Raw genomic sequence first — 72,089 nt, forward strand, 5'->3', positions numbered from 1 at the left:
CAGCAGAAATAAACCAGTCCCCTAGGGTGGGGTCAGGGTACTGCCAATTTCTGTCTACCTTTCCCATGATCCTTTAGTTCAAGTTCAGTTCAGTCACCCAGTCGTGTCCGTATCTCTGTGCCCTCACGGACTGCAGCACACCAGGCTTCCCTGTCTGTCACCAACTCCCAGAGCTTGCTCAAACTCATGTCCATCAAGTCAGTGATGCCATCCAACCATCTCATCCTCTGCCATCCCCTTCTCTTCCCACCTTCAATGTTTCCCAGCATCAGGGTCTTTTCCAATGAGTCAGTTCTTCGCATCAGGTGGCCAAAGTATTGGAGTTTCAGCTTCAGCATCAGTTCTTCCAATGAATATTCAACTGATCTCCTTTAGGATGGACTGGTTGGATCTCCTTGCTGTCCAAGGGACTCTCAAGAGTCTCCTCCAGCGCCCCAGCTCATGGGAGCACACACTTACAACAGGACAGGGTGGGGTAGCTTCTATTCAATGAGTGGACGGTGCTAAGATTGTTGTGTTTTCTGCAGTTGGTATGTGCTTTAAATGTCTGGCAATGTCCAATTCAATGAATTCTGTTGACCGCATACAGTGACACCCCAACGCACACAGTTTGACTGTGTCATTTCTGCAAACTGTTCTCATGTGAATGCAACAGGACAAATTCAGAGCCCAAGCTGGGGGGACTCGGTCTGCTGAGGCCCCTGTTCAGACAAGGATGTTGCTTTTCTGAACAAAGATATTCAGACAAGGTTTGTCTGATGTGATCTAAAATACGTCTGCAAATGTTTTGACTCTCACCTCCCCAAAAGGTAGGGAGTCTCGATCTTCTCCTGTGGAATATGAGCTGGGGTTCATGACTCACTTCTAATGGAAGAATGCAGCAGACATGTCTGTGAGTGACATCTGAGCTAGGTCATGAAAGGTGGAGCCTCCACTTGGCTGTTTGCACTCTCAGAACTGAGACACCAGGTTGTGAAAAAGCCCAGGGAGGCAAGAAAACCGCATGAGAGTGTCACAGCCACAGCCACAGCTGACCGGCCCACAACCAGCATCAATCATCAGCCGTAAGAGTGAGGAGCCTTGGGTGAATCCAGCCCCCAGGCTTCAAGATACCCAGTCAACACCACCTAGAGCATGGAAGGGTGACTCCTCCCCTATTTGTCTGCTTGGCAGTCAGAACAAGGTACCACAGGCCGAGCAGCTTAAATAACAGATTCATTTTCTCTTACTTCTGGAGGATGGAGGTCCACGATCAAGGCAACAGCAGGGCTGGTTCTCTCTGAGGGCTGGAGGGAAAGGCCTCCCCCCATGGCCTGAGATGATGTCTTCTCTCTGCTGGGCCTCCCCATCATCCCTCCTCTGTCCATATCTTCAACCAAATTTCCTCTTCTTATAAGGACACCAGTCATATGAGACAAGGGCCCATCCTAATGACCTTGTTTTGACTTAATCATCACTGAAAAGAACCTATCTCCAAATACAGTCCCAATTTGAAGGACTGGAGGTAAGACTTCAACATGAATTTACTTGGGGGGAAACACCATTCAGCCCGCAACACCCACCATGTCTGTTCAAAATGCAGATTTTCAAGCAAAACAAATATCATCACTCTTTGGAGTCACTAAGACTTGCAGTGGTGTGATTTGTAGCAGAAAGTAACCAGCCCACCCAAAGTCAATAAGTAATTGTGTTCCTGGTGACTGTTTCAGAATACATCAAGCAAATGCCCTCAGACATCTGGGGATGGTACCCACAGAGTCAGGGCCAGATCACAGGCAAACACCTGGAAGAAGGTTGCAGGGACTGCATATTAGTGCATGCTCCGTCCTTCAGTCATGTTTGGCTCTTTACAATCCCATGGACTGAAGCTGGCCGAGCTCCTCTGTCCCTGGGATTTCCCAGGCAAGAATACTGGAGCACGTTGCCATTTCCTTCTCCAGGGGACCCTCCTGCATCTCCTGCATTGGCAGGAGCACATTTTCCCTGCTTCTTGGCTCAGAGCCTTAAAAGAAGCCTTTTATTGGCCCAGCTTGTCTTTTTAAGTCAAGTCACAAAACATTTCTAAGCAGTTTTCTGATTGTTGCCTAGGATCAGGTGGCCACTCTAACCCAATCAATTATATTCTAGAGTAGGAGATGGGCACGAAGTCCAGGACATTGCGCCACTAGTCAGCTCTGGGACCATCACTGTGGTGGGCAGCTCTGGTAGAAGTCCTTAGGGCAGTACAAAGGGTGAGGGAGACCACCATGGACCCCTATGGGACCTTGCTGTCCCTGAGGAGTCCTGTGGTCAGTTTCACCCCATTCAGGAGGCTTTATGCTTCAGGCTTCACGCACAGCCTGTTAACGACAGAATCAGGCTTGGAGCCAAGCCTCTGGACTAGCACCATGGCATTGACTTCAGCCTCCTTTTGTGGCAAAAAAACCAGCTAGTGTTCAGTCCATCTCTTCTGGGCATTCACCATTCCCATGCAAGTCAGGCAAATGGGTATCCTTGGCTCCTCAACCAATGCCAAACCTGAGTTGGCAGATCCACACTCTAGCTCCCCTGCCCCTTGGGTAGGACAACTCTGAGCTGCACTCCATATCACCTTCTAGAGGTCACCGGCAGGACTGAAGCCCTGTTGGCCACACCCGTGACCTGCTCATTAATGCCAACAAGCTGATCTCACCTGTATCCTTTTCCACCTGCACTTCCTGGAGTCACCCCTTAAATGAACCACTTGCATTTATAATTCCTCTGAGGGTCTGCTTCTGGGGAACTGAAGACAAACATGCCTTTCAAGGAAAACAAGTGATGGGCCCACGTTCAAAAGAGAGAAGCCTGAAATCAAGGTGTAGATAGAGACCCAGACAGAGAGATACCGACTTTCAGACCAGGGGTGTGGGATCGCTTAAGGCATCAGCTACAAAGGTTGCTCACCAGGGCCAGCACTGCAGACACAAGCAGGCTGCAGGTGGAGAGGCACGACCATCAGGAAACGGGCTGCTTACAGCCTGGATGCCCTGGCACCATCCTTCAATGTTTCATTTTTCCAGTTTTCACCTCTCTCATTATTGACTCATTAATAATGATTTCTACCACATCGACTTTTCTCCAAAATCTTGCCTAGCTCTTTGACAAGAGATTAATAAAGAGTGAGACTTCAGATGTCAAGTTTTTTTCCGAGCAAAAGTGTGCAAGGCCTTCTCTATCTCTAGATGGGCATTCTTGGCTGCATTCACCACACCCTTCAGACACTGAAAAGAAACTATTTAGCTGGGCAGATAGAGCAGAGCTGAATTAAATTGACCCGTGTGATACAGAAAGCATACTGAGCACATTCAAGGAAGGGGGTCTCTGAAAGAAATATTGTTTCACTTGTAGCTGAGTGCTGAAATTATTTTAAGGAAGTGACAATTAGGCTAAGCATTTAAAACACAGATATGGATGACAGCATCTAAAATTCAGACACACTAGGAGAACCACACACTTGGTATTAAATAAAAGGCTAAATGCACTTTCTTTTTTTTGTAATTTCTTTCTTTTCACAAACATAAATCTGACCCCATTCAAAAGCCAATGCTTATGCCTACATTCTGGAAGGAGAGAGGATATTTCTGTCTGTAGTAGAATATCAGCACCTCATTTAATCCAGATACGCACACACACGTAAAAGTGCTTTTATTTCCAATATAATTATTACTCCACAAAAACACCGGGTGCAAGTCTCTTAATTTGGTGGAGTTTTAAGTCTGTTTTTAATTTCAAATAATTTTATCAGAGATGAGAGCAGACACAGTAGGGAAATGCAGTGCTCAAGTTAAGAAAAGGTAGGGCAGGCTGAAATTCTTTCAAGGCAGGCTTCTGGCTGGAGTTATTAACTCCGATGCGAAGTTTGAGCCCTTGTGCCTCTTAGGTAGTGAATGAAAAAACGTGTGTTTACAAAACCTCTGCCGCCTTCAAGGTCTGCCCTTGTGCACACGTGTGACTGTCAGAGCATCCTGGTCACGGTCAAAGCAAAGCTGGGCCCTCCCGTGGAAAGGCTTCCTCTCAGGGGCTGCTCCCAAAGTCAATGTTTGCTAGAAAGGCAGCAAGTTTTCCCTCTTCAAAGGAACCTTTATGTACTAACTCACTCCCACCCACTGTGCATGTAAATTATTCCTCAGTGATACGGCCTCTATTTATAACTTTGATCCTTTCCTTCCCCTGGGTGCCACAAGGAGCATGATAAGGCCCGTGAGTTGGCAGAGGGGCTTTGATCTTCCAGAAAATGACACTTTGTGCTGGAACATCTGGGCCCCCTCCATCACTGTTGCAGGGATGCAAAGGGAGCAGGGTTTGGGGTTCTGCCTGTCTCCTGGCATTAGACCATCTTTAAGGCACAATGGAGCAGGGACAGACATGGGCACACTTCCCCCCACCTCACCAGGAACTGTTCACAACAACAATAAACAGGCACCCAGGGGCTGGGTGGTGTGACAATGACTTGAAGGTAGAATTTTCCAGAAATCATTGCGGAGGGGTGATACAGACCATGTCATGTGCACGGACATGGGATTCCAGAACAAATCTAAATCATTTAGGAGAGAAAACAATGGATGAATGAGAGACAGCCTCCCCCCCAAAAATAGTTTTCTCCTTCTCACAAGGTAAAAATGAGGTTTTCCTTGTAAAAGGGAGTGAAATGTAGGGATTTCAGCATTGAGAGGAAATGCTGAAAAGAAGAGGGGAAGGTCTGCCTTTCTCCCAGCTCCAAGCTGATCCCTCGCTGTGGTGTGTCATCCAACCGTCAGTGGTGGCCTCTGTGCCTGGTATTGAATCTTCCGAGTGTTCACAGTTTAGAGACCAAGGACGTGGGCTCCCTTTCATAATGGTGGTATAAACCACTTTGCATTAAGTAGGAATAATAACCTTTTTAAAAAGAATGTGTCAAAATAATTACATTTCTTGTTGCTTTCCTTTCTTCCACATCACATGGGCAAGTACATCAGCCTCACTTGAATGGATGAAAGGAGGACTTTTTTTTTCTTCCCTGGGAGGCCTGTTCTGAGAGCAAAACACACCCAAGCAAGGGATCCTTCCTCCCAACTCAGCCCGAGCTGATTCTATGCAGTGTTTGGTATCTGTTTGTACCTCTTCTTTCTCAGTGGATAGGGAACCTTACTGGCAGGAATAGTAACTACACAAATGTCCTGGTTTTAGACTTTATTTGGCTGTGCTGAGTCTTAGTTGAGGCGTGTGGGATTTAGTTCCCTGACCAGGGATCGAACCTGGCCCTGTGCATTGAGAGTATGGAGTCTTAGCCACTGGACCATTGGGGAAGTCTCCAAATGTCTTATTTTATGTCGAAGAGAGTGATACCTCCACCGCTCTCTTTACTCATTTCTTTTTATGTGACCGAAGGTGATGTCCACTGCAATGTTAATTCTTTAACTGGGAGCTGGAGTTGGTGATGGACAGGGAAGCCTGGCGTGCTGCAGTCCGTGGGGTCGCAAAGAGTCCATGGGGTAGCAAAGAGTCGGACACAACTGAACTGAACTGAAACTTTACAAAGCAGTTTAGTAATAGCTCCCATGCAGATTTCACCATTCAGCAAGGAGGTTTTTTCCAATGCTTTTGAAATCCATTTTTAGAATTTCAAACTAAAGTCCCTTAAAACTTTTCAAAGGTCCTTTAACAATTCAGCAGCAGCACACCCTCAGCCTGGCCTGTCTTGAGTCAGGTTACCTGCTTGGCTGAATTTAAAACTGATATCATGAGTGACGTGAAGCACATTTCACCAAATGTTTATATCTAATGAGATATTTAGGGGACAAATCATTTTTGATATCTGGAATGGTTGGATGCTCGAATCACCTCCTCTCTCTATAAAGCAGAGAGAACCATTTTAATTTGTTCAAGTGGAAACAGATTATTGGAATCTTCTCATGTTTTCTGATCATATGTCAAAAAAATAAATAGCCTTGATGTCCCAGAAAGCAAACATCACTGAGCTACTGAGCTACTACACACACACACACACACACACACACACACACACACACACACACACACACACACACACACACACACTCGCATACACCTTATCCTCTGTGTGGGAGAAAGGTGAGATGTCTCCCAGTGGTGAGGACAGTGAGTAAACACGTGCTGCCCTGGTGACCGTTACCCCTCCTTTTTCCTCTGCCCTCTGTGGTCCCTGAAGATGGAAAGGTTCCCTCTGGTGCTGGGGAGGTGCCTCCCAGATGTGTGTGGTCCCAGGACCCAGCCTCCTGTCATCCCTCTGCCATCCCAGGCAGCCTAATTCTACGTGAACAGGCCCCGTGCTTCCAAGTTCACTTGAAAGCTCTGACTGATAGGATTGAACAGTGAAGACCTTGGTTCCTACAGAGCTCAGTGCTTGCTCGGGATGCTTGAATTATGTGCTGGGGGAGGGGCCCTCGAACGAGAGCAACATCGAGCGTGGTCCACCGTCCCCAGCCTCCTCCTGGTCTCCAGAAATGCCTCCCAGCACCAGTTTCCACCGGGCGACCACGTCTGAAGTTTTCCTCCTGTGTGCCTTATCAGAGATGGAGCGGGGCTGGAGGGAACCAGACGAGCGTGACTGGTGGTTCAGGCGAGGCTGCTGCAGGGGGGTGGGGGCGGGTCTCTGGACTCCCGCCCTGAATGCACAGAGCCCACGGGCAGCTTTGGAAGCCCCGGCGCCTCCCGAGGGCGCGCACAGCGGGCAGAGCTTTGTGCTCCGGCCTCCCACGGGGAGGCTGCCAACCTTCAGATCCCCGCGCAGACCCTCCGGCTTCCCTCTGCTAGCAAAGTTCTCCTAATTAAGCCAGTCCATCTAATTACTGGGCGTTCCAACAAATATCTCCAGATGCTTCCAATGCAGCCTGTGGGCGCTGGTCAAAGCTGCCGAGGCTTCTGATCAGGGATGCCGGCCCTGCAGCGCGGGCGCCGCTCCCCGCTCGCCGGGACTCGCCTGGCTCCCGGGACCGCGATGCGCCCTCGCTCATTCGCTGAACGCCGGGCGCAGGCACCGAACGTAATTACCAAAGTTAAGAAAAACGTTTCCCTGTAATTAGCCAGGCTACTCTAAGCACAAGACATGGAAATTAGTCATCGCATCATAAATTAGTCTGTGCATACATTACATTCCAGGACGGCCCCGGGGGCCCCGACGTTTGCAGGGTTTGGCCAGCAACGCCCTGAGTCTCCGTAAAGCCTTCCTCCCCAGCGAGCTTGGCGCAGAAAGGGGAGTCTTGCTCGAATTACAATTTTTTTAAAAAATTCTTTTGTAGATGGCAACCAGAATCAAGTCATTTTTCGGGCCAAGGAAAGGGAGACAAGGACACAGTGGTTTTCCTGTTTTATTTCCCTTTGTGGGCATCTAGGCACCTGGGGCCATCAAGATGTTTCCAGACATTGGCTCATCAGTGGTCTTGTCTCACTCATTAGGCGCAGTAGTTATAAACTCTTTAAACCACCCTGATTTTGAACTGTTCTCGCAGGCACTCTTCTTCCTGGCAAAAGCCAGGAAATTGGACCCCAGCGCACACAACAGACATTTGCATCAAAATAATCCGCCGGGCGGCAGCCAGCCACAGTCGCATCAGTCAGAAGGAAGGAATAGAATACAAATTAAAGGAAGAATGTAAATTTTTTGCCATTAAGCTTCAATGACCATTTGAAATGGTGCAAGGCACAGAGGTTCTTGATGAGCGTCATCTAGTTTGATTATTCATACTTGTGTTTCTGCTTGAATTAAAGCAGGAGTGCGAGAGCCTGTTACGGGGAAAATATTTGAATTGATAGTGAACTCTCACCTTGCTGAGCAGCCATTTACTTTTCAAATGAATACTAGATAAGTTAGTGCATTTTCTAATCGGCCTGTTTTCCAGTGAGTGCTGTCATTACATACCAATTTCTTTCAGAAGTGCTTGCTAAGAAACATTAACTACTTACAAATAAGGAGCTGTCTGTCACGGCCGCAGTCTCCACCAGCAGCTCGGCTAGGACAGCTGAGGGCGATCCTGTCCACGTTCCTCCTCGCGGCCCCATGGCTTCAAGTCTTGTGCCGACTTTCAAGTTAGCCCTTCAGTACAGACAGGGCTCCCACATCAGGTCATCTTTCCAGAACCAGGTGGAGTCCTGCTCCAGGCAGAGACAAACTAGGGTAACCATATCCCTGGGTGCAGGTGGCCTGGGCCCACCTCGCCCCAATTTTTCTAACTGCTGAGGCTAGGCCACCAGAATTGGTTCTAACCCAGGCTGGCTGAGGATCCCGGCGGGGTATCAACCCTTCCCAGGCACAGGTTCCACTGCTGGCAGGTGACTAGGCTCAACATAGAGAAAGAAAATGGAAAAAGGGAGATTCTGAGGTTTGGGGGTGGGGGAACAAGGAGAACTAGCTAGAAATTGTTGCTCCCAGCATGAAGAAAGTGCCAGAACCTTGCTAGGCCTTAAGAGGAGACTTGAAAAATATCCATGCTCAATAAGGGAGACGAAAGAAAGATGGTTATCACTGGGGCTCTGCATCTGGCATCACAAAGAGCTTTGGGGGGCATCACTTTTCTAATGGGGCTTCCCAGGTGGCACTAGTAGTAAAGAACCTGCCTGCCAACACAGAGACGTGGGTTCAGTTCCTAGGTCGGGAGGATCCCCTGGAGGAGGGAAATGGCAACCTACACCAGTATTTTTGCCTGAAGAATCTCATGGACAGAGGTGCCTGGTGAGCAGTCCATAGGGTCGCCCAGAGTCAGACACGACTGAATCGACTTTGCACCCACGCACGCACTTTTCTCTTGAATGTTGCTGGTAACACATTTGTTGAAATGTATATGTTATTTTTTAATCAAAACAATTTTAGGGGAAAAATAGGGGGCACCCAAGTAAGTGACCCACCATCCCCAAATGCTGATGATCTTGTTCCTAAAGGTTTTGTTTTGCAGCATGTGGGTTCCCTCATTGACAGAAGAACTCGGATTTGCCACTACAATGAGCAAAGCTCTGAAAGGTGATTGTTTCACACATCACTAGGCAAGGAAGACAGAAAGGAAATGCTTCTTATATGAGGTCCCTCAGTTCAATCGCTCAGTCATGTCCGACTCTTTGTGACCCCATAGACTGTAGTGTGCCAGGCTTCTCTGTCCATCACCAACTCCTGGAGCTTGCTCAAACTCAGGTGCTTTGAGTCAGTAATGCCATCCAACCATCTCATTCTCTGTTGTCCCCTTCTCCTCCCACCTTCAATCTTTCCCTAGAGTAGTCTGATTCATAGAGACAGAAAGTAGATGGTGATTGCCAGGGGCTAAGGGGAGGGGAAAATGCCAGAGGAAAATAACTGATTTAGAAATTATATATCTACCCCTAGTCTGTGTCCAGGACTCCCCTTCTAACCACTCAGATCCAATCCATCGAGCTGATCTATTACAGTCTTTCAAACATGAAGGAGCATCAGAATTCCCCAGGGTTCTTGTTAACAGAGATATCTTGGCCCTACCACTAGTATTTCTAATTCAGTAGGTAGATTTGTACTTCTGCCAAGTTCCCAGGAGATGCTCATGTCGCTCGCTGGCCTGGAAATACTTTTTGGAGACCACTGACCTATCACTCTACTCTTTAAACTCTGTCTAGAGTTGCTGCTGCTGCTAAGTTGCTTCAGTCGTGTCCAACTCTGTGCGACCCCATAGACAGCAGCCCACCAGGCTCCCCTGTCCCTGGGATTCTCCAGGCAAGAATACTGGAGTGGGTTGCCATTTCCTTCTCCAATGCATGAAAGTGAAAAGTGAAAGGGAAGTTGCTCAGTCGTGTCCGACTCTTAGCGACCACATGGAATGAAGCCCACCAAGCTCCTCCATCCATGGGATTTTCCAGGCAAGAGTACTGGAGTGGGGTGCCACTGCCTTCTCCTGTCTAGAGTTAGACTTCTTCTTTTCTTTCTCCTGCCATCTGACCCCCACCTGTCTCACCTGACTCCCCTCTCCCCCACCTCCTCAGTCTGTCCCACCATCTTTGCCAGATTCTAAAGCAAGTACTGCTCCACCTAAAAATAAGAGTTGTCAAGCATTTGAGATCCTCCATGAGTGGCTGTAGCTTTCTCTGGTGCAACAAATGTGTTCAGGCTTTTTTTTTTTTCTTTTTGGCCATGCTATGCAATATACAGGCTCTTAGTTTCCTGACCAGGGATCAAACCCATATATCCCCTGCATTGGGAGCATAGGAATCTTAACCAGTGGGCTACCAGGGAGGTCCTGAATTCAGGCTTTGATATCAAAGTTCTGGCGCCCACACTGAACCCACCATGTGGTCTGGAGTAAGTTGCCTCCTCTTTAGGCACTGGTGTTCTCACCAGTGGGCTTCCCTGGTGGCTCAGTCAGTAAAGAATCTGCCTGAAATGTGGGAGACCTGAGTTCAATCCCTGGATCAGGAAGATTCTCTGGAGGAGGGCATGGCAACCCACTCCAGTATTCTTGCTTGGAGAATCCCATGGACAGAGGAGCCACAGGCCATGGGGTCACAAAGACTCAGACACGACTGAGCGAATAAACACAGCACAGCAGAGTACTCACCAGGAAAGTGGTGATACTCATATCCACCTTGTAGGTGATTTTAGGATGAAATGAGATAAGGTGTGTCAAGATTCTTGGCACGCAGTAGGTCTGCCCCACAGGCCCCAGCATGGTTCATTCCCTCTTCCGTTTCCGTCCATACTGCCAGCTCTTCACCCACAGGAAACATATGTTCCCCTTTCCCCAACCCTGCCATCCCCGGAAACGTCTGCTCACCATTGCATCCATGTAGACTTTGTCTGATGAACATTTTTTAAGGTACAGAAACCCACTTTGGGGGCTTTCCTGGTGGTTCAATAGTTAAGACTCCAAGCTCCCATTGCAAGGGGCCCAGGTTCCATCCCTGGTCAGGGAACTGGATCCCACATGCCAAAAGTAAGATCAAAGATCCCGAGAGCTGCAACCAAGACTCAGCACAGCCAAACAAACAGATAAATATTTAAAAAGAAACCCACTGTTTCGGATCAGGTGACCCCTGTTTGGTAACATAAGGTCATGTAGTACAAAAACTCCAATCCTGAGCATTGGGACACATCCTCAGTTACAGGAGGCAGCTCCCAGCCTGAATGTTCGCCCCAGGAAGTGTCTCCCTCCAGTGAGTGCCCTCCCTTTTCCAGCCCCTGGTCTCCACCTGATGAAATCCCTCTTACCTTTCAAGTCTCACTGAACCACCACCTCTTCCTTGAAGCCTGCCCGGATACTTCACCAAGTGCAACCTCCCTTCTCAACCAACAGTGCGCTCAGCGCGTGTGTATCCAGCAGTCTCTGCCACAGCCTGCCTAGCATTTGTGGATGCGCGTTTACATCTCGATTCTGCCGCCTGCTGACTCTGTACCCTTGGGCAAGGCACCGCTCTAGGCCTCATTTTCCCCATCTCAGAAATGGGATCAGCAACAGTGTCTGCCTCAGAGGCTTGCTGTGCGAATATGCTGAATTAAAACATATGAAGTAGTTCAAACCACACTCCATATATGAATGATCAATAATCGCTCTATGTGATGATGAAGCGGCGCAGCGATAAAGAATCTGCCTGCCAGTGTAGGAGACGCAGAAGGCATGAGTTCGATCCCTGGGTTGGGAAGATCCCCTGGAGAAGGAAATGGCAACCCACTCCAGTATCCTTGCCTGGAAAATCCCATGGACAGAGGAGCCTAGCTGGCTACAGTCCATGGGATGGCCACAAAGAGTCAGACACGACCGAGTACACTCACATATGTGATGACAATGATTAATTTTCTATTCTTACTTATGACCCCAGATCGCCAAAGCCATGCTCTTAATCTGGGTATCACATGATACCTTATGCCACATGGTAAGCCCTCAGAAAAGCAAGCACATAATAAATTGAACTGTATTTCTTGCCGTGACTTTTCCAACGATCATTTTGTGTCTGAAGGCAGGCAGTGTTCACCCTCCGACAAAGGGAGACAGACCCTGGCCTACACCCCACGCTAGTTTGGTGGGCAGCCAGGTTTTTCTCCAATTAAATCTTCCTCTCAAGTCACCTTATCCTATTTCATGAAATGCTTGGCACGTTAGCTTAGTTCTAAGGATGCTCCACTAATGATTCTTTGAGCTGCGGCGTTTTTTCACACTAGCATGTGAGCTTCTTTGTGACTCAGAATTTTTTAATAAGGACCGGAAGCTACCCATCTGACATTTCAGACACAGAAGAACCAGCATCTGACATGTTTTTAGAGATGATGTTTTAAAAGTGCCACCGGCTAACCTTTTTCCCCTCTAACTGGGCAAATCTTACGCAGGGAGGGTCGAACTGTCTTTTCCCACTCTTCAGCCACTAACCTGGCATGCAGTGTGGTGGTGTCTCTAACTGCCTTTGAATACTTTTTCTTTTTCATCCTTGAAACGCTGGCCCTGAAGTTATCCTCACAAACTTGAGCCACTGTGGGGAGCCTGAAGCCAGGAGACTGCCCGAGCAGCATTTGGGGGGAATTTTCTACCCCATCTTTCCACACCCACTGGGATGGGGGTGGGAGAAGTACCCGGGCAGATACTATTCTGTAATAGTTGGAAACTTTGTAACAGTGTGGTACCTGCTGTACCATTTATTCCAGTGTGCCTGGTGGACAATCATTAGTCACTAAAGCGGAAAATCAGGCTTCCCTTTTCAAAAGCAGGGAAGCTCCCCTGCCATCTGGAGTCTCTGGTGGCCCAGCAGGAGCCTATGGGGCCCACAAAACAGCCTCCTGGGCCACAAAGGAGATGCTGCCTTTCTCACGATGGAAGGGTGTTTGTTATAATTAAGTGGAAATCTTGGGGTTTAAACAGAGGTAGATGCCCAAGTAGCTCGGAGTTTGTTTCCTTGTGATTTCAGTGCAGGCACAAGACACAGCCTGTGTTTACACTCAGGTATTTGCATGACACAGTGGTCCCCAGGAGTAAAAAACACTAACTCTTTTGGGCTAGTTCACCTAAATCTGTTAAATCAAGGGAAGAAAGTACCTTTTTCCAGGAAGTAGAACTTTTACCCAGTCCAAGATGAACTTAAAAATGTCACAGTGGAGAGTGACTACATGATTAAAATGACGAGGTCTGAAAACCCTCACTCAGTTATTTGCCCTTGTATTTGTCCTCCTGATGATCTTTTTAAATTTGCACAAATTTTTTTAGAGTCACTTGAATGTGCCCGCTGCCCAGAGCTGTGCTGTGAACATCGGAAAGGATGTTTAATGATGTCAAATTTAGGTTTCACTTTTGAAACAAGAAAAAAATACAGCTGGGTATGGGGTGTGGGTGGAGCTTGGGTTTAAGAAAGGTTAATGAGAAAGTGGCAAAATCCCACATCACAGTCTATAGAACTTTGTCCTCTCTCTGCCCACCCACCCCCCTTCACTATTTTCAATTTAATCTTTGGAAGGGGGAGGGCAGGGGTGTAGGGTGTTAAAAATAAACTCATTGTGCTCTCTAGAACTCCATGTGCAAATGAAATATGTTTGTTTTCCTAAATCAGCTCCGTTTTCTGCCTTCCCCGCGGCCATCTCTCAATAACTAAATTTCCTCTACCACTGGATCTGAGAATTAGAATTTGGAAGGGGAGGGATGCCTTGGGGTTTGCCAGGCTCCACATGCTTCTCCACCCTGTGACCCAAATGTTGGATTAACAAGGACATATGGCCTGATCCTGCTAAGAAGGCCTTTGGGGTCAGCTCTGGAGGCCAGGCCGGCCCCTCTCCCTGATGGTCCCCGTTGTGTAGCCTCGGGGCAGGGAGATTATCAAGCCCTAACTCTCAGGTATTGGTGTGTCTGATCTTGTGTGGGGCACAGTAGGCCAATGGCAAAGAAGTCAGACCTTTGCAGGGAGCAAGGCAGGCTGCCTCTGTGGGTCCCCAAAGCCAGCTAGCCTGGGCTCCAGGTGATCAGCTGCCCTGCAGTGTGGCCACAGCCCCGCAGGCCCCCAGGGTAGCTGCAGGCCTCCCTCCCGTTTCCTGTTGATTTTCTGGACGCAGAGCCCCCAGCCACAATCCCCAAGAAGACAGGCTTCATTTACTGCTGCCTCAGAGACAAATGGACATGTAGACTGGGGGAGGGAGGGAGGGGAAAAGAGTCCTTCCCTGATTCCTTCTCTTCATTGCTTCTTTCAGCAATCTGGGGTTTCCCTGAAGGGATGCTGGGGCCCTGGCCAAATCACCTCCATCCCTCAGCTCCTTCCTTCCTGAAGAGGGAAAAGCTTCTCAGGTGTATAAGAGGCGTCCTTGTTTATACGATGCATTCACATCCATGGACTCACCTGTGCTGTCGACAGTGTGCCCATTTCTCTCTCTCATGGATGAGAAATTGGAAATCAGAGGGTCCACGTGGTTTGTCAAGCATCCACAGGTTCTACGTGGTGGAACATGGTCTGGTCCACAGGTGTGCTTGTTCAGACCTCCTCCTCCTCTTCGGCTCCATCCTGCTCCCAACTTAAGACAGCCTGCATCCTGCCCAGTGAAGGGTCTTGGGCAGCCAGCCCCTGCCCTGGCTGTCAGGGCACAGCCTCTCATCATGACCTCATTGCCTCTCTGAGGTCCTGATCCCACTGACGGCATCTCCCCTGAGAATCCCTGTTGCCTTCACAACAAACGCTGAGTGATGCTGAAGGGGTGACTCTTTCCAAGTCCCAGAGCATCAGAATGACAGGAAAATAACTTCTGCTTCCCATCATGATGGAGTTCTAAGGTCCAGACTAACCCTCCTCCTATAAACCACTGTGAAACTGGCAAGAACTGTTTTCAGACATTGGAATTCGGCATAAGACTGTGGCTCTGGAAGAAAGGAAAACACGCACAAAGGAAGACCCATGATGGCTCTAGCCGTCTACCTGGGGAGCACTGTCCAGACCACACTACAGAGAACTGGAGACCAAACAGACCATAGAGGTGAGGGGTCAGAGATCAGAGTTTGGGTCTGCTGAGGTGGCTGGAGCATAGAGGTGGGATACCAAAGGAGACTGGCTTGTGCAGAGAAAGAGGTCCAGAAAGCTACATAAAATTCCCCTTGAGCCTTGGGCTAAGTACTAACCTGCACATGTGCAGAGCAAGAACATACGAGGTCTGGGAGCATGCAGGACCTGGGGGGCTATGAACTAAGTGGGAGTTCTGGAGTTGGCATAGGATGGGGAGGCATTGGAGTTCTAAGAGTCAGAGTGGAAAATCATAACTGAATGTTCCAGGCAAGGGGTCAAGACCCCTCCAAAACCAACCCTTGTGAGTAGAGCCAAGCAGGCTCTAAAATAAAGGCTACTCTAGATCCACCTACCTAAGCTGACAAATAAGCTTCCAAAGGACCAACCAGATCTGCAAGTCAGCTGACTGCCTGCCAAACACCTGGCACTCAATAGAACCCAGAACTCAACAGCACAGGATCAAAAAAGTAGGAAAATATGACCCATCGCCAGAAGAAAAACCAATCAAAAGAAATAGACCCAGAGCTGACAGCACTGTTGGAATCAACAGGCAAGGACTTTAAAGCAGCTATTTCAAATCTGTTTAGACATCCAAAGAAAAACTCACCATAATTAGGAGCAGATGGGAAATCTCAGTAAAGAGATGGAAGCTATTTTTATAAAGCCATTTCAGCTCAGTGACCCACCAGGTGTCCAGCTGAGCTGCAAATGGCCCCAGCACTTACCTCCTTCCTTCTTTCCTGACCACACAGTCCACCTCAGTTCCCTGCCTGCTTCCCTTTTCTCTCTCCAAATTCCCAACGCCCCTTCCCATTTCTGCATCTGTTCATGCCCACAGCTGATGGTTCTTCCACCAAAATAAAGATCAGGTGAGTCTCTGAAGTGTGCCAAGAATGAGAGTAAGAAGATTTAAGAAAGCCCTCGGTCACGTTCTCCCTTGTGTCTCACTGTGTATGGGTGGCTCAGCAATGCAGCCAGTTCACAGACTCTGCACGGGGCATCCTGGCTCCACTGCATGGATGCTTGCTGTCTTTGGGGATAAGGGAAGGTGTGCTGCTATTACAGATCCGCATCTTCACACAGTAAGAGTTGATTTCTTGCTCACACAAAATCCCAAGCACGTGGCTCTAGTCAGGAGGTGCTTCCCACATGATCAGTCAGGAGTCCAGTTTCCTCTCAGCTTGTGCTCCACCATCACCCAGGGTCTCAGAGTCCTCTGCTGGGTCCTCAGGGCTCGGCTGCCAGATAGGGGAGGAGAGAGCGCAGGACCGTGTAGATTTTTATGGCCTTATCCACATGCAATCTATTGGTCAGAACTCACTCTCATGGCCACACCCATCTACAGGGGCAATTGAGAAATCTACTCTAGCTAGACACGAAAGAGGGAGAAAGGGGTGGGGGGCTGGTGACCCCATAGCAGTGTCTGTCTCACTGTGACACCTTGGGTCTCTTACCTCTGAACTTCACTTTGCTTCTTTGAGTAAACTCTGGGAGTTGGTGATGGACAGGGAGGCCTGACATGCTATAGTCCATGGGGTCGCAATGAGTCGGACGCAACCAAGAGACTGAACTGAACTGAACTGAAACAAGCACCAGTATCATGCCTTCTTTGTGGGGTCATCGTGAGGGTTAAAGGGGAGAGGCCGTGGGAAACTGTAGCCACAGACCTGGAACACGGTGGGTGTTTGAGAAATGCATCCTGTTACAATTATTACAACAACTGCATTTAATTCACCCTGTATGACCCACAAGGTAGCTTCTAACCTTGTGGGTTGAGGCTGGGGTGCTTTCTAGTTTTTCTCATTATATTATTTTTCAGTTAATAAATAGATTTTTTAAAAGAAGAAGGAGAAGAATGATGATTACCAAAGGGGAAATGTGGGGAATGGGGTTAAAATAGAAGTTTGGGGTTAACCACACTACACAGGTGCACACAGCCCAGAGGGGCCTGCCCAGATTTAAATCAATATTTGTTTCTCCAAAGGTTTTGGGCCAAAACACTGTGCAATGCTACCAGGTAGCAAAAAGAGGAAGGAGGGGACCAAAATAGGAAAAGTAAAGTTTGGGCTGTCTGTGTAAGCCCTGACCCCTGCCTCATTGTCCCAGCTAGACAGCCCTTGCTAGAAGAATAGACAGATGCCAACTTGCAAAGGTTGAAATCTCAGCCTTAATTTTTCCCGTGAAACTGTCACTGTTCTCATCAATGTATCACCAAGGGGCAGCAGCTGAGTCCTCATGAAATATGGAAGTCAGTTAGAAATCCCCTGAAGTTTGCTTCGAGCCTTTTCTTTGTAATAATGTGTGATCGGAGAGAGAATGCTTTAGAATAGCTGAAAACCAAATAATAGCAGAAGCGACATATGCCGCAGATAACCAAGAAGGTAAAAAACATCTGCTCAGGTTTGCCCGTGAAGGAAAGAAATCACATTGCTAACAAAATTGGTGCATGACCAAGAATACCTTAAAACAGGAGAGGGCTGTTTGGATCCTCCCATGAAGAAATAGCAACTTCTTCTTACATTTGCATCTGCCCATTAAAGTCCTTTGAAAAATGCAGACGGCTTCCTGCATGGTGTACCTGGCATCATCACAGAATAAAATAGGGAGACATCTGATTTAAGCAGAAAGTCTAGATCCCCTTGACAATCCCAGGGGCAGTTTCAATGTAGGAAGGAAAATAACCTGCGTCAGGCACTGTACCAGGAATATCCACACGGGAGATAAAATTAAATTCGCACACCAGCCCTGCAAGGCAAGTGTAATTATCTCCAGTTTAGAGAAGATGTAAGTGAACCTTGAAAACACTAGATAAGGAATCCACATCTATGTGATTCCAAGACCATAGTCTTACTTACTACTGCACCCTGTGATTAAATAACCACTTAATCCATTGGGTAGATAGCAGGTACCGTCAACAAATTTCTCAAGAAATCTACTGTAATATTGGCAGTTGCCAGAAGGAGGGAATAGAAGGTGGGTGAAGAGAGTAAAGGTGACCAAAAGGCTCAAACTTGCAGTTAAGCCCTGGGAATGTAATATACAGCATGATGGCTAGACTTAACAATCCTGTATTATAGATTTGAAAGTTGCAGAGTAGATCCTGAAAGTTCTCACCACAAGAAAAAAAAATTTGTAACCATGAGATGTGATGGATATTCTTATTGTGGTGATCATTCTGCAATATGTACAAGATAATCTGTGTGTTGCCCACCTTAAAGTGAAGTATTAGTTGCTCAGTAGTGTCCAACTTTTTGTGACTCTATTTACTGTAGCCTGCCAGGCTCCTCTGTCCATGGGATTCTCCAGGCAAGAATACTGATGTAGGTAGCCATTCCTGTCTCCAGGATGTCTTCCTGACCCAGGAGTCAAACCTACATCTCTTGGGTCTCCTGAATTGGCAGGCGGATTCTTTACCATCTGAGCTACTAAGGAAGCCAGTTAGATAAGTTGTACACCTTAAACTTACACAATGTGTATGTTAAATATTGTTTTTATTCAGTCACTCAGTCATGTCCAACTTTTTGTGACTCCCGTGGACTGCAGCACCCCAGGCTTCCCTGTCCCTCACTGTCTGGCAGAGCTTGCTCAAACTCATGGAGTCAGTGATGCTATCCAACCATCTCATCCTCTGTCATCCCCTTCTCCTCTTGCCTTCAATCTTTGCCAGCATCAGGGTCTTCTCTAATGAGTCAGCTCTTCGCATCAGATGGGCAGAGATTGGAGCTTCAGCTTCAGCACCGGTCCTTCGAATGAATATTCAGGATTGATTTCTTTTAGGATTGACTGGTTTGATCTCCTTGCAGTCCAAGGGACTCTCACGAGTCTTCTCCAACTTGATCAAATTGATCAACTTAATCAAAAGGATCAATTCTTCAGTGCTCAACCTTCTTTGTGGTCCAACTCTCACATCCATACATGACTACTAGAAACACCATAGTGAAAGGGAAAGTCACTTAGTTGTGTCAGACTCTGTGACCCCATGGACTAGTACAGTCCATAGAATTCTCCAGGCCAGAAGCCTGGAGTGGGTAGCCTTTCCTTTCTCCAAGGGATCTTCCCAACCGAGGGATCAAACCCAGGTCTCCCACATTGCAAGCGGATTCTTTACTAGCTGAGCCACGAGGAAAGCCCATAGAAACACCATAGCTTTGACTATATGGACCTTTGTCAGCAAAGTAATGTCTCTTTTAATATGCTTTTTAATATGCTGTCCAGGTTTGTCATAGCTTTTCTTCCAAGGAGCAAGTATCTTTTAATTGCATGACTGCAGTCACAGTCTGCAGTGATTTTGGAGCCCAAGAAACCAAGTCTGTCACTGTTTCCATTGTTTCCCCATCTATTTGCAGGGAATTGATGGGACTGGATGCCATTATCTTCGCTTTTTGAATGTTGAGTTTTATGCCAGCTTTTTCACTCTCCACTTTCATCAAGAGGCTCTTTAGTTTCTCTTCACTTTCTGCCATGAGGGTGGTGTCATCTGCATATCTGAGATTATTGATATGTCAAATATACCTCAATATAATTGAGGTTTAAAAAAATTAATTGTATCCATTGTTCCCTCATGGGTACAAGTGTGCTCATGGCTATGAGTTACTATCATGTAGACAGTTTAAAAAACAAAAGCAAAATAGACTCTATTAAAAATATTTTTAAATATCTTGGGCTTTTGAAGTTCAAGATAGTGAATTGAGCACATACTTTTTATCTCTATACCCTTCTGAGATTCTGTTAAAACCATAATAAGGGATTTAAAATATAAAACCCAGTAAAAGCAAAACAAATGGGATAAAGGAAGAATTTGCAGCCAGTGAGATTTCAACACATTTCCAGGAGACAGGAACAGGTGGGAATCGGTTAGAGAAAGAAAGGAAGCAGGCAAAAACTCTGCTGGTGGGGCTGAGGTGGAGGGGCCCCCGCCTGCCTAGCAGACAAGGCTGGGGCAGGAGATGGTGGGCCTGGCAGGGCAGGGGTGAGAAGCCTTCAGCATAGAAGGAAGGAAGCTGCGGTTCTTAGCCTGGGCTACACAGTGGGTGATTAATAATGCTTAATGAGCAATTGTTGAGTGAATAGAAAAATAAATAAATGAGTGGATGAATGACAACCAAATGAAAACACTGGAAGAGATAGCATGCAATTCCTATTTTCAGTGGCTGGTTGTATAAGTCAGAGCTCCCCAGAGAAACAAAACCTACAGACCTTTCATACACAAATCTCTTGGTATCTGTAGAGGGCTGGTTCCAGGAACCCCTAAGGACACCAAAATCCCCAAAAGCTCAAGTCTCATTTAAAATAGTGAAATATTTGCATGTAAGCTAGGCACATCCTCCCATATACTTTGGAGGAATGGTAGTGGGGATGGGGGGTGTTCCATGCAGCCTATGGAATCGTAGTTCCCCAAGCAAGGGTCAAACCCCTGCACCCTGTGGTAGAAGAGCAGAGTTTTAACCACTGGACCACCCAGGAATTCCCCACATCCTTCCACATACATTAAATCATCTCTAGATTTCCTGCAATAACTAATACAATGTAAATACAATGTAAATTATAAATATAATGTAAATGCTATTTTCAGTTCAGCTCAGTTCAGTTTAGTCACTCAGTCGTGTCCAGTTCTTTTCGACCCCATGGATTGCAGCACGCCAGGCCTCCCTGTCCATCACCAACTCCCAGAGTTTACTCAGACTTATGTATGACAGCAAATTCAAGGTTTGCTTTCACCAACTCCCAGAGTTTACTCAGACTTATGTATGCACAGCAAATTCAAGGTTTGCTTTCTGTAACTTTCTGGGATTTCGTCTCAAATATTTTTGTTTCTGTAGATGCAGAACATACAGGTAGGGAAAACCAACTGTATACACAGGAAAAGCTCATTTTATTGCACTTTGCAGAAACTGTGTCTTTTACAAATTGAAGGTTTGTAGCAATCCTGCATTGAGCAAATATACCAGTGTCGGTTTTCCAACAGCACTCACTTGTCTCATGTCTCTGTATCGTAGTTTTGGTAATTCTTAAAATATTTGAAACTTTCCCAGTATTATTACACTTGTTTTGATGATCTGTAATCAGAGATCTTTGATGTTACTACCGGGACTTGCTAAAGGCTCAGACAATTGTTAACATCATCTGCACCTTTAATACTTATTTTTAGCAATAAAGTACTTTTAAAAATTATTTTTATCAGAGTATAGTTGATTGACAACGTTGCATTAGTTTCAGGTACACAGCAAAATGAATCGGTTATACATATACCGATATCCACTCTTTTTCTAGATTTTTTTCCCCATATAGGTCATTACAGAGTATTGAGTTCCCTGTATGATACAATAGGTCCTTCTCGGCTATCTATTTTATACACAGTAGTATGTCTATGTCAGTCCCAATCTCCCAGTCTACCCCTCTCCCCACCCTGCCCCTGGTGACCATAAGTTTGCTTCCTGCGTCTTTGACTCTATTTTTGCTTCGTGACTAACTTCATTTGTACCAACAATAAAGTATTTTTTGGTTAAGGTATGGTTAGCATATGGCTCCACTGGTTAAGAATCTGCCTGCAATGTGGGAGACCTGGGTTTGATCTCCAGGTTGAGAAGATCCCCTGGAGAAGGGAAAGGCTACCTACTCCAGTATTCTGGCCTGGAGAATTCCATGGACTGTATAGTCCACAGGGTCGCAAAGAGTCAGACACGACTGAGCAACTTTCACTTCTTTTCACTTTCATGCACATTTCAGACAGAATGCTGTTGCACAATTAATAGATTGCAGTATAGCATGAGCATAACTTTAAATGCCTTGGGAACCAAAAAAATCACGGGACTCACTTTATTCTGATATTTGCTTTTTTCCAGTAGTCTGGAACTAAACCCACAATATCTCTGGGGTATGTCTGTATAAAGAAGTTTATTATTAGAAACTGGCTCATACAATTGCAGAGGCTGGCAAGTCCCAAATCTTGCAGGTGAGTCAGGAAGCTCGAGGCCCAGGGCAGCCAATGGTCTAGTTCCAGTCTGAGTCCAAAGTCCTAAGAACCAGGAACCTCAACAGTGTAGTTCCAGCCCCAAAGCCCAAAGTCTTGAGACTCAGGAAAAGCCAATGCTTTCTGTTCCAGTCCAGAGGCAGGAATAGATGATGTTCCAGTTCAAAGGCCATTGGGCAGGAAGAATTCTCTCTTAATCAGAGGAAGGTCAGCCTTTTTGTTCTAGTCAAGCCTTCAGCGGATTGGATAGGCCCACGCACCTTGAGAAGGGCTGTCTGCTTAATACAACCTACCAACTTCCATGTTAAGCTCATCCAAAAAAACACTCTCACAGAAACATTTAGATTAATTTTTTACCAAATACCTGTGGCCCAGTCAAGTCAACACATAACACTAGCACATCTTTTTAAAATTTATTTTTGGCTATTCTGGGTCTTTTTTGTTGCACGATGGCTTTCTCTAGCTCTGGTGAGTGGGGACTACTCTTCCTTGGGGTGCCTGGGCTTCTTGTGGCAGTGACTTCTCTTGTTGCAGAGCACAGGTTCCAGGCACAAGGGCTTCAGTAGTTGCAGCACATTGGCTCAACAGTTGCAACTCATGGCCTTAGTTGCCTCACAGCATGTGGGAACCTCCCAAACTAGGGATTGAACAGGTGTATTGCAAGGCGGATTCTTAAACATTGGGTGAGACCACCAGGGAAGCCCCCACATTGGTTTTATGCCCATCAACGTTGTCTTAAAGTGCTCATTTCACGTGATGAATCCCCAGGACAGAGATAACTCATTCGCCAACCATCATTTTCCAGGACAGCCATAGCAATGCTTCTGCTGCTGCTAAATCGCAATGGGTAAACACAAAACCATTAGCATGAACTGCTCTAGAGTGTGGCATCTTTGCCCTATAGCTGCTAATCAGGGTCCAATGTCCTCCATAAATAAGGAGGTAGGGGGCAAGAGCTGGAGGAGAGGGTGGGTGGCCCCCAACACCAGCACTGAATTTCAGAACTGTCTCATGCAGCTTTGTTAAAAGCTGGCTTCTCCATCATATATTTTGATGGGTTTGAAATTGGCCTGATACAGGCCAACAAGAAGGAGAGCTGAGCTCACAGAGCAGAAAATCTATACTCTAGACACCTGCTTATTGCAGGAGAATCCAAGGTATTGACCTTCAATTCAAGGCTGAGATAAGAGGCACTAATCTCTCCAGCCTCCCAGACACTTCCAGGCTGACACCAGTCTTAGCCACTTTGTGAGTTGCTAAAATGTTAGTCGTGTCTGACTCTTTGTAATCCCGACGACTGTAGCCCACTAGGCTCCTCTGCCCATGGAATTTCCCAAGCAGGAATACTGGAGTGGGTTGCCATCCCCTTCTCCAAGGAATCTTCCCAACCCAGGGATCGAACTCAGGCCTCCTGCATTGCAGGTAGATTCTGAACCAAGCTTTACCCTTGTGGAGCCCAAAATGCCCTTTACTGACTCAAGCTGGATTGCATACCCAGGACCAAGTCGAGGTCTCCACCAAGGAGCCCAAATTCTTCCTCCTCCTCCTCCCTTCTGCAGTGGTGCCTGAAACTTCTTTAACAGAGGTTTAGAAATACAAATGATCTTGGGAAAGGGAATTCATGAATTTACATTCACTGAACTCTCTAAAGATGGGGATTTTTCACACCAATCCCTCCTGGCTCTGCACCTTCCCTTCCTCCCCAACAAAGGAGGGATCCCACTAAGCTTGGTCAGTTTCCAAGATATCAGTTAGGACATGTTTATTTGTGTGGTCCCCTTCCAGTCAGAAACTGGCCCAAGCCCTCATCCACAAGGCGGATCCCGATCCTCTTGCTTCCTTTTGCTGGTCTGTCTCTCATTCCATCTCTCTCTCTCTTTCTCTCTCTCTCTCTCTCTCTCTCTCTCTCTCTCTCTCTCTCTCTCTCTCTGTCTCTCTCTCTCTCTGTGCTTCCTCCTTCCACAGAACCAGCACAGGAATGGGCTAAGAGAAAATTTGTAGCTGGAGAAGATTTTTAAGTTAGATTACTTTTCTAATGGGTAATTTTTCCAAATTATACTCCCACCAAATGGTAAACACAGTTAGAAACATTTCAGAAGATGAAGTTGCAACTAGGGAGAGAAATTCTAACAGATGATCAGACAAAGCTTTCTCCACTCAAGGTACACTAAACAGCCTGTCACTCTACAGCTCAGCATTGGCAGATGCCGAGCTCCAGAATTCAGGCATTTTTTGCCACAGTTCAGTTCAGTCACTTAGTCGTGTCTGACTCTTTATCACCCCATGGACTGCAGCTTGCCAGGCTTCCCTGTGCATCACCAACTCCCAGAGCTTGCTCAAACTCATGTGCATTGAGTCAGTGATGCCATCTGACCATCTCATCCTGTGTCACAGAGGTATCCTGAATCAAAAGTCATGATTCATGTGGATTCTACCTTAACACAGAGGCGGAGAAATAGATGATAAACTTCTAAACTACGTGCAGCAGTACATTGTACAAAGTGAACTAGACCTAACAACTTATTGACCAGAGATGTGTTAATACATCCTTTATTATCCAAACGTTATGGATGTGTTTCAATAATCAGTTACATAACAGATCGCCAGCCACAGACACTCGTTTGTGCAAAAATCCCCCGGTCAATAATGTGCTAATAGCAACAATAACAGTAGTCGCGGTAAGAATAATCCTCTGATAGTTAACATTTTCTTTTAAATGTTACACAGCATTTTCTGTGTACTGGGCACTACCCCAAACCCTTGATGATGTTCTTCATTCATTCCGTACAACAACTGCCTGATATGAGAACTAGTTTGATCTCCAGTCCCAGATGAGGAAGCTGGAACCAGAGAGGATGAGTTACTTAGCAATAGGTAGCTGGGGGTAGCACACACCCTTCAGAGTCTGGACTCTTGGACACAGAAGAAGTAGGTGGGTTCCGTGCACCATGGGGAGTGAGAGACCAGGAAACACATGGTCAACCCCAGTCAGTGCCTTGTGGACCGGCCTCACCTGTGTTCCTTGTAAGCACCGAATTCATATTAGACTTCACTGCCCTCGCTGATGGAATTAGGCTGCGGTACCCCAAACAGACCCCAAGACAGAAATCTAAGGGTGAGTAGCTTATGTGGGCAGAGTTTCCAGAAAGGACAGTGGGGGGATGGGGAAGTAAGACAGGGAAGCCAACCCGAGCTGAGCGAGTCATCACGGTGGGCAACTGGGATCCAGTTGCACTGGCGACATCTGAGTGGCCGTGTGGAACGTGCTCCAGACTTGTCCCACCGGGGGCCAACGAGGCTGAGCTCTGTATCCACCAACTCCCAACTGTCCATGGTGGAAGGCTCCTCTGGTAGCATCCTTTTCTGGTCAGTTTGGCTTGTGTTTCACCTGGGTTGTGCAGGCTCTCAACCTGACCCAGGCCCAGACAGAGTGCAGAGGGCCAAGGAACGGGGACGTGGGTGACTGTGACAGTGTTTGCTTCATACATATGTCTCCAGTCAAGGATCATCTTGGCTGAAGCTTGACGATCGCTTCTTCTTATGGGAGCACCATGCTAAGAAAATTGTTCTGGCCCAGGGGGGCTTGGAATTATGACCACTGAGGATAGAACATTGTTCTCCTAGACCCTTCCAGGTTTTCACTGTGAGAGGGAGGATATTAGACCTCCTTTCTCCCTGTTTGAGACATTATTTGGCACAAAGAATGGGCTAGAGAATTTCCAAGACACCAACTTCTGCCTGCTTCTTGGCCTGAAGGGCTGGTACTTTGAGTAAAACAAACCAGGGAGACTGTTAAACTCTTGTATGCCTCTTGCCTAAGAAAGAATGGATTTTAAAATCGGTAGTGAAAGAATAAAAGTGGTAACATTGTCACTGTTCATTGTCAAGAACAGTGAAGCCTTAGAAATCGGACGTGAGACACCGTGAATATTTTTGCTACATTGATTTGGTCCACTTTTGAGCATCGAAAAGGCAAAGATGACTGACCTTGTTAATATACCATATTCTACCTGAACATGTGTGTGAAGGGGTGTTTGTGCATATGTGTGTGTGTGTGTGTAGTGCATATAATCTAGGAAGATTCCAGAGCTTACAAAGAACAAAGGGACAGGCTTGAAATATGTCACAGACAGCTTGAAAGTGTGACATTTGTTACCAAACTTGTTGAAGGCCAAATTGACTTTGGAGCCAAATTTGAGTTCTGATTTTTGGCCCTTTTATCTGAAATTAAAACTTTTCAACAAGGAAAGCTTTAATGAAATTTCCATAGAAAAAACATACATGAAACCATATATAATTTTGATTTTTTTTTAAATCTAAATTGGGCACTATATTGCAAAGATGTGTTCTATAAAGTAATATTTGATTGCCAAGTCACCCAAGAAGATGGGGGAAAGATGATCTTCTAAAGGTTTGGAGTTTTTTATTTCCTCCTGGAGCACTTAGTCTAGATATGGTTGATTTCCGCTTTCTATGACTATGATTTGAAATATGACTTTTCTGAACTTTGTAACCTTATTTGAAGGAAAGCATTTTAAGAGCAAGGGATAAAATTCAATTAACTGAGATGACAGAAAATAATCTACTAAGTGAACATATCAGGCAACTGGAAGCTTTCATACTTTTCAAAAAGGAAATAACTTATTTCTTGCCTTGTTATCTAATGACACAGGAGCTTATTTCTCTTGAAGCTGTTACAAATCTACCTAATGAAGCCTAAACGCTGTTGCCAAGCAATTAGAGTTTTTATTGTGTCACCGATTTCCTTCATTTCCACAGTTGCTGATAATCATTAGCCAATACAGTGTCATCTAAAAATGCACACACACACACACAAACAGACATGCTCCAGTTGGCTGCGAAATATAACAGCTCCACTGAAAGCTCAGGGCACTTCTGTGAGTGTACTGCTGCAGACAGACACCAAACTTGGACGGTCCTGCATAGATCATTCGTCGAGTCACTTGTGCTAATTCAGGCTCCTTTGCTATTCTTTGGGTACTGGTGGTGCTAGTAGTAAAGAACACGCCCTCCAATGCATGTAAGAGACCTGGGTTCAATCCCTGGGATGGGATGATCCCCTGGAGAAGTGCGTGGCAACCCACTCCAATATTCTTGCCTGGAGAATCCCAAGGACAGAGGAGCCTGGCAGGTAACAGTCCACAGGGTCACAGAGGGATGGACACTACTAAAATGACTTAGCATGCACACACAGGTACTATTTATTTCATAGATGTTGAAATTTGCTCACGCACACACATGCACACAGCAAGCTGTATTTTCCAAGCTGTATTTCTTTATTACCTGTCCTACATGCTCTTCTAGAATATTGCCACTCCCTCATCAGGAAGTGGGATCTAATCCTTTGGCCCTTCCATTTTTTAAAAAAGATTTTTTTGATGCGGATCATTTTTTAAAGTCTTTATTGAATTTGTTACAATAGTGCTGCTATATTATGTTTTAGTTTTTTGGGTGCAAGATATGTAGGATCTTAGCTCCCCAATCAGGGATTGAACCTGCACCCACCTTGCACTGGAAGATGATGTCTTAACCACTGGTCCATTGGGGAAGTCCCTCCACTGGCCCTTGATCATGAGTTGGCTTGTAACATACCTTTACCCTCAGAGGCTGCCATGCTGTGGGGAAGCCCCAACAAGCCCATGCAGACAGACCACCAGGGAAGAAAAGGAGATTTGATCCATCTCCAGCTGCTTCAGACATCCATCTGCTCTGCCAGCTCCAGCCACCCACTGATGGCAACTGCATGAAAAATGTGTCCAGCAAAGCCTTCCTGAACTCTTGACCACAGAAACCATGAGTGGTAACAAAACGGTACCTGGAGATTCAGCCAGTCATTTCGGCATATTACCCAGCAGCATGTAACCAGAGCCGGGCATCCTGAGAATGTGACTGAGTTAGAATATTGCTGCATATACACTTCTCTCCTGAACAGACAGAGCAGACGGTACTGGCGCTCTGCCCACACCAGCTGTCGACTTCTTACTAAAAGCCACAGCCACTCTCTCCCAGGGGACTTTGCTGGCTGCAGTGGCCAGTAAGGAGCAGACCGGAAGTACTAGGAAAGAATTATCTCTCTACTGTTAGTCACTCAATCGTGTCTGACTTTGTGACCCTATGATCTGTAGCCCATACTGTCCATGGAATTCTCCAGGCAAGAATATTGGAGTGGGTTGCCATTCCCTTCTCCAGGGGAACTTCCCAACCCAAGGATCAAACCCAAGTCTGCAGGTGGATTCTTTACTGTCTGAGCCACCAAGGAACCCCAATTACCTCCAAGGAAGCCCTAAAGAATGGAAAATGGAAGTTATCTGGGAAAATGTCCCAACTCTTTGCCCTTCAGATGGGAACACTCCAAAGCACATACTACCCCAGCCTCCCAGGTGCTCACAGTGGCTGTGGACTTGACATCACTCTTCTGGCTACCTTTCCCCACCTGCCTCACTCCCCTGCCCCCTACCTACTGGTGCTTCACGGGGTCACACCAAACACTTGCCCACAAATCCTCACCTCAGAGTCTGCTTCGGCGGGAACCCAGTCAAAGACGATGGGGAGTCAGGCTGAAGGGCTGCAGGGGGTGGTGTCAACTGAGACCCCAGCTCTTCAGCTGCTGCTTCAGATCCAATGAAGTCCTGAGATGCCTGTGCTCCTTCTGAGAGCAGATCAGGAAGGGAAATAGATTGTCCACGTTCATGCTCCATATCAGGCAGCCAGTAGATGTGCATGTGAACATCCACACAAATTTACAAATAAGACGTGTGTCCTGAATGCGCAATTTCATCAAAAACAGACTTTACCTTTTCTGATCGAAATTTGGAAATATTTAAGTCGTTAAAAGGTATTGCATATTAACTGTATGCCCAGTGCTCTGACAACCAATGCAATACTGGCAAGAGAAAGATCACCCCCAAAGTCACAGTTCTTGGAATATGGCCAGAGATGTGACAAGGACCCACAGCAAAAACACAGGCATCGTGCATGGAGGGGAAGGAACCTCCACAAGGGCAATGACATCAGTGCGGTGATATTACTCACCCATTTATTCCCCGGAGTCCCTGCAGGCTGGTGGAAAGAGAAATTGGGCACAGCTAAGCTCATGGGAGCCCAAGTGGTTTACTCAGTAGCTGACTGAAGACCACACCTCCACAGTAATTGCCATTCAAGTGTCTCCTCATCAGACAGCCTTCAAGGACTTTGTATCTGCAAGGTGCTAGCACTTGATGAACAGGGCACCGCTCCTGCAGCAAATGCATGATGCAAAGCTGCATAATTCAATGCTAATCCCAAGACAGAGGTGTTTCTGATTACCAGTTACATGGCAACAGTTAAACCAGCGTACAATCCGCCAAACCCATCAGCTTTGAAATGACACCATTCTTATTAATTTTTATTTCAAGGAGACTTCCCTTATTTTAAACTGCGGGCAAATATTCTAAGTTAAACTCATAAAAATGTGTTCTCAGTACTTGTCATCCTCTTCATTTTTTGCTAAAAATTAATTTATACTAATAGAAATATAGAAAACAAATTTATGGTTACCAGAGGAGAAGGATGAAAAGGATAAATTGGGAGATTGGAACTGACATATGCATACAACTATATATAAAATAGTTAACTAATAAATAGCCTGATGTACAGCACAGTACTCTGTAATGACCTACATGGGAAAAGAATCTTTTTTTTAAAAAAAAGAGTGGATATATGTATAACTGATTAACTTTGCTGTACACCTGAAACTAACACAACTTTGCTAATCAATTATACGCCACTAAAATTTTTTAAATAGTAATATAATACTTCTATAATACTTAAAAAGAGCTTCCTGTTTATTGTGTTTTCCACAGTTGTGTTAAGCAGAGATGTTAACTCATTTAATGTACTACGAAGTAGATGTTACTATCATTCCAGTTTATAGATGGAAGATACCGAAATCAGATTGATTATATTCTTTGCAGTCAAAGATGGAGAAGCTCCATACAGTCAGCAAAAACAAGACCAGGAGCTGACTGTGCTCAGATCATGAACTCCTTATTGGAAAATCCAGACTTAAATTGAAGAAAGTAGGAGAAACCACTAGACCATTCAGATATGACTTAAATCAAATCCCTTATGATTATACAGTGGAAGTGAGAAATAGATTCAAGGGATTAGATTTGATAGAGTGCCTGAAGAACTATGGACGGAGGTTCATGACATTGTACAGGAGGCAGTGATCAAGACCATCCCCAGGAAAAAAGAAATGCAAAAAGGCCAAATAGTTGTCTGAGGAGGCCTTACAAATAGCTGAGAAAAGAAGAGAAGTGAAAGGCAAAGGAGAAAAGGAAAGATATACCCATTGGAATGCAGAGTTTCAAAGAATAGAAAGCCTTCTTCAGTGATCAATGCAAAGAAATAGAGGAAAACAGTAGAATGGGAAAGACTAGAGATCTCTTCAAGAAACTTAGAGATACCAAGGGAACATTTCATGCAAAGATGGGCACAATAAAGGACAGAAATTATATGAACCTAACAGAAGCAGAAGATATTAAGAAGAGGTGGCAAGAATACACAAAAGAACTATACAAAAACGATCTTCATGACCCAGATAACCACGATGGTGCGATCACTCACCTAGAGCCAGACATCCTGGAATGAGAAGTCAAGTGGGCCTTAGGAAGCATCACTATGAACAAAGCTGGTAGAGGTGATGGAATTCCAGTTGAGCTATTTCAAATCCTGAAAGATGATGCTATGAAAGTGCTGCACTCAGTATGCCAACAAAATTGGAAAACTCAGCAGTGGCCACAGGACTGGAAAAGGTCAGTTTTCATTCCAATCCCAAAGAAAGGCAATGCCAAAGAATGCTCAAACTACTGCACAATTACACTCACCTCACACACTAGCAAAGTAGTGCTCAAAATTCTCCAAGCCAGGCTTCAGCAATACGTGAACCGTGAACTTCCATGAGTTCAATCTGGATTTAGAAAAGGCAGAGGAACCAGAGATCAAATTACCAATTTCCACTGGATCATCCAAAAAGCAAGAGAGTTACAGAAAAACATTTACTTCTGTTTTATTGACTACACCAAAGCCTTTGACCGTGTGATCACAACAAACTGTGGAAAATTCTTCAAGAGATGAGAATACCAGACCACCTGACCCACCTATTGAGAAATCTGTATGCAGATCAGGAAGCAACAGTTAGAACTGGACATGGAACAACAGACTGGTTCCAAATCGAGAAAGGAGTACATCAAGGCTGTATATTGTCACCCTGCTTATTTAACTTGTATGCAGAGTACATCATGTGAAATGCCAGGCTGGAAGAGGCACAAGCTGGAATCAGGATTGCCGGGAGAAATATCAATAATCTCAGATATGCAGATGATACCACCCTTATGGCAGAAAGTGAAGAAGAACTAAAGAGCCTCTTAATGAAAGTAAAACAGGTGAGTGAAAAAGTTGATTTAATATTCAAGATTCAGAAAACTAAGATCATGGCATCTGGCCCCATCACTTCATGGCAAATAGATGGGGAAACAATGGAAACAGTGAGAAACTTTTATTTTGGGGGGCTCCAAAATCACTGCAGGCATTGACTGCAGCCATGAAATTAAAAGGCTCTTGCTCCATGGAAGAAAAGCTATGACCAACCTAGACAGCATATTAAAAAGCAGAGACATTACTTTGCCACCAAAGGTCTGCATAGTCCAAGCTACGGTTTTTCCAGTAGTCATGTATGGATGTGAGTGTTGGACCATAAAGAAAGCTGAGCACTGAAGAATTCTTGAGAATCCCCTGGACTGCACAGAGATCCAACCAGTCCATCCTAAAGGAGATCAGTCCTGAATATTCATTGGAAGGACTGATGTTGAAACTGAAACTCCAATACTTTGCGAAGAACTGACTCCTTGGAAAAGACCCTGATGCTGGGAAAGATTGAAGGCAGGAGGAAAAGGGGATGACAGAGGTTGAGATGGTTGGATGACATCACCGACTCAATGGACATGGGTTTGAGCAAGCTCCAGGAGTTGATGAAGGACAGGGAAGCCTGGCATGCTGCAGTCCATGGGGTCACAAAGAGTCAGACACGACTGAGTGACTGAACTGAACTGATAGATGAAAAAAAATTGAGGCAAAAGAGGTGAAGAAGCTTGCACACAGTTATACAACTGACAGGCGGCGATTGTACAACTGTGTACAGCCAAGCAGTCTAGCCCTAGAACCTACTGCATTCTCAACCACCAGGCTCTGCTTCCTCATTTCATCTGCAAAAAGACCTTGTGATGGAGGCACTGCTTTCCCATTTTACTGAAGAGAAAGCCAAGCTTCAGGCAAGTTAGCCAGAAATCCAACCCACTTCCTGCCTCAAGCTTGCTGCATCTTATCTTCCAGTGTATCCACACTGAGACAGACCTGGTCCAGCCCTCACCAAGGCTGCCAAACACTTTTAATTCAACCCAGACATGGACAAATGAAAAAATCCATCTTTACTTTGAAATGTGATGAGACAGAAAAGCTAATCGGTTTCGCATGAGCATGAGAAGTCACTTCAGTCATGTCCAACTCTTTGGTACCCTATGGACTGGGCTTGCCAGGCTCCTCTTTCCACGGGATTCTCCAGGCAAGAATACTGGAGTGGGCTGCCATGCCTTCCTCCAGAGGATCTTCCCAACCCCGGGACTGAGCCCACCTCTCTTACCTGTCCTTCATTTGCAGGCGTGTTCTTTACCACTAGGGCCATCTGGGAAGCAGTTGGGTGACCTTATGCCAGTAAGAGCAAGCATATATTAATTCCCTGCACAGACGAGGCAGTGTTCTGGGCACCTTCCACCTGTCAGCTCCTTGAAGTCTCCTAACGCCAAATGAGGTGGGCACACTGCCCATCCTCCCTCCAGACAGTTGTCTGAGAGAGGCCGACAGGTGGGATGGAAGTGAGGCTGCTCCTTGGTAGGAGATGGGGACAGGCTCTCCGGGGACTCCCTCAGCGCTGCTGATGTGCTGGGATGTGCGGTGTAGGAAGAAAACCGAGGCCAGGTAGGCAGGGAGTCAGAGGAGAACAGCAGCGACCCAAGGATGCCCAGAGGTGAAAAAGCAGGGCGAAGGCTTCCTTCACTGTTTCGCAGATGATCTGGGGCACAGGGTCAGAACTGCCTGTGGGCATCCTTCCCAAGGACCAGCAGGCTAACTCCGGGGCGCCTGGCGGAGCGGCCTCTAGAGGGCGGGGGTGAGCAGATCCCAGGGACTAGGAAGTGCGCGGCCCCGGGAGCCAGGGGTGGGGTGTGGATCACAGCCGCCAAGGGGACTGGGGTGGGACAAATGGCACAGTCAGGGTTTGCCTCGTGGGATCGTCACTCCCTTCTGCCTCCAGTGAGCACCCGTACCAGGATGGTCACAAGAGCTCCACCTGCAAGGGATTGGGATTACACCTGCACAGCAGTGTGGCAACAGCTGGGGTTAAAAGGTGGGCCATGGTAGGCTTCCCTGGTGGCTCAGCTGGTAAAAGAATCCGCCTTCAATGCAGGAGACCTAGGTTTGATCCCTGGGTCAGGAAGATCCCCCTGGAGAAGGAAATGGCTACCCTCTCCAGTATTCTTGCCTGGAAAATTCCACGGACAAAGGAGCCTGGCAGGTCATGGTCCATGGGGTCACAGAGTCAGGCATGACTGAGTGACTATCACTCATTCACTCACTCATGGGCTTTGCTGCTGCTGCTGCTGCTGCTAAGTCACTTCAGTCGTGTCCGACTCTGTGCAACCCCATAGACGGCAGCCCACCAGGCTCCGCCGTCCCTGGGATTCTGTTTGAGGAGGGCACAATCCACATAAAGAAGTGTGAGAAAGGAGATTTACCAAATTGTTCTTGGCAGTCGTTTCTGAGGAGCAAAAGATTTTATTTTTCTTCCGGTATTATTTAACCTTTTTTTTTTTTTTTTTGGTAACAATTATGTGATTTTTTGCAAAGAAAAAAAAACAGGAAAGCTATATCAAAAGAAGAACTCGTCACACTTGACTCCTTCATTTCACAAATGAGCAAATGAGGTTTAGGTCAGTGCTCGTGGATTGGGGCTCAGAAACCCGTGTTCGGTGTGAGCACAGGACTTGGTACTACCCAGCCCTGGGGATGTATTGGATTTCACCTACAGGCTGGGCTCAGAGAAGATGAGGGACACACCAGGAGAGGGAGCCCCCATGAGGGGCAACAAAAAGGAGCCTGTTGTCCGGATCCATTGACTTAACTTCTGTGTTTGAAAGAACAAGGGTTTCCATGGTTTTGAAATGAACAACTGCCAGTCTGAACACATGTTTTCTAAACATATTCAATCACTTCTCTTGAATCTATGCTTGGGAGTGAAATTGCTGGTATCCACATGTTTAGTTTCAATAGAAAAACTGCCCAATCGTTTACAGGAGTTATTAATATTTAATAACCTGTGAACATGAGTTGATACCAGTCAATTTAATGAGAATCAAGTGAGCAGCTGTACAGTACTGTAGCTGTTTTTATGTCAGGATGGTAGGAGGCGATCTTAGTCCGTGTTTCCCTTGGAGGTAGTGCCCTCTGGGAGGCAGGGTCCTCCAGAAACAGGGCCTCCAGTTGTGTTGGGACCTCTCCCTGGTTTGCACAGAACATCTTCCTCATGAAGACAGGGAGCAGAGGGACTTTGCTGGTAGTCCAGTAGTTAAGACTCCAGACTTCCAATGCAGGAGTGTGGGTTAGATCCCTGGTCAGGGAACTACATATCCCGCATGCTGGGGAGTGTGGCCAAAAATAAATAAAACAAAGCACTGTTTTATGAGCAAGCAGAAATAGAAATTTTTTAAATTGCAGATAAAGAAATCAAAATTTTAAATTAAGAAAAAAACAAAAAGACAGGAACCAGAGGAAAGGCCACAGTTGGCAACACAAATGGTGATTTTCTGTTGGCCAGGGTGGCTAGACTTGGAGCATCTTTGGGCAAATAAGAAAAGTCACCACGCGGGGAGATGACTGGGATCCCTTCTGGGCATACCCATTAGCAAAAGGCCCCTCTTCTCTGCTGCTTCAGCCCCCTGCCAATGCTCAGGTTTAGGAAACAGACCAGGCAGGCCCAGAACTCAGCTTCAACTGGCCCCTCTCCTGAGCAGGAGCCCTATGCCCCACAGCACTCAGGGACCCCGCGGGACACTGTTCTGCTCAGACCAGGGTGTGTGTCAATAAGGGGCAAGAATCATCTTAAAATGGGATGGAACCTGGTAAACAACCCCCAGCAGCTGGGCAGCTGTAACAGACAAGGTTGCCTCTCCTATCCACTGCTTCTCAGGCCTGCCCTTGACCTGTAGCCAGTGGTCCAGGCCATCTGCCTTAGTTTGCAGTCCGCCCCCCAGAGCCTGAAACAAGGACTTGGGTTCTGAATGTTTGTTTGGGAACTGATCAGCCCTGTGAGAAAGTGGTGACAATCAGGCTCCAGGGAAGGTATCACCCAGGCCTCTATCACCCCAATGCCTTCAGTGGGGCCAAGACACTGGAAGGTTTTCTCCTAGTTCCCACCACTCACTGGTCGAAGTTTGCTCCTGGTGTGTTAACTCACTGGCACTGGTGATCTGCCCATGGAAGGAAGTTTAGTGCATGCAGAAGCAGCCTGCAAGCCACCTCTAGGGCAGGCTGAGCAAGCATGAGCAGGATACCAACAGCATCTGAATTCTCACGGGTGACTTCCCTGGTGGTCCAGTGGTTAAGACTTCACCTTCTAATGCAGGGGGTGCGAGTTCAATCCCTGGTTGAGGAGCTAAGATCCCACAAAACCCAAGGCCAAAAAATCCAAAACATAAACAACAGAAGCAATATTGTCACAACTTCAATAAAAACTTCAAAAATGGTCCTTATCGAAAAAGACTTCCTGAGTGTCAACGAGCTGAGCCAACTCAGTTTGGCTCAGAAAATCATGCAGAGATGCTGAGATCAATAGTCTCTCATCTGAGAGGTAGGAAAACTAGGAATGAGCTAATGACCCCTGTTTTTTTGCATGAGGAAAGGAAAGTAAGCCAAGTACCCACGTAGAAAAGGTGGAGGATGTTTTGCAGATCCTCTCAGAAACACACTTGAAAGTCCATTTAAAATCCTAAATAAATACCCTTAGAAACATACTCAAGTTTCTCAGTAGTTAACCATTTTCTCATGTCTGTGGATTGAATACATATCCTAAAGCTAAGATTTCATCTATCCAGGATGTCAAGCTGGTATTTCAGCTGGCATTCTGATCACCTATTTGGAAACTGCTACTGAACCTGCCTGCCAAGCAGGAGACTCAGGTTCGATCCCTGGATCAAGAAGATCCCCTGGAGAAGGGACTAGCAACCCGATCCAGTATTCTTGCCTGGGAAATCCCATGGATAGAGGAGCCGGGTAGGCTACAGTCCATGTGGCTGCAGAAGAGTCGGACATGACCTAGCAACTGAGCACACATATGAGGTGTACTAGCAGTTCATCTACCTTCTTATTTTATATTTCCTGTTTGGTCCCTTTTCTTTTTTGCCCTTCTTTTCAATAGACTAAATTAACTCCTATTTAAAATGAAGTCCCTTCATTTTTTTTATGGTTGCATATTATTCCATTGTATGAATATTCTGTAATTTATTCAGTTCATCCATTATCGATAGACATTCGAGTCTTTTCCAACTGTATTCCAATCATATTTTATTTTATATAATGAGAAACCTTGTTCGTACTTCACAATTCAAATTTGTCTTGCAGGTTTACCTTTCTGGGTGATGTTGGCTTCAAGAACTGATAGACTCTTTCATAAATTCTGTCTTAGCCTCTGTTCTCCAATTGTGGTCCCTGAGATGAGCACTCCTGTGAACGTGGCTTTCTAAGCCCTGAGCCCAGGAAAAACCAGTGTAAGAGCCAGACAGGAAAGGAGCCCAGGCCAGATGCAGCATCTAGCAAATCACCTGGGAAAGGACCTTGCCGTGGTCCAACAGGGGAGCTGTTGGGGACAGTACAGAACCTCCTCTACATGTCCTGATGAGGGCAAGATGCTGCTCCCATCTAACATTGCATGGGCCACCCAAGGAGACATAAATCCATTATGTCTCTTCCCAAGGAGTCAGAAGTCCCAGCCACCTCTGCTGACCATCAGAGTAGAGGAACCCTGAGGGAGCTTTCTAACCTCTTTGATTTTCAGCCTGAAAACAAATGATAGGCTTTAAGGTAAGCAGGGCTTGCATGCATGTTAAGTCTCTTTAGTCATCTTCAACTCTTTGCAGCCCCATGGACTGTAGCCTGCCAGGCGTCTCTGTCCATGGGATTCTCCAGGCAAGAATATTGGAAGGGGTTGCTTCTCCCTCCTCTAGGGGATCTTCCCAACCCAGAGATTGAACCTACATCTCTTATGTCTCCTGCATTGGCAGGTGGGTTCTTTACCATGAGTACCACCTGGGAAGCTCTAAGGTAAGGAGAGTCTACGCCAACTCTTGCCTGCACCATATATAAATCATGTGGCTTTAGGCAAGACATCACTTAACCTTTCTTCTCTCTCTCAATCTCTCTTTTTTTTGGTCATATGGAAACTTACCTCCCTGACCAGGGATTGAACCCGTGCCCTCTGCAGTGTAAGTGTGGATTCTTAACCCCTGGACTGCTAGGGAAGTACCCAGTTAATCTTCTTAAGTCACATTTTTCCTCACCTGTAACTGGGGATGATAATAGTAATAGTTCTTACAGCAGAAATCTTAGCACAGTGGCTGGCACAGAGCAAGTGGCACTCCAAGTTCCTGTCCTTATATATGACTCAGCAGAACTTTTCTAAAGCAAAATCTGAAAGACTTTGAGCTGCTTAAGCAACCACCAGAAAGCACCTTACAGAGCAAAGATGCCAGTGTATTTATTATTTTTATAAAACACCTAAATGGGAGAAAAGTCTCATAAATCATGTGTTGCTCTTTTCCTCGGCCTCTACAGTAGCCATATTCTTTTATGAAACACTGGACCATATTAAACTGCTCGGGTCTCTGAAGTTTGTAAATCTGTACAAATTTCACTTTGGAAACAGCCCTTTATGTGTACTGTCACTTAAATCACAAATTATGGTTGGTAAAAAAGATTTTAATTCACATAAATTCACTGGTAAAATCCTCACACCAAGAGGATTTGCATACCTACAGTGAAGCCACTGGAAGTTACTCCAGTTGGTAACATCCTCTTAGGGTGATGAAGTATTAGGACTGAGTGGAAGGTGAGTGTTAGTTGCTCAGTTGTGTCTGAATCTTTGTGACCCCAAGGACTGTAGCCCATCAGGCTCCTCTGTCCATGGAATTCTCCAGGCAAGAATACTGGAGTGGGTTGCCAGCCCCTTCTCCATGGTGGAAGGTAAGAAGAGAAGAATAGTTCAGTTCAGTTCAGTTCAGTTCAGTCGCTCAGTCATGTCTGACTCTTTGCAACCCCATAGACTGCAGCACACCAGGCTCCTCTGTCCATCATCAATTCCTGGAATTTACTCAAACTCACGTCCATTGAGTCGGTGATGTCATCCAACCATCTCATCCTCTGTCATCCTCTTCTCCTCCCACCTTCAATCTTTCCCAGCATCAGGGTCTTTTCAAATGAATCAGTTCTTCACATTAGGTGGCCAAAGTACTGGAGTTTCAGCTTCAGCATCAGTCCTTCCAATGAATATTCAGGATTGATTTCCTCTAGGATGAACTGGTTTGATCTCCTTGCAGTCCAAGGGACTCTCAAGTGCCTTCTCCAATACCACAGTTCAAAAGTATCAATTCTTCGGTGCTCAGCTTTCTTTATAGTCAAGCTCTGACATCCAGACATGACTACTCGAAAAACCATAGCCTTGACTAGACGGACCTTTGTTGGCAAAGTAATGTCTCTGCTTTTTAATATGCTGTCTAGGTTGGTCATAACTTTTCTTCCAAGGAGTAAGAGTCCTTTAATTTAGTTTAGTTGGGTTTCTTCAAAAGCAGACCCTGGGGACTTCCCTGTGGTCCAGTGATTAGGAATCCACCTTGCAATACAGGGGACACGGGTTCGATCCCTAGTCAGGGAACTAAGATCCCACACGCCACAGAGCAACTAAACCCATGTGCCACAACTAGAGAGTCTCCAAGGTGCAACCAAAGACCCCGAGTAACACAACAAGGATCCCACAGGCCAGACCCAAGGCAGTCAAATAAATAAATATTCAAACAAGCAAACAAAGCAGATCCTGGGCAAGGACTTGAGTGCATGTAGTTTATTTGGGAGGTGATTTACTCAAGGATCTCCAGAGAAATGTATCAATAGGAAAGTATGTATAATGAGCAACTGGTTCCCACGATTGTGGAGTCTGAGAATTCCCATGATCCTGTCTCCATCCTGGAGACTAGGAAGGCCAGTGGTATGATTCAGGAGACGTAGGCAGGAGAGGATGAGACAGTGTCCAAGCTCAACAGTGAGGCAGGAAAAAAAAGAGGGTGGCACATTTCTTCTGCATTTTGTTCTCCTCAGGCCCTCTCTGGATTGGATGATGCCCACCCACTCTAGGAAAGGCAGCCTACTGACTCTATCTGTTTAAATGCTAATCCTCTCTGGAACCACCCTCACAGATCACCCAGAAGTAATGTTTAATCTGGGTACCACATGGCCAGACAAGCTGACATGTAAAATTAACCATCACAGAGGTGACCCAGGAAACACAAGGAAGGGAGTCAGGAAGTGAGAGAGAGGAGAACAGTATTAATGAGCAGGCTAAGGAAGACCTTCTAAGAAACCCTGGAGAACACATCTTCAGAGAGGGAAGCTGGGGTATTGATTCATCAGCTCCCAGCCTCCTTTTGTTGAGACTTACCCCAGAGTTGTTGAATCCTTGACACTCACAGTTTGCCGTACAAGTGGGTTGACCAAGCTCATGGGGTGCTAAAGAAGGCCTCTGAGAAGAAAAGCAGGGAAATAAAGAAGCCTGAGGTGGGAAGTTCACAGTATACACAGGACCTGTCCAATGCGGCTGCAGGTGAACTCATGGATTGAGGGAACATGGGATTGGATACCCAGAGCTCCTGCTACAAATGCCTTGAAAACCTATCATGACTTCAGGACCCAGAGAAATGTAATATCTCATGAACCCAACTTTTACTCATTACAGAAAGCAAAATATCACTCTAATGTTGTCACTTCTAAAATTTCATTCCATGAAACAATGCTCCAGAAGTATGCTCTGAGAAGGCCATGATGAATCGTCATTTTTCCTCTTGCAGAGAACAAGTTCTTAATCCTGTTCTCCTTGGCCACATGACAAAAAAAAACCATTGTAACTTCAGCAGATAATACACCCTGAGTCAATATCAGATGTGTCATAAATTAATGCCAGCACCAGTACAACATTTCAGTCACCATATCTGTTACAGAAAAATCTAAATGTGTTAACATCATCCAATAACTCTGCCCTCAAGTTTTCCAGGCCATTTAATTATTAAATTCCTCTTTGGAAAAGGATCTCTATTGTAAGCAATTCAGACTTTGGTGGATGGCAGGGTTTTTTTTGAGGTCACCAGAGCTTTTAATCGCTGCCTAAAGTGCATCCCGTGTTGATTAAGATACCCCAGATTAACTAGATTTAGCCCAGGCAATCACACTCCATTCAGTAGGGCTCATCTCTGGTGAGTCGTGGACATTAATGACAGTTGCAAGAGCTCAAATATTATATAATCACTAATTACATTCTGTGCAATTAGTGGCAGCTCATCAGTGTGAATCACTAATGGCTGATCACCCTGTTCTCTTTGGGAAGGGGAGATGGACTGCCTCGTTTCCTGATTGTATTAGCATAGACACAGATGCTGTTAATGAACATGGGTGATGGTGAAGAGGAACCACGTCTGCGCTGTGATGGACAAAGGCAAGAGGAGGGCTTGGTGGCCATGGACACTTCATGCTGAACCTCAAAGCTGCATGTTTGTGGTTTGTCACTGTGACTCATTCACTCCCCACCTTCCAAATGGAAGAGACACACAACATTCTGGCCAAACAGCTGCTAAAATAATTGCAAATAAAGCCAGCTAAAGAAATGCACATACACACACTTGTGTGTTTCTTTTTTTTTTTTTTTTAATGACTCTTTTTTACATGGACCACTTTTAAAGCCTTTTATTGAATTTGTCACAACGCTGCTTCTGTTTTATGTTCTGGTTTTGTGGCTAACCGCAAGGCATGTGAGATCTTAGTTCCTCTACCATGGATCAAACCTGTACCCCTTGCCTTGAAATGCAATGTCTTAAGTCTAAGCCACTGGACCTCCAAGCTCTGGATCCAAGCTCTGAGGATCATTCAGGCATGAAGCCTGTGACACAGTGGGAAGAGCACCTCTGAAATGGTGATGTACTTCTCTGATTTTTTTTAACCCTGTCCATGTCAGGCCTTATTAGCTGCTCGGGCCCCCATAACAAAATAGCACAGCCCGGGTTGCTTCAACAGTAGAATTTCTTTCTCTCATATTTCTGGAATCTCGAAGTCCAAGATCAGTCTGTCTGTAGGGGTAGTTTTTCTGAAGCCCATCTCCCTTGTTAACAGAAAGCACCTTCTTCACCGAGTCCTCACACGGCATTTCCTCTATGTGCATCCTGGTCTCAGGTCTCTCCTTGTGCCCATGTTTATTCACTTATAAGGACATGGGTCATGTTGGATTAAGGCCCACTTTAGTGACCTCACTGTAACATCATTACCTCTTTAAAGGCCCTGCCTCCATGTACAATCACATTCTGAGGTGCTGCGGAGTAAGGGTTTCAACACAGGAATGCAGGGGCACACAATTCAGCCAATGAAGCCAGTATGTGCATAAGCTAAGTCTATGCTAACCCAAGAAATTATTGCTGGAAGATGGGCAGCAGGCTTGGATTGCCTGAACCCTACATTGGAAGGCAAGTCTTAACAACTGGACCTCCAGAGATCCAAACTCTGAGGGTCTGTGGGACATTGAAGCATGAAGCCTGTGACAAAGTAGGAAGGGCATCTCTGAAATGGTGATACACTTCTCTGATTTTTTAACCGTCTCCATGTTGGCCTTGGGTGAGAGGTTAACCCTTAATGAGAGCTGTCCTGTCCAGAACAGCTGCCCATGGTCATGCGATTGCTGAGCACTTGAAATAGGGCTAATGTCACTGAGGAACTGAATTCTTCATTTCATTTCATTTTAAATCATTTGTCTTCAAACTGAACTGTAAAACGTGTTTTCCTGTGAAATGCAATTTTATAGTTTTGATAGACATCCATTTTATTTTATCTGTTTTGGGGGAACACAGGAAAATAGGATTTATTGGTAGTCATGAGTAAGGAGGCTGGCGCCAAGGCTCTCGTGAGCGAAAGACTCACCATCCGTCCAGGGGAACATGATTAAGGATGTATTTGGCCCCACAGCCATCCAGGGTAAGCTGCTTTTCTGCCACCATGTCTTCAAATTCATCTGCTTTAAACTTAGTAAATACCCACTCCTTGGAGATGCGGGTTTCCTGGAGGCCAGGCCCCCCTGTTGAGGGCCTCAATCACATCCTCTTTGTTCTGCAGCTTGGACGTTATGACTTGGCCAATGTGGACCCTGGCCACTGTGCCCTGGGGCTTTCCAAAAGCACCACACATATCTGTCTGGAGCTAGATTGGGGGCAGCATGCCAGTCATGAATGTCCACTGGAAAGGGCTATCTCCAAGGTCCCTTAGGGCAACCCATACAGGCAACGGGCTGAATACATTGTCAAGGAGTTTGCTGTCTGTAACCATTGCATACCAGGCTCCCATGGGGAAAACAGCACAGTTGGCTTAATTGCCTGCAAATTACTTAAACTATTAAAAATGGTGTGTCTCAATTATGATGCCCAATCAGTGAGGAAAATACACTGACATTCAAAAGTTAGAATGAAAAACAGGTACACTATCTCATTAATAATTTTTATGTTGATTAGGTTTGAAATGAACATTTTCAATATGTTGGATTAAATGAAATACATGATTAAAATTAATTTACCTGTTTCAGAAACAGGTATAGATACAGAGAGCAAACAGATCGTTGCCAGAGGGAAAGGTTGGGAGAACAAAGAAATAGGTGAGGGAGATTAAGAGCTACAAACTTCCAGCTGCAAAATAAATGAGTCATGGGGGTGACCTGTACAGTGTGGAATACAGTCAATAAATAGGTAGTGTCTTTACATTGACATATTGTAACTAGTTTTACCCTGGTGATCATTCTGAAATGTATAGAAATGTCAAATCCCTGTCTTGTACAATGGGAATTAACAGTGTTGTAGGTCAACTATACTTCATAAACAAACAGAATAAGAGATCAGATTTATTGTCAGTGAAGGTGGGTATAGGGTGGCAAATCAGAAGAAAGGGGTCAAAAGGTGCAAATTTCCAGCTATAAGATAAATGAGTTCTAGGGATACAATGTACAATATGACACATTTAATTAACACTGCTCTATGCCATGTATGAAAGTTGTTAAGAGAATAAATCCTGAGAGTTTTCTTCACAAGGAAAAGTATTTTTTCCTATTTCCTTAATTTTCTATGTATGTGAGACAATGGATGTTTATTAAACTCATTGCAATAATAATTTCATGATATATGTAAGTCTAATCATTATGCTATATACCATTTGGGCTTCCCTGGTGGCTCAGAGGTTAAAGCATCTGCCTGGAGTACGGGAGACCTGGGTTCGATCCCCGGGTCGGGAAGATCCCCTGGAGAAGGAAATGGCAACCCACTCCAGTACTCTTGCTTGGGGAATCTCATGGAGGGAGACGCCTGGTAGGCTACAGTCCATGGGGTAGCAAAGAGTCGGACACGACTGAGCAGCTTTACTTACTTACTTATATGTATTTAGGTATATGTCAATTATACTTCAATAAAATTGGAAGAAAAAGTTTAAATTAAAACTTTAAAAATTAATTTTATCTGTTTCTTTTCTACTTTTTATAATGTGGGCACAAGAAAATCTTAAATTATCTGTCTGGTTTGCACTATATTTCTATCAGGCAGGTTAAAATTTTCATCCTCCAAAATCTCATTGCTCACCAAAGACAAGACACTGGGTAAACAAAAAGATTAATTCCTTCTTCCAAAATTATTAAAGTTCCAGGTCCCTTGTGTCTTCTTTTACTAAGATTAAGATAAGCAAAACCAACCATTTCTTCCTGTATAATATATTATTAAATCTCCCATTACTAGCCATATTTGTAAGTTCTTTCAACAGTATTTTCAACATTAAAATCCTATTAAATCATACCTACATTTAGGAGTCAGGAATACTTTTCTTCATAATGAAAAGATGCTTCTTTTGAGGTCATCCTGCTCTCCTGGCACTTCTGGCTTTTTCCCAGGACATCTTGACCTCATTTGTCCCCCGATTCCTCTCACTCTTTTTTTTTTCTCTTCCTCCCTCAGTTACCAGGAAATTCTTGGATAAGACATCTGCTATTCTTTCTTTATTTCTGCCTAACATGAGCTAAAAACTTAGTCTCATTTCTTCATCTGAAATATGGGAGAGACACATTGAATCTCACAGCATTAAAAGTTAAAGAATTACAAGCTAAAAATTCAAACAAAATAAATGTTTGATAGGACGTCAACATAACTGGGTTGGTTGTCAAAAACAACTAATAAGTTGTAGGCAGAACTTCTGCACATCTGACTCCATGGTTCAATTTCCTCTTACTCCAATCACTGCATGCCTCACACCCAACAAAAACTGTCTAAAATTCGCTAAATGATCACAGAATCCATCCAATATCACATCCTCATCATGAAATACAGGACAGGGGGAAATAAAAGAGATGGGTTTTGCTTTATCTTTTTTTTCTTCTTGGCATCAACCTGCCTTTAGAAATAACGAAATCATTTGTTGGAAGGATGTCCACTTTGAAGATCACTTGCTACCTAACTGTCTTGGTCATTTAAGTAGATCTCAAGGAAGATTTAAAGAGTTTCTCACCCTTGTTACTCAGATAAAAGGAAGAATCAGGTGCTGAATTTGGTTTTGTGTGTGTGTGTGTGTGTGTGTGGTTTAATATTTGATGAAGCTTCCATTTCATAGACACAAGTGTTGCCATGTGAGTTTTATTTTTTGTCTTTTAATTGAAGTGATGCAGATTGAATCAAAGATAAAAATACATTCAGGTACAAAAGGGAGAAAATATTTACACCCAGAAAAGTAACATGCAAGTGTCTGGCCTCATGTACCTCAAGAAACATTTTTTCACGTATGTAGGAAAAGCAATGCACAGCATAGTGGCTTAAATTAAAAAGCACAAGGGAAAGAAAAGTTGGTAAAGACAATCAGCAGAAAAATACAAAAGATCAACATACCAAAACTGAGAAGGGGAAGATAGGAAAGCATATACATGAATCAAATCCTCATATGACATAGCAGAAGTTCAGGAGAGAATGTAGGAAGATTAAAAAATCAAGAATTCTGGGAAGCCAAGTTAATTAGAGTTATGAAGGCAATTACTCAGTTCAGTTCAGTCGCTCAGTCATGTCCGACTCTTTTCGACCCCATGAACTGCAGCACACCAGGCCTCCCTGTCCATCACCAACTCCTAGAGTTCACTCAAACTCATGTCCATCGAGTCGGTGATGCCATCCAGCCATCTCATCCCTGTCGTCCCCTTCTCCTCCTGCCCCCAATCCCTCCAGCATTAGAGTCTTTTCCGATGAGTCAGCTCTTCACATGAGGTGGCCAAAGTATCAGAGTTTCAGCTTCAGCATAAGTCCTTCCAAAGAACACCCAGGACTGATCTCCTTCAGAATGGACTGGTTGGATCTCCTTGCAGTCCAAGGGACTCTCAAGAGTCTTCTCCAACACCACTGTTCAAAAGCAGAAGGCAATTACTAGAAGGCAGAAAATTGTTTTAAAATCTTTGACCTATTGGTTATTCAAGAGCACGTTGTTTAGTATCCACATATTTGAGAATTTTCCAGTTTTCCTCCTGTTATTGATCTCTAGTTTCATACCATTGTGATCAGAAAAGATACTCGGTATCATTTTAATCTTAAATTTGCTGAAACTTCTTTTGTGATCTAACATATAATCTATCCTAGAGAATGTCCTGTGTGCACACAAAAAGAATATGGGCAAAACTAACAGTCCATGCTGTAGGATAGAACTGTGTTACCTTTGGGAGGGTATTGACTGAAGGCAACAGCAAGGACGCTCTATGAGTGACATGTACAATATCATGGGCTTCCTAGGTGGTTCAGTGGTAAAGAACTGCCTGCTAATGCAGGAGATGTAGGTTCAATCCTTGGGTTGGGAAGATCCCCTGGAGAAGGGAATGGCAACCCACTCTAGTATTCTTGTCTGGAGAATTTCATGGGCAGAGGAGCCTGCTGGGCTACAGTCCATGGGGTTGCAGAGTCCAACACGACTGAGTGACTAAACCACCACCACCAGCAAATACAACATCATAGCCTATGTGTCATTCTTCAATTGATGTTTTCACTTAAGAAGTGTCTGATACATCTCCCTTTCTTTCTTTTTTAAAAATATGTATTTATTTGGCTGTGTCCCAGTCTTAATTGGGGCACCCAGGATCTTCAGTCTTTGTTGAGGCACGTGGGATCTTTTAGCTGTGGCATATGGAAACTAGTTCCCTGACCAAGGATCAATCCTGGGCCCTCTGCATTAGGAGTGCAGGCTCTCAGCTGCTGGACCACCAGGGAAGTCCCTCCCCTTCTTTCTTATCAGTGCAGACATATGAATCTTCTTCCTTCTAATCTTCTGCATAGCCATCCATGGCACAGATGGACTACAGTTCAGTTAGACATTCTTCTTTTGACTGGTCAGTTTCTGTTGTATTTTATATTTGAAGTTTTTTGGTTTGGGGTTTTCTTGGTATTGTTGTTGTTTGGCTGTTACAAATAGTGCTTCAGTGACCATCTTCAGACAGATCTCATTCCGTGCGTGTGAGTGCTAAGTTACTTCAGCCGTGTCCAACTCTTTGCAACCCTGTGGACTTTAGCCTGCCTGGCTCCTCCGGCTACAGGATTCTCCAGGCAAGAACACTGGAGTGGGTTGCTGTGCCCTCCTCCAGGGGACCTTCTTGTCCCAGGTATTGAACCCACATCTCTCATATCTCCTGCTTGAGCAGGCAGGGTCTTTAGCTGGGAGCCACCTGGGAAGCCCAGGTTTGGACAGCAAGGAGATCAAACCAGTCAGTCTTAAGGTCTCTTTATACATTTGTGCAAGTATTTCTCTAGCATGCATTCCAAGAAGAAGGATTCTTATTGCCAGATTGCCATCCAGAAACACGGTCCCAGTTACCTGCTTAGTAGTTTCTGAAGATGCCAACGCCCTCCTGTTGTAGTATTCAGTTGTACTTCCCAATCACTAGTAAGGTGAGCATGTTTTCACACCTCATTTCCCAGGTCATCATATCTCACATTTCTGTGCTGGAACACCACTGTGTGTGAACTATTTCATTTTAGTCTCACAATCCATTCATGGTGAGCTAAGAAGAAAGTTCACTATTTCTCCCCAAGTGACAAGATGAGGAAGCTGAGACTTAAAGAAGTTCAGTAACTAGCTTGGATTCACATCTCTCCTAAGTGTTTGTGGCAGCAAAGTCTTCCTTTAGCCAATTACATGATCTCTGTTCACTTCTTCCCAAGCAAGAGGACCCCAGCTGTAGAGGGAGCAGTGAAATGTCAGCTTCAAAACTGCACCAGCCAACCTTCTTTGCAGGTAGACATAGCCTGGTGAAAGTTCTTACCAAAGAGCTACAAATGAAAGTCGGCGGTGGAACTGCCTCCTGTAAAGCTCCTTGGAGGGATATACTGATCCGGCTCTTTGCCTGGCCCTCTTCCTTTCCTCCTCCTTCAGATGAGAGGGCTGCAACTGCGCAGTCACAATATGAGCATGAGGCATCCTTGAGAAGGAAACGACATTCTGAAATAGTGAAGTAGAAAGACAAAATGAACGTGGGACATTGATAGCATCACTGAGCCCATTCTCTTCCACCCTAGACTACCCTCTTCTGCAGTTCCTGTTCCATGAGCAAAAGATGTCCCATTGCTTTTCTGCAGTTACTGAGATCTTGATGGAGCCAGGATTTGAACCGAAGCCAAACCTATGTTCTCGATCCTCAAACAATGTTGAATCACTCTTTATCCACTCATAAGGGATGCTCTTGCTGTAGTAGCCACCACCAGTGACCAGGAAAGACTGAAAAAATCTTGCCCTTGCTCTTCCTCCTCGGAGTAATCAGAGTTGCCCATCCTGCTTCCAAGTCACAATTTCAGTCTCATAGCACCAACCGAAGACGTGGCGCATGTGAGGATAGAAGCAGAAATAGCCTAACACCGCATCACCTTCTTTATTGAGAATACCTACACAGGGGAGCGCAGATTTCTAGAAAAGAACGAAGCAAATGTTTAAAACGGAAAGCTCCAATTCTGGCTTCACTAGTGGATTTGCTGTGTGACCTTAGAAAAATCACATCATTTCTCTCTTCCCTTTTCTTACATGTTAATAAAACGGACTTTAGTGCCATAGGCTTGTATTAAGAGTCCAGTGAAGAAATACACATAAAAGCTTTTCAAAAAAATAATACTGCTCTGGACACAGAAATAAGTGTATAAATATTGGGTTCCCAGCACACGTGTACACCAAGCACAGAGAGCTTTGCAGTTATCATCATTGCATAGTAGTGACCCCAATTTTTTCCCTCTCTTTTAGCCATTATGTCAAGGGAGACCCCAAGAGACACAGAAATAATGCCAGAATTGGGTGACATTGTCACAGTGAGGGGTGGGTGTGCCTGCATGTGTGTGTGTGTGTGTGTGTGTGTGTGTGTGTGTGTTGAAGATTTATCCTTTTTCTTGTTTCATACATTTCGTGCAAAGGATTGCTGAATATTCATTGATCTATCCCGGATCCACAAGTACGCTATTAGAAATGCATTGCTTATCTATATTTTTGAAATGCTGAAGTAATTCAGTGTTGATCCTTTGCCAGATAGGTTTGCTACCTTTAAACTGAAGTGACAATAACACCCCAGCCGTCTTCAGTTTCTCTCGAGCTGTGCTGACATCCTTGATGCTGCTAACAAACCAGAGACTGCTTGCGAGAATCCTGCATGTCACCATTAAATTGAAAAAGGCCCGAAATCGCGAACTCTCACTTCTGGTGGTGAAGAGAAACGAGAAAAGGGCAAAGCGATGGTTATTCATGAATCACTCAGGCCTGCCATGATAAATACCACTGGCCTTGTTCTCCTCTTCTGCAGGCTCGTAATTTTCTCCCTGAAAGTGTTTCACCTGCACAGGAAGAATTGGGCTGGGGTGGTGGGGGCGGGGGGAGGCATGTCTAATAAACCCAATTTTTAAAGCCTCTTAAACCACAGAGGTCTGTGTGTAGATTATGAGCCCTTCTTTTCATAAACAGCCACAACTACTCAGGGTCCAGATTATCTCAGCAGACTGGGGACGAGGACATCAGCACAGTATGTCATGTTTGGTCCAGGGCTCTGTGACGATCTAGCGATGTTAAAAGAAGGTGAAACAAATACTTGATGAAAGAACTTCTTTTAAATATTACACATGAGCAGGTCCAGATTTGAGCTTCTGTTGCAACATTAAGTACACAGAATCACTCTCCAAGCAGAGAGTCTGCCTTTCAGGTGGGGAATGTTCGTGTCATTTCCGCATAAAAGGCTAGAATAGTATATTATTTGGAAAGAAATACATCACAGCAGAAATAACCAAGAAAAGTGTGGTTTCTGAGTGTTTTATGGCAGACTTCTGAGCGTCCTTTCATTGTTTGAACAGGGAGGTGCCGTTTCACCAGCGCTGACAGGCGATACGATGTGACATGTTGGCAAACAATTTGACTGTTTTCCTCTCTCTCCTTATGAATGATATTTATAGACTAAGGCTTGCATTTGGTTCCGCTTTCCGACACAGTTATCTTCCTGGGCGTGGATTAAATGTAGATCTGGGTGTTGAAAGACATTTACATAAGTGCTATTTGTGAACCGGGGAGGCCAGCTCTTCTATTATCGCTAGAACATTTAAATCTTAATGACTGGCATTGTTGTCTAAAAGACGGTGTTTTTCCTGCTGAGAAACTGCATTAGATTCAAGAAACGGAGCTCATTTCCATTCGCTCAGCAGTCTCTCTAGAAATGACATGCAGTGCTTGAAACTGTTTATTTCCAAATTCAGGCCTCCCTCGCATCACTCATCAGCTTCAATTACCAGTTTTCCGGAGCCGAGCCGTCAGGCAGTCTGACACCAGGGTCCGGCCTAATTCCCACCTTCTCCAGAGTCAAGAGCATAATGTGCGGATGAAAAGGTGCAAAATAGCCTGGACGTCATTAGCATGCAGGGCCCGGCTGTTCATTTGCTGGCTGCGAATGGAAGTTCTGACACTCGGAGCCGCTGTAAAATGAGAAAAGTCCTCTTCAGGGGAGCCGAGGTCCTCGGCGGTGAGGAAAGGTCATCAAAAAGACAGCCACTGCCCCTGCTCCCTGCTCTCCAGGACTGCTTATTGATTCCAGGGACACCTCATTACACGCCGGATCAACATATTATTGCCATGTTCTGGGACTGAATTGTTTACAAGTGTCTTTATCAGCGGCAAAGGCCGGCCCGGCGATGCGTGACTACACTCATTTGGCTGTGACCCGCCAATTATGTGTTATCCGATACGCTGGGGGTATCTTGATCTTTGCCCGGGTCTTCTCCCGGCATCAACACAGTCCCATTTACTACTTCTTTCTAACCACTCTTTGGGAAAGTAGCCATTAGCCTGTCAGTGTATAACAGTAAGTGCGTGAGTGTGTGTGCGTGTGTGCGTGCGCGCATGTATGTGTGTGTGTGTGTGTGTGTGTGTGTGCCCACACACGTGCATGCGCACTCTGCTATAGGAAACCTGAGCATCATTTCTCCAATGGTTGCTATGCATGAGGTTCATAATCAATTGGGAGAAATTCTCTCTCCCTCTCTCTCTTTCTAACACACACACACACACACACACCTTTTTCTTACGGAGTGGAGGATAACCCACACGATTTGCAATCAGTATGCACGACAGAGAGCATGATGTGGTTTGTTACCAAGCTCCTTCTGCTTCCATCCAGGCCCTATGAGAGAGCTGTCATATTTTCCTTGGGCACAACCTCTGCACACTGCCATTGTCATCTTTCATTACAGACATTTCTATGGCTCCATAAACGAAAGAGAGGAATAGCAACTCGATTAAAAACTCAGTAAGAAGACCATGCAACCTCCCTCCTCCCCCCAAACTAGAGATGGATTCCTCATTTGGAACAGGGGAATGTAGTGATGCAAACTTAATTTCCATTTTCCTCGATGGCTTATCCCTAGGAACATTGCTCTGTTGTTTAGTCGCTCAGTCGTGTCTGACTCTCTGCGACCCCATGGACTGTAGCCCCCCAGGCTCCTCCGTCCATGGGATTTCCCAGGCAAGAAAACTGGAGTGGATTGCCATTTCCTTCTCCAGAGGATTTTCCCGACCCAGGGATCGAACCCACATCTCCTATATTGGCAGGCAGAGTCTTTACCACTGATCCACCTGCGAAACCCGAATATTGCTTGGGGAAGATTTAATGACTGCCACAAACATTGGACCATCTCAACCAAATACTAATGTGAGCAGAGAGGGCATTTCGTTTCCATCTCCATCCATTCCATCAGGAATGGCTCCTTAATGAGATTTCCAGTCTGGGGAATATAGTGAAGCAAATGCCAAGAAATTTGCCTTCACATTTCCTGCAAGAAAATATGCTTGTCAAGGGGCACAGACGACAATGAGTGAAATGAAACTCAAGCATCCAAGTGCCTTCAGAAAGGTTACATCTCTAAATTCACTGCTTTCCAGCCTTTTCTCAGATGTGTGTGGTGTTTTTGCTGCTGTCGTTGTTTTGTTTCGTTTAATACTTATTTATTTGGCTGTGTCGGGTCTTGGATGAGGCATGCAGGATTTTTGTTGAGTAATACAGGATCTTTCGTTGCCGTGTCCAAGTTTAGTTGCTCTGCAGCATGTGGGATCTTAGTTGCCTCACCAGGAATGGAACCCATGTCCCCTGCAATGCAAGGTGGATTCTTCATCACTGGACCACCAGGGAAGTCTAGGGTATTTGTTTTTCTTAATTTATTTTCTATAGACATTTTCCCCTCTCCCCTTTCAAATCTGTGGAGAGGAGTTTAGTAAAGTTAGCCAGTTATCTTTACTATTTCTGAAAACGTTGGGTCCAGGCTTCCTGACTAACTGAAAAGGCTGAACAAAGCCCCTTGTTCAGAGTGCTTTATTTCAGTTAAAGAGTCAATGGAGAGATGTTTGCTCCACCAGTGTTTAAGGACACTGCAAACTCTAGTGTCATCAACCAACAAATAGCCTATGGAAGAGAAGATGATGGGAAAGATTACTCTGGATTTATTTTTGGAGACATGATTGTATGTGGAAGAATTTGGTCAAGGATAAAGACAGAACAAGCAGGACTTTTTACCAAGGTTCCCATCTGAAGGGGCTTCCCTGGTGGCTCAGACGGTAAAGCATCTGCCTGGAAGGCAGGAGACCCGGTTTCGATCCCTGGGTCAGGAAGTTCCCCTGGAGAAGGAAATGGCAACCCATTCCAGTATTGTTGCCTGAAAAATCCCATGGACAGAGGAGCCTTGTAGCCTACAGTCCATGGGGTCGCAAAGAGTCAGACACTGCTGAGCAACTTCACTTTCACTGTCACATTCCCATCTGAAGAGCAAATTTCAGTGTGGTTGGGATTCAGAGAATGCCAGAAAGGATGGCTCTCAATAACCAGGGTTATCCACCAGAAAGGGGTTTCTTTGCTCACTTAGAAGAGGTTGTAACAGTGAAGCAGTGTGAGTGACCAGTCAATGGGCGATTAGGAGATGAATGTTCTAGACAGATGAAACAGCTCCATCCAGGGGCTTCTGCTAATTTTCATAACCAGCTCATTTCTTATTTCCACCATAAAAATAATTCCTTTCTGTTATGGCTTTAACCCTTCATCCTCTCTATGAATCCCCCAAGTGGGCATCAAAATATTCCCTTCAGGATGACCAGAAATCCTAGATCCTCTGAATTTCTGCCCCATCTTTAGGAATCACACATGCCTACACATTAACCATTTTCTGATGGTTAACAGAAAATGCAGACACAGGCTGCAAACACAGTGGCATGGTGAAATGATGAGATGGTAAATAACACACACAAAAAAACCTTGCTTTAAAAGTCATTTATTAAATATAGCTTTGAGCCAGGGAAAGTTCTAGAAACTTAACATACACTTACTTATTACTCACAATAATCCTGTGACTTGGGTGTGGCTATTCCCATTATCCAGATGAGGAATGCTTTTCCCACATTCAAGTTTCCAAATGTCCCAAGGTCACCAGGCTAGTGATAGAGGCAGAACTGAAACTCAGGTGTGACACAAGTCCACGCTGTACTGCTCTGCCTGTCCCAGAGCAAGTGTCCACGACAAAGTTGCCGGGCCCATGAAAGTACATTTTCTGCATGTCAGCCAACGTCAACACACAAAAAGCTCTGGTAGATATGATAATGTGCAGACACATCTGATATCCTTAGCCATGAAGTAGGCTGCAGTAAGCCTTCTTTAATCGACAGAACAAAGTTTTGATCCAAAAAGGCCATTTAAAAGTGACTTGGGGTTGCATATAGGAGCAACCGTGAGAGTTTCATCAATTTTTAGCCCTGATGCCCACCCATCCTGGTGGTCTGCTGATCTTCCATTAGTGGTTCTACTAAAGGCCCAACTAACACACAACAACATTTATCTCACTCACTGCAGACACCCTGAGTCAGTTTTCCCACAGGCTTCCCCTGCCTTTGGAAACCTAGTGACTAAGGGTCCAGTCACATCATAGAAGATTGGATCCCAGAAATGGAGGGGTTGTCCACACAGCCAGGTTCACAGGTTCTGGAATCTTCCTCCCACTCATATTCCCATTTTTCTCAGTTGTCCATGAGACCACTAACCACTTTTGAATGCCCAGAAAGATGCATTATTCAGAATGTCTCCCACACACCTGGCCTGGCTGATGTGAGCAAGGTGACTTGTCTGCAGGAAACTCCCTCCCTCGGTTCTCCTTCTTTCAGCATCAGTGGCCTCCAATCGTCCAACACATTCATGCTGCTGCCCCAGCTTCTTCTGCAACAGAAAAAGAAACACTGATTTGATCAGATAATTTTCACTAAGACATCAGAGATTCAAATTTTCATCCCACTTCCCACCATTTCCCATCCATCTTCAATAGGTCATACTTGTATTTTTACAAGAGGACAATGCTTCCCTGGTGGCTCAGGGGTAAAGAATCCGCCTGCAAAGCAGGAGATGCAGGTGCGATTCCTGGACTGAGAATATCCCCTGGAGAAAGAAATGGCAACCCACTCCAATATCTTGCCTGGGAAATCCGACGAACAGAGGAACCTGGTGGGTTACAATCCGTGAGGTAACAAAGAGTTGGACACAACTTAGTGACTAAATGACAACAGCAATGCTTGGGGCTTCCCTGGTGGTCCAATGGCTCAGACTCCACATTCCCAATGCAGGAGGCCTGGGTTCCATCCCTGGTCAGGGAACTAGATTCCACGAGCCACAACTAGAAGATCCCTCATGCCTCAGTGAAGATTAAAGATCCTACATGCCCCACCTAAGACTGGGTACAGCCCAATAAAGATAATTTTTTTAAAAATGGAGGGGGGGATACTTTACACAGGAAATATTGCCTCCCAGGGAGGGAAGTCTTCTAGGCACCTTGCACGTGATCCTGTCCAGTTACAGATCTGGTGATTTCTGCCTGCAGGGGTCTGTGTCACCAAAGCCTCATATAAGCTGAGAGGAATTCAGAATGATTAGGTTTTCAGAATAAGCAGCTGAAGACTCTAGATTAATCGACTAGAAATGAGCTCTACTGATCAAGATTTTAGCCCGAGGGTACACATCACTGCCTCCATCCAGCCCCTTCTTCTCCGTCCTCCCTTTATCTTTGTACAAATGCACATTGAAAGCCCATGTGTGCTCCCAACAGTACAAAGTGTTCTCGGAACTCTAACCTGATTTCTCTGTCCTCAAAGAGCCCACGATAAGCAATGACAAAGTCTCACAAGACAGTGAACAATTAAGGACAAAATAACAAGTGTATCTAACAAGAGGTGCCCTTAGTTGTTCAGAGTGGGCTGGGAGACCCAGGTGGACTAGCGTGTTGGGAAAGGCTTCCTTCATGAGGCAGGACAGGAGTCTGACTTGGGGATCTGAGTAAGTAGAAGAGGGGGGAGGGCAGGATAGACCGTATCCAGTTGCGGCCAGGTCAGCTCCTCCCACTCCCTAGGGAAGCCACCTTCTTGAATCTGGGCATACCATGTGAACTGCTTTAACCAAAAGAATGAGATGGGAGTGACATCTGTAAACTTGCAGTGCACAGGTCTTACAAGGAGCAGCTTGCATCTCCTCCCCTGGGAGCCCAGCTGCCTGCTGTGGGCAAGTCCAGGCAGAGCTACTGAACAATCTGAGACCATATGAAGAGAGTCCTGGAAGATGAGAGGACACCTGGGTCATTCCACATGAATAAGCCCAGCTGGCATTTCATGGGGACGTGCCCAGCAAGTCCTGCCTGAATTCCTGACTCACAAAGTTGTGAAAAAGAATAAACTGCTCTTGTGTTAAGCCCCAAAGTTTGAGGTGGTTGGTTAAGCAGCAATAAATAATGGACACAGGGACTTCTGTATCCATTCTGTATTCACTACTAGTGGTTCAGTGATTAAGACCCCTTGCTTTCAATGCAGGAGGCATGGGTTTGATCCCTGATCAGAGAATGAAGATTCCGCATGCCCATGCAGTGCGGCCAAGAAAAATTTTTTAATAAATAACAGATACAGTGTGGAAAAAGGGAAGGACACAGTGCTGAGCTGTTTTCCACATATGAAGACAGCACAAATAAAATGAGAATGAATACACAGAGTGTTTGGGGGCACCCTAAATTGAGTAAACCAAGCTGGCTAAAGCAGCCATTTCAGATTAGCAATTAGGAGAATGTAGATCCAGAAACTGGGCCTGGGTGACTTTAATGTGGGCGGGGGATCTTCTAGGCCCTTCATCAACACCCTCTGTAACAGATGCTGTCCATACCCCATCAGCAGACCCCTGTCCTTATGCTTCATTGTTTACCAGCTCAACATTCAGCTACCAGTACAGGCATTTCATTACTTGTGTGTCTTTTTGTTGTTTGGCCCCTGAACCCCACCTGCCTGTGCAACAGGCCAGAAATGCTGGGGGAAAGAGACCCTGTGATATGAATGACTGATGGGAGTTGATACACAAACATCTCAGCTCAGGTGGACTCACTCTAAGGCAGGTATTCTACGCTGGGTCCCAGAGTTCCCTTGGTAGAATTAAATCTCAGCTGCCCACAGTGGTAGCTTGGTTCATAATACACTCTGAAGGTTGTCTTTCCTCCCCTGTCATTCAACCCTTCTTCCTACTAGTATTTCCTGAGATCATCTCTCAATAAACTGCTTGCCTTTGGAGAAACCCAAATGAAGATACTCTCATTTTACAGTTAGGAAAAATAAAGCCAGGATGCAGAGTCCTCTGAGAGAGTGCTACAACAAAGTGAACCAAAATATGCAGTTTTTCAAACCAAATAGAAATTTATTTCTTTCCAAGTAACAGTCCAGGGTGAGAGAGCTCACTCTGCTCTACAAAATCATCTTACAAACCCAGGCCATTGGGGGAGCTTGGTCACCCTCCATATGTAGCATCCATTAGCATCATTCCCAGCCAGCCGGACAGAACAGGAAGGTGCAGGTATGAGATGATGACTATGCCCATCACTTCCGCTTGCCTTCCATTGGTGAGAACTTAGTCACATGGGCCAAGCGCAGCTGCAAGGGAGGCTGGGAAATGTAGTCCAGATGAGCAGCCATAGCCCAGCAAGAAGAGAATAAATTGGCGGTTTGTAGCACACAGCAAAGTCTGACACAAGGGTATTGGGTGGTTGCCCAAGTGTCTGCAGCTAGTTAGTGGACAACTAGAACTACAAGCCTCTGCCCTCCTTTTTTTTTTTTCCTTCTGCCCACACACTGATTCCAGCCCTGACTGTGGCTGGTCTCAAATGTTATGCTTAAGAGTCTGACATGCTGCAGGGTCCACCTCCCCATGTTACAGAGCCAGTAAAGCAGAATAAGCTTTTGGAACCCCTCTCAAGAGACTTAGCAGCAGCAGCAAGTTCAGTCCACACTAGGCTGCTAGATTGAACTTTCAGGACAAGTCAAATGGCATAGGGCCCAGTCTCTACTGCCTGTGACCCTCCCTCCTAAGCAGAGACAACCAGCCTCACTGTTAGTCCATGTTGGCCATTAGTACAAGTTTTTTAAAATTAATTTTTATTGGAGTATAGTTGATTTATAATGTTGTGTTAGTTTCAGGTGTGCAGCAAAGTGAATCAGTTATGCATACGCAAATATCCACTCTTCTTTAGATTCTTTTCCCATAGAGGTCATTACAGAGCACTGAGTCCAGTTCCCTGTGCTATACAGTAGATTGCTCTTCATCATCTATTTTATATATAGTAGTGTGTAGATGTCAATCCCAATCTCCCAATTTACCGGTCCCAAATTTCTAAAAGTAATAACAATGGTCCCCCCTCTTCCTCAAGGAAATTGGCTACCTGCCATTCAGCATAACAGTGTCTTAAAAACCATATAAGTCTGCAATGGCAGTGATGTGAAGAGCACCCCTGGAGTTAGGTGAGGTTTTCCAAACTGTCAGTTGTATCACAAGTCCAGGCTAGGAAGAGAAAAGAAAGAACCGTGGGGCTGGCTGACATCTGTGAGGATCAGGGACATTTTACAGTCATCACTGAAGAACTCAGACTTGTTCTTGGTTTGCCATTATCCACACACAAGCTAAGTAGTGAAGCTCTTTCCTCTTGAGCATAGTATCAGCTCATTGCAGCCCACCCAGCATCAACACCCAGCACTGGTCACTGAAATATTAAAACAGAAGAAAAGTGAGAGTAGATGGGACTAAGTGAATGCTGTTTACAACTTTTACATACTAACCTGTATTTTTTGAAATTCAGTTTTTCACTAGACTTGGATCATATATGTAAAAATTGTCTCTTTTTTTTAAGGGCAGTGGAAGCGAATGACTGGAAAGAATTTGTTTGATGGCTCCACACTGTTCTTATCCCTCAAATTTAAAAAGTAATCTTGATAGAGATAGCACTGAGTTTTTAAATCATTAATCTGCCCCTTAGCCATTCTTTAACTTCTCTTAAGAATATATATATATATATATATATATATATATTACAGTTAGGTTGGAAATAACCAGGGTGCGTGTTGTTTAAGTTATTGACCATCACTTGTTACTGTATACCCAATATTTTCAGTGCAAGAATACATGGGTACAGTTACCTTTGAATTGAACTCTACAAAATCAGGTGGTACTCTGGATTTTTTTTTCCCCTAACAATTTCCCATGATGCTCAGCAAAAGCCCCTCCAAATGCAAACCCCAGTCTCATTTGTGTTGAAAGTATATGTCTAATCACCAAGAAGCCAAGCATTTATCAGGATAATCCTTCCAAACTCATCAACTTTAATGGTATACAGACGGCTTTTCTGGAGAGGGCTCATTAGTTTAAAAAAAAAAAATTCTTAAAATGTCAGTGTTCTGTGGCTTTACTTAGAGAGTTTAAAACATAATCAGAGTTCCCTGCCTTCCTCTTAAATAGCCAGTTTCTGCCTATATACTGCTTTGAAAAATAGTCAAACAAATGTAAAGAAGATAAATATCAGGCATAAACGAACTACTGCCAAAGGGGATAGGTTGGATGCATAAAAATGAGTAACATCAGAGCTACAGATTAAGAAACAGAATATGTTGGTGTTTAAAATTAGAATGGTTCCCCAAAGAATTGATAATGTTCCATTTAAGAAAAGAAATGTTTCAAATCACTCCGCTGACTAGAGAAGTCTGAATCAAAGTCAGAAATTAATAAAAAAGATGCAGACAGAGACCCCCCCCAGTCATAAATAACAGAGCCGATTTGTATGCTTATAAAAAGCCTGCAAGGCCTGGCGGTGTCTATAGCTCTAAGGGGAAAAAAATTAATGAAATGCAAGAAGAAAATGGTAAAAGTAGAAATGAAGGTACTTTGTAGTAATGCTATTGTATTCTTGTGACACAATGGCTTGTTTTGTTGGAAAGTAATTCCTCCATTGAGCCCAGGCAAGCACTGTATTCATTGTAACGTTGTATATTTAGACCTATAATCTGGAGGGTTTGCCTGTATTTAAAGCTCAGAGCTACCCTAGGCTCATTAGAGTACAAGGACAAAGCTCTATCATATTACTGCTTTGACACCACTCAGAACTTCAGGGTAGTTTTCAGTGGCTTCAAGTACTTATAGAAGTACTTGAAAGAAATAGAAAGTAGAATACTGAATGGGTGCGGTGTATACATCAAACGTGTAAGAATGTATAGACAGAGATAAGGATCCAGGCCGAACACCCTGTTACAGTGAACTCAGCGCAGAACAATTCCAGGATATAGACAGACATGGAGTAAATAGAGCTGCAATGCACAGCTTGCAAAAATTAGAGTTGTCTGGGTCCCATTCAAGATCAAAGGGTTCCTTTCCAGACCCTATATCAGGAACAGGGCTCTGTGATGGGTGGCAGAAAGATAAAGGGACATAGTCACAGCCATGAAATCTTTAGTGTAGAGAAAGGAGAAGCAGAGGCAATGTGTCAGTTCAGGTCTGTTTCAACAAGATGGCATCATTCTGCAAGTGTTCTTTTTGTTGTCATTTGTTTTTTAATTATGGGCCAACTCAGTGTTTTGGCTGACATGGTTGTGCTTTGTGGAAAACTGGTTGGGGGGATGGGGTGGGATTGGATGTGGATGAAGGTAGGAAGAAGACCGTGTGGTCAGGAGGAGAAATGGGAAGAAGTCAGGTAAGGACTTTGTCCAGTCAAAACAACTCACTCCTGCTGTGATAACTCAATTTGTGGCTTATGTATTTTATTTTTGGAATAAATAATATGCATAGATAAGGAGACCACTGAAAGGTACAAGAAGCATTATGATGAAAACTTGTCCCCTTCCCCACCCACCTTCCTTGTTCCCCATTCACGACTCTCCCCTGCCTTGTAAATATTTCCATGTACAAATCCAATTGCTCAGTTTCAATAATCAATATTAAAGGAAAACAGTCTCCACCACCAGCCTCCTCACCCCCCAGTCCAACACTCACATCCTCCCTTCACTCTATCCGCCTTCCCAGGACGTCTATCCATCTGAGGGTCTTTAATACATGACCTACCGGCACCCTGACAACCCAGGCGTTTTTATTTTTTATTTTTTTTTAAGGAGCAGGGTTGTTACTTAATGATAATAACTTATTTTACACATTGTCCTCTGCTGATGTTTGAAAGATAAGAAGACATTTGTCTGGGCGGACGCCTGAAGCCCTCGGAGAACGCAGGGAGATCCTGCCAAAACGTTTCCAAACAATAGTCATTGGACTGCCAGATAATTCAGAAACTATTTGTATGAGCTGTTTATCAAATTATTAACCGCACAGATGTTGTTTGGCTGAAGACCAGCTGAATCCCCTCTCTGGCAGCCGCGGAGACAAAGGTCTCCAGGAATAATTGGAGATGTGCATGGAATATTAAATTAATTTACTGCTCTTAATTCTTATGCAAATTCTGACCTCCGATAGCGCCTATCAATTACCCTGCGCGCAGTGAAAGCGAAGGCGACAGTTTCTTTTCTTCTCTTTGCCTTTTTTTTTTTTAAGAACTCGAAAAAAGGAAATATTTGCAATAAGCAGGCGGTAGGAGCACCGCATAACTGGAATTATTTAATTGAATCTCCAAGTTTTCAGGGTTGTCCGTAGAGGATAAAATCCCAGGACTCGGAGGAGTGGGACGGGAGGCATGCGAAGGGCTCAAGAATTTGTGGGTTTGGCTGCACACCTGCGAATGGCGGGAAACACGCCATGGGTAGAGACGGGTACTGGCAGATGAAACACGCGCCTGTAGGCGGACGCAGACCTTAGCGATTCTGCGGGTTCAGCGCTGGTGAGCGATTCGGCGTGAGCCCCACGCATTTGGCAAACCCGGGTCAGACATGGAAGCGCCTTTACGGCGGTGGACCGGTGGCTGCAAGGTCTCCATCTGAGCTCTGGCTTCCTTTTACTTATCTTGTAAAGGTTTTAACCCGTGTCTAACCCCCAACCAAAAAATAAACAGAAAGCAAAACCAACCAATCAACCAAAAGCAAACAAACAAAATCAGATTTTATTCTTTGCTTGAAAAACCCAAACCACCACGTGAAGCGCGCCCGTCCAACTCCTACTGAAATCCCGGGTGGGCCGAAACGCATTTAATTGTCTCCTGCGCGGAGAAGTGAGCTCACTTTTCTCTCTGAACTAAGCAAACGCCCAGGCTTTGTTTGCGCTTGTGGCTTCAGCTCTGTGCGGCTTCTCCGCCCCAGTGGTGGGTTGTAAACCTGGGGTCTCTGAGTCTTTCATCATCTTTCGAATAAGGAAAAACAAATCGGGCGCATAATGTCATCGGCCCCGGCTCGACCTCGCCGGGACCTCGGCGGCCCGACGATGTCGCCAGCGGCCCCCCGGCGCAGTCACGACGCGCCGCCTTTCAGCTCCTCGCGGCCCCCACAAAAGCCAGACAACAATATCAATTAATCATGCAGCCGGCAAACAAGGAGATTTATCCCGCGACAAACAGCCCCACCGAGAGCCGCTGAATGGGCGTGATTAGCATGTGAAAAGACGAGCAAAACTCCGCGGTTCAACAGCTAAAGAGCAATTTGATGGGGCTGGGATGGGGAAATTACTTGATTAGCGTCCGTCGGAGGAGAGCACGGTGACAGCCCCTCGGCCCGGAATCCGAAGGGGAACAAAACGCCCTGGTAAACTCGGCGACGTGGAGGGACAGCGCGCGAGGGAGGGGAGCGCGCGGCCCCGCACTGCGGCCGTGAACAGGGCCGGGGCGGGTAGGGCTAGCGAGGGGATGACCCGCGAGCCGCGGCCAGCGCCCGAGGCCGGAGCCGAAGCGAGCCGCGCGACGACGGGGGTCTCATCGCCCTCACCCTGGGCCCCCAAGCCGGCACAGGGCGGACTCCAGCCATCCCCACCCGGGGCTGGATGTCAACGGCGCTGCCTTGCTCGAGTCGGAAAGAGGTGCGGGCGGAGGGAAAGGCCCACCCACGCGGTCCCGGGAGTTCCCTGCGTGGGCCTCAGGGACACAGCTCGCCGGGCAGCAGCCTCCGTCAGCTCTAGGGCTCCGGCCCTGGGTCCGAGTGGTGCAGACCGTCCTGCGACCGTTCCCCGAGAGGCTCTGCGGTTCCATTCCCGCGGACAGCGAAGATGGGAGCCAGTCAAGACCTGTTTCCCGGCTGTTATGAATTTCATCACCTTGTTCCTGTCTACTCGAAAAGCTAGCTCGTTTGAGCGATTTTTTTTTTTTTTTTTTTTGCCGAGAAAAAGGTTCCTTGGCTGCATTCCTTCGGGGAGGAGGTGGGGAGCTGGGGCAGAGTGCCGCCCGCAGTGAGGACGCGAGGGCCTCGGGGGAGGGACCTGAATGGAGCAGTTCCGGGGGCTCTCTTCCTGGGCTCGGGTGGGCAGCCCCGGGCCTGCCTTGGATCCGCACATGCAAGGCCAGAGCTGGCGGCGTGAGAAGCAGCTTCTGCGTGGCCTCCTCCCAGGCCCGGAGTGCTGGTCGGGAGGCCCACGGCCCAGTCGCGGCCCGGGATCTGGGTTGGGTACACTCAGGCCTTTGGGGAGGCGCTTTTATTTTCTGGGGAGATGGGTGACTGGGTGGCACGCTCAGGAGCAGGGAGACTAGGGGTTTGCAGGACGAGGACCAGTGCTCGGTGCAGGCACACTCGGGAGCCCACACTTTCCCCTCAACCCCCAGTCGGTTCCGGAACTAAAGTCTGCACCAATCGCAGCGTTTCCACTTACTTTCCACTCTCTGGGCGCCCATAGCCTTCCCTCTAGACGCACGCCCACAACCCACTGCTCCTGGCTCCTCCCTGCGCCAGGGAAGGGAAAGAGTCCGACACCCCACCCCGGTCACCAGTCCCCCAAATCCCAGACTAACTCCCTCTCCGTCTCAGGACCCCCTCAAAGGGTCCTTCCAGCTCACGGCCCAGATCTCAGTGTACAGGTGTCTCTGGGCACTCCTATGATGCGGCCTCCAATTTACCTGGGGGCGGGAAAATCTAATTCGGCCTTCAGTGAAGTATATTAACACAAAGGTATTAAAGACTTCAATAGACAGATTCGCCAAGGCCCCGGCCGTATTAAATTCACCCTGTCCCTTGGCACAAATGAACCGAGCACCGAGGAGTCAAATCTTGTATATAAAGGGGTGGGGGCAGATCGCCCCCAACAAGCTAAATAATTGCCACCCAGTTGAACAGAGTGTCAATTAAACCGCAGCTCGTGGCCAACTTCAGAAAGCTCAATTCTTAATGAAACCTCTCCGGCGGCGGTGCCTGGGCAGCCTGCTGGATCTCGCCCCCTTCTCCCATTTCCCTTCGTCCTCCCTCTCTCCCTCTCCACGCCGGGCTGAAGCCAAGTGAGGCCCCTTCTTTCTGACCCCAGTCGGACCCCAAAAATCAAGGCTCCTAACTGAGGACAGAGAGAGGCGCCGCGGCCCGCAGGCCTGGAGGGCGCCCTAGGGGCCAGGGCGCGGAGGCAGTAACACTCCAGCCAGGACCTCTAGACCCGCGAAACTAAGGGCACACACCAGCCGCGGAGCCCCAGACCCCCGGCGTTCCCCAAGCACGTCGGGCCGGGCGGGCAGAGATCTGGGCGGTGCGCCGCTGCCGACCTTTCTCCGCTCGACACTATTGTGCAGCGTGGCCCGAAGCGCTTTCTGCGCGCCGCTAGGGCTGCGCATTTTAATTCCAAAGCCAGGAGGTTGAACCATCTCTGAAGTTGGCGGGCGGAGGGGGCGGCGGCCGGAGACCGTTGGCTATTGACTGTCTTTGCCTGCGAGGTGGCAGAGCTGTTGCCACCAATAGCGACGGCTCTGGGCTGGCTCTTTAGTTCTTTTTACGGGTTCTGCCCGGCGGCCAACATACTGCCTCGAAAAGCAAAAGAGGCCGCCGCAATTTATTCCAATGGGCGGCTTTTAAGAAGCTGGCAATTTGAACCGGCTGGGTGTTATTTAGTGCAATATGAAATCAAACGATCCTATTTCTCAAATAACAGTGTCTGTGTGGAGAAGCGAATCCTCTGAAAGGGTAATTGTCTGCTGATAGTGTGTCCCATTATACCCGATCTTGGCCTAAATGGTGTTCGGCAGCGGGGCTGAGCGCCTGGGGTGAAATGAACCCGCAAACTCGCCCTGGAGAGGCCGCGGAGAGGCCGCTGGACTCCCGTCCTAGCACGCTGGACCAACAACGGCTACCCGGAGCGCCACCAACTTAGACGTCATTTTGCAGGTGGCCGACACCACTAATGGCACCCCACTCCAGTACTCTTGCCTGGAAGTCTGCAGTCCATGGGGTCGCTAAGAGTTGGAGACGACTGAGCGGCGTCACTTTCACTTTTCACTTTCATGCATTGGAGAAGGAAATGGCAACCCACTCCAGTGTTATTGCCTGGAGAATCTCAGGGACGGGGGAGCCTGGTGGGCTGCCGTCTATGGGATCGCACAGAGTCGGACACGACTGAAGCGACTCAGCAGCAGCAGCAGAGGTCACTAGACAGGAGTGGTCTTGTGGATGAAAGAATAAAAGTAACTTCCTCCTCTCAAACCTTGGGGAGTCGTTTGAAATTGGAGATTGCCCTCACCCTCACAGTGTCCTGGTGGCCTTTAGTCAGACAATAGATTGACCATAATCTGCGAAGGAGAACCTGGCTTGGCTCTCCTCACCACCACCACCACTCCCACCCTCACCCCAGGTTAATATTAATATTGGGGATGCAGAGTCCTTCTTTCCAAGGACACACTTGTGTCTAGGATCTTCTGAGTCCAGTTTCTAGAACTCAAATTTAATACCTGGGGAAGATGCGGGTGTCCAGGAAGTGCCGTTATTCACTCTGCATGTGGTCTCTTTTGGAGGAAAAAGTTGACCCGAGCTCTTAAACCTTTCTCTATGGGCCCAGCCACTGTGTTTGGTGGCAGCCAGATGCAGGGGTTCAGCATGTGTCTGAGAGAAGCACAGACGAGGTGCAGATTTAAGGAGTGATTTTATGAACAGAGACAAAGGGGCAGCCCACAACCTCCACGTCTGACGTTGGAGCAGGTGGGTGCCCCGGGTGGAGCGCCAGTGCGCACACTGGTGGTACCTGAGGTCACCTCTCTGCGAAATGACTCCCGTTTTCAGAGTTAGGCACCTTTTTTAACTCATTAAGCCAGCCCTACGAAGGCAGCAGCCTCCTCTGTAGAGCCTGGGGGTCTGAAGAGAGAGGGTGCAAGCCTGGACCAGTCCCACCGCAGAGAAAGGCACCTCCATCCAGTGCCATGCCCGCAACCAAGGAGAAGATAAAGCTTCTGGTCTATTCCTCCACCCCACCCCACCCTTTGAACTTTTTTTCTTAAGGATTTTTTTTGGGGGGGGGTGTATCCCAGATAACCAGGAATTGTAGGTACCCTGCGCTAATAGAGGCATTTCAGGCTGTGCCTACCAGAACCAATTTGTGGACTGTTTCTGCTCTGTGCTGTGCTGTGCTTAGTCCTACAGTCGTGCCAGACTCCTTGCAACCCCAGTGACTGTAACCTGCCAGGCTCCTCTGTCCATGGGATTCTCCAGGCAAGAATACTGGAGTGGGTTGCCATGCCCTCCTCCGGGGGATCTTCCCAACCCAGGGATGGAACCCAGGTCTCCCGCATTGCAGGCGGATTCTTTACTGTCTGAGCCATCAGGCAAACCCAAGAACGCTGGAGTGGGTAGCCTACCCCTTCTCCAGAGGAACTTCCTGATCCAGGAATGGAGCCGGTGTCTTTTTACTAGCTGAGCTACCCCGGAAGTTTTGTTCTTCTGTTTTTGTGTTTTAATATTATCTTAGGGTGTTTTGAGACAAAATATGTATTTTCTTTCCCCCACCCCGTCCTGGGATCTCTGTTTGCAAGTTAATTTGCTTGTTCATCATTCCCTCCCTTTCTTGGCGCTGCCTCCGAGTATCCGAGAAGCTGAGGCCGGATGGGAATTCCGCAAGTCGGAGCAGCCACGCCGAGGAAGCTCCCATCCCTTTCTGGGAGGCGATCCTGCCACCGCGCCTGGAGCCCAGGCCACCGGACCCCAGGCGGTCGCTACTGGCGCAATCTCGGGGCTCTCCGGCAGAAGGAAAGTGGGAGCCTGGGTTCAGCCGCGGCGTCCCCTCCAGGATTCGTCGTCAGGCTGAAAATCCAGCCAACACCGGTCCTCCGGCCAGGCCCCGGGCACGACCTGGACGCCCAGGCCCTTCGGAGCCGGATCGTGGCGCTTCCTCCTCGCTCTCCTGCTCAGCGTCTGTACCGCCCGAGGTGGAGATTCCGAGGGGCTCCTGGGGACACACATCCCGCCTCTCGAGGGCCTCTCCCAGCTAAGCGTGAAGCCCCCACGACGCGATCGTGAAATGAGAGGCCACGCTTCCAATGCCTGCCAGTGGCCTCTTGGGTCCCCCTCCGAGGCCGCGGTCCCCGCGCAGCCCCCGGGCGCTCTGCCCGCCTGCAGCACTAGCAGCGCCTACCTGGCTCGGGGCAGGACCCCGCCTGGGCGCCGGCGACAGCGCGAGGACAGCGGGCCCCTTCCCCGCGCAGGTCAACGCGGGCCGGTCGCCTCCAAACCTACGCTCCCACTTCCCCCGCAGGAAGGGATGTCCACGCCAGAGCCTACCACGGGCCTTTAAGATGAGAGGAGTCCCCCCACCCAACTGCCCCCAGTAACCTCGAAGGGGCTTAGATTGCATTTCCTCGACTCCTCTATAGTACATGAAGCCAGGAACCCCGAGATGTGCCCTGCGTTTTTTGGTCACTCTGGAGGGGATCTCCTGCAGCTGAGGGCTCCTGCGCAGGGTGAAAGCCCGTCTGTCCTCCTGGACGCGCCTGGACCCAGGGACACGCACCCCGCCCCGTCCGCGGGGGACGGCGCTGGGGGCCTCCGCTGGGGGAAGAGGAGGTTTGGATGGCTCAACCTGTCGTCCACCACTGACCGGCCGGCAGGGAAACCCTCCCCAAACCCAGGAGCCGGGGGCGGGGACCGTGGCGGGGCGGCAGGAAGAGACCCCGTGGGGTCAGTCCCCATCCCCCACCCCCTTTCCCCAGGGGTCGCGGAGTCCCAGGGCCTCCCCAGGCCCCTGGGGCGGAGGAGGCGGGGAGGTAAGAAACATCTCCGCTTGCCTGAGGCCATTTCCCGGCCCCTCCGCGCCTTTGCCGGGGGAAGAGCCAGCGGCTCACCCAGCTCTCCAGCTCAGACCCGGGCAGCCCGGGGCGCACGCTCCCCTCCCCTCTACGAGCCACCCTCCCCCGAACCCCGCCCCGCCGCGCTCCCCTCCCGAGACCCACTGACCTTGGGAAGGCGCAGACCAGCCTCTCGCCGAGCCTCGCCGGGCGCAGCGCCGAGGATGAGCGCGGCTTTGCGCGCAGCGGAGACCCGCTCGCTCGGCGGCTTCGGCCCAGACTCCCCTCCCCCACGCCTTATAATTTAATCACACGCGATATTAAATGATCAAGCCGCTCATTAATCATCCTGCAAGTTATTGGGACCCAACACGCCGCCGCGTGTTTTGCCAGCCTAGAGATCCTTTCGCGGGGTCGGGGTGTGTCTGCGTTTGGGGGACGGGGGAGGGTGTCGAACCACTCGAGAAACACTGCCAGCCCCACGCGGTCTGGTGGGGTCTCTTGCCTGGAAAAAGGCTTGGAAAAGCACCGGCTGGTCTTCCGAGTTTGGTCGAGAGTTTGTTTAGAGCCCAAACGCATCCCTCCCGGGCCCCTTTCCTGACTATTTGGATTTTGATCACGACGATTAAGACAGCCGATGGCGTTATCAATCAACAGCATCTTAATTTGCAGTTTTTCCGGAGGGTGAATTTGACCTGAATCTGTGCATCTTCATTATCTACTGTGGATGGTCTGAAATTAATGCGTTTGAAATACAGATGAAACCATATCCCTGAAGTCATTTCAAAGAACAACTTTCTCCCCAACTCAAAGGGGCTCTCTCTTGCCTTTTGCATGCTTATAGTTGAGAAGAAAAGAAAATAAAGAATTTTTTTCCATTAAATCCTTAATTTGAGGTTTTCTTTTTAAAAATAATCCATGTGTTTCACGCTAAAATTCTTAGAAACTGGTTTTATTTTCTAGTTTTCCTCCTCTTCCCTTATTTCTATTAGATGGATATTTTTTTCAAAAGAATAAACCAATTAAATGAGTTCATATGATTTGATTCCATACAATGAAAGAAAAAAAAAAGGCTCATAAGAAGTTGGCCTAGTGGCACAAAGGAGGGTAATTAGTTCTCAGCATTCAGGATCGAAAACACCTGCAGAATAAGAAACAAAAGAGCAGGCCCCTGCCTCTAGAGGGGGTGGTGCAGGTAGGACTCTTGTCAAGCAGCATTTAAAAATTTTTCAGTTTGAAACTAGTCTTGGAAAGAAAGGAAATTCCCAAATGAAGTCCTTCCCCCTGTGTTAGCATCAGCTAAGGCAAGTGTGTATCAAGAGAAGGCCATCTTCTGTAGGAAATGGCTGTGAATAGAGTTTAGTTGGCAGTTTTCTAAACAAATCTTAGATACATGAAATTATTTCCCTTTTAAAAATATAAAAACGAATATCAAACCCAGGGCATGTTCAAAATCCTTAGCAGGTAAATTGCTTTTCACCTTTTCTACCAGAAACTGTGATAAAATATGTACATACATCTTGACCCTGCAGTTATGCTTTACCATAGAATATTATTGATATTATTAAATGTGTCCAAGACCTTTCTTGAAATATTTTCTCTCCTGTTAATACATTGTCTGCACATTTCTACCCTACCAACACAGATAGGTATCAAAAACTCAACACACACAAACACACACAAACACATACACACATGCACACATACACACACACACTGCTGGGTGAAATTCATAAATCTTAAAAAAACTAGTAAAGAGAAAAATGCACTATAATATGGCGTGAGTTTTTTTAAAAAATAAGCCAACAGAGGAAAAAATGTTTTGAATATCTTTATCCAGAGAGTTCATGCCTACCTATATATTCTGTTATTGAGACAATTATTGTCCAGACTGAGAGCTGACCTTCTGTTCCAGGAGCTCTTTCTAGCTAGAGTGGGCCATTGGCAACTGCCTGCTGAAAATAAAATCTGAAGACTTGGTTTTAAAACTGGAGACTTCAATATAACCTGAAACGATCCTGACAGTGTGGACGGGTGGACTGGGCAATTTACTTACTTTTGAAATACAGCAGGAGGACAAAGCGTACATGGAAACTTGTGAAAAAAAATTGAAACACAAATGTTTTCTTGAATGGACCCATGGAAATGAGAAAAATGAATTCCTTCCATTCATTTGAGTATTTTTATTCATGAAAGCTAGTAGCTCAGTCTCTAAGGAATCTGCCTGCCATGCAGGAGACTTAGGTTTGATTCCTGGGTCAGGAAGATCCCCTGGGGAAGGAAATGGCAACCCACTCCAGTATTCTTGCCTGGAGAATCCCATGGACAGAGGAGCCTGGCAGGCTTCAGTTCATGGGGTTGCAAGAGCTGGGCACAACTTAAGGACTAACCACCATTCACAAAACTGTTCTTGCAGACATGATCTCATTTGAATCCCATGGGAATACACGGATGAGACTGGGTTCCTGCCCAGTCTCACCCACTCTCCAACCTCTGTGCATCCACCAAGTTCTTTCATCCCGATCGTGGAGGGGCAGTTGAACAGTTTCCTTCTGAGCAGAGTCATGGATGATAAGCCCTGTAGTAAGTCTTGAAATCAGTCCTACTTCAACTATCTTATTTTTAAACTTATTCTGGCTATTCTAGGTCCTTTGTACTTCTATGTGAATTTTAGAATCAGTTTGTCAATTTCTATTTTAAAAAAAAAGCCCACTGGAATTTTGATTGGAATTCCATTGAATCTATAAATCAATTTGGGGAGAGTTAATATCTTAAAATTGTTGAGCCTCCTGACCCATATTTCTCTTCGTTTCTTTAGATCTTCTCTAATGTCTCCTGGCAAAATATACAGTCTTCAGTCTACAGAACTTTCACATCAATTGTCAGATTTATCTCTAAGTATTTTATATTTTTATTCTGTTATAAATTTTTTTTCAATTTTTTATTTCCTATTATTTGTTGCTGGCATATAAAAATACAATCATTTTTTTGTTTATTGATCTCTTATTCAACAACTTTAATAAAGCTCACTTGTTAGTTGAGAGGCTGTAGAAACCAGAGATCAGACACAATCTTAGTCTGATGAGAGGGTATTTGTCATGTCAATGACCATGGGTGAACCTCTGTTTCTCTATCAGCTGTAGGACAAGAGAATCAATTTCTCTGAGCTTCAGGATAATAATGCTTACCTTGCTATACTATCTTAGGGTCCACGGATCATGTGTGTTAAAGGGCAAATACTCAGGGCCTGCTGCATATTCTAAGCTCTCTATGGAAACTTGCTTTGTGCCTCCAAGTGCTAAGCACTCTTTAGGCCCTAAGTAAGTGCTTGAAAAGTCCTTATTTATTTACTGATCAAGAAGTACTCTCCATTAAGAGCCAAAGGCTAAGTTCTTAGTTAATGTATATGCTGTTTCTAAACACAGAAGAGTCTGTCAGAGTGCATTTCCCCTTGGTCCACCCTGGAATTTACCTTTATGGCTTCTCTCCAGCCAAAGGCATCCTGCATCTCTTTAACTGAGGATGTTCTCTGGTTCAGGAGCTGCTTGGAAGAGCTCATGGAAGATTGGAACTAATAGGCAGCTAACATCCCAGTGAAGAGATCTCTAGTCTTTCCCATTCTGTTGTTTTCCTTGATTTCTTTGCATTGATCGCTGAAGAAGGCTTTCTTATCTCTTCTTGCTATTCTTTGGAACTCTGCATTCAGATGCTCATATCTTTCCTTTTCTCCTTTGCTTTTTGCCTCTCTCCTTTTCACAGCTATTTGTAAGGCCTCCCCAGGCAGCCATTTTGCTTTTTTGAATTTCTTTTCCATGGGGATGGTCTTGATCCCTGCCTCCTGTACAATGTCACGAACCTCATTCCATAGTTCATCAGGCACTCTATCTATCACATCTAGGCCCTTAAATCTATTTCTCACTTCCGCTATATAATCATAAGGGATTTGATTTAGGTCATACCTGAAGGGTCTAGCGGTTTTCCCTACTTTCTTCAATTTAAGTCTGAATTTGGTAATAAGGAGTTCATGATCTGAGCCACAGTCAGCTCCTGGTCTTGTTTTTGTTTACTGTATAGAGCTTCTCCATCTTTGGCTGCAGAGAATATAATCAATCTGATTTTGGTGTTGACCATCTGGTGATGTCCATGTGTAGAGTCTTCTCTTGTGTTGTTGGAAGAGGGTGTTTGCTATGACCACTGTGTTTTCTTGGCAAAACTCTATTAGTCTTTGCCCTGCTTCATTCCGCATTCCAAGGCCAAATTTGCCTGTTACTCCAGGTGTTTCTTGACTTCCTACTTTTGCATTCCAGTCCCCTATAATGAAAAGGACATTCTTCAGCGATCAATGCAAAGAAATCCAGGAAAACAACAGAATGGGAAAGACTAGAGATCTCTTCAAGAAAATTAGAGATACCAAGGGAACATTTCATGCAAAGATGGGCTCAATAAAGGACAGAAATGGTATGGATCTAACAGAAGCAGAAGATGTTAAGAAGACGTGGCAAGAATACACAGAAGAACTGTACAAAAAAGATCTTCACGACCCGGATAATCATGATGATGTGATCACTCATCTAGAGCCAGACATCCTGGAATGTGAAGTCAAGTGGGCCTTAGAAAGCATCACTATGAACAAAGGTAGTGGAGGTGATGGAATTCCAGTTGAGCTATTTCAAATCCTGAAAGATGATGCTGTGAAAGTGCTGTACTCAATATGCCAACAAATTTGGAAAACTCAGCAGTGGCCACAGGACTGGTAAAGGTCAGTTTTCATTCCAATCCCAAAGAAAGGC

This window comes from Capra hircus, chromosome 13 (assembly GCF_001704415.2).
Source record: "Capra hircus breed San Clemente chromosome 13, ASM170441v1, whole genome shotgun sequence".
In the NCBI taxonomy this organism is placed as follows: domain Eukaryota; kingdom Metazoa; phylum Chordata; class Mammalia; order Artiodactyla; family Bovidae; genus Capra; species Capra hircus.